This window comes from Hylobates moloch, unplaced genomic scaffold, assembly GCF_009828535.3.
Source record: "Hylobates moloch isolate HMO894 unplaced genomic scaffold, HMol_V3 SCAFFOLD_17, whole genome shotgun sequence".
In the NCBI taxonomy this organism is placed as follows: domain Eukaryota; kingdom Metazoa; phylum Chordata; class Mammalia; order Primates; family Hylobatidae; genus Hylobates; species Hylobates moloch.
Genome location: NW_026652292.1, coordinates 42,403,805 through 42,475,893, shown reverse-complemented (window position 1 = coordinate 42,475,893; position 72,089 = coordinate 42,403,805). Strand labels below are relative to the sequence as shown.

At 41.7% G+C, this 72,089-nt stretch overlaps 1 protein-coding gene, 1 non-coding gene and 1 pseudogene across 5 annotated transcripts; 1 reads left to right on the top strand and 2 right to left on the bottom strand.

Moving 5' to 3' along the window:
* Positions 1-13,856: 13,856 nt before the first annotated feature.
* OCIAD2 (OCIA domain containing 2) lies at positions 13,857-41,537 on the bottom strand. Of its 4 annotated transcripts, XM_032136172.2 has the most exons (7): positions 41,279-41,537; positions 39,034-39,161; positions 34,722-34,818; positions 32,706-32,759; positions 28,919-28,966; positions 27,684-27,801; positions 13,857-14,404 (listed from the first exon to the last, which is right to left on the bottom strand). In XM_032136172.2, exons 2-7 carry the CDS (start codon positions 39,097-39,099, stop codon positions 14,323-14,325), a joined length of 465 nt encoding a protein of 154 aa, XP_031992063.1. In that variant the 5' UTR covers positions 39,100-39,161; positions 41,279-41,537; the 3' UTR covers positions 13,857-14,322. The 4 variants fall into 4 exon arrangements, with proteins under 4 accessions (XP_031992063.1, XP_058286202.1, XP_058286201.1 ...); XM_058430219.1 differs by lacking the exon at positions 27,684-27,801 and having other exon boundaries at positions 39,034-39,184; XM_058430218.1 differs by lacking the exon at positions 27,684-27,801.
* A 22,204-nt stretch (positions 41,538-63,741) lies between these two features.
* On the bottom strand, positions 63,742-63,844 carry LOC116457210 (U6 spliceosomal RNA). The gene has a single exon (XR_004244967.1). It is a non-coding gene; the product is annotated as a U6 spliceosomal RNA (small nuclear RNA).
* A 2,218-nt stretch (positions 63,845-66,062) lies between these two features.
* Positions 66,063-66,204, top strand: LOC116457156 (small nucleolar RNA SNORA70; annotated as a pseudogene).
* Positions 66,205-72,089: the final 5,885 nt, after the last annotated feature.

The window sequence follows — 72,089 nt, the reverse complement described above, 5'->3', positions numbered from 1 at the left end:
TATGGATATCCAGTTTTCCCAGCACCATTTGTTGAAGAGACTGTCCTTTCCCCATTATATTCTTGGCACCTTTATTGAAAATTGAGTGGACTGTAGATGTATGCATTTGTTTTGGGGTTATCTGTTATGTTCCACTGGTGTATGTGTCTGTTTTTATGCCAGTACTATGCTGTTTTGGTTACTATAGCTCTGTAGTATAACTTGAAGTCAGACAATGTGATTCCTTCAGTATTTTTATTTTTTTTTCCTTAGGATAGCTTTGGCTATTCTGGGTCTTTTGTGGTTCGATGTAAGCTTTAGGATTGTTTTTTTCTATTTCTGTGAAGAATGTCACTGGTATTTTGATAGAGATTGCATTGAATCTGTAGATTGCTTTGGAGTATATGGACATTTTAACAATGTTGATTTGTCTCATGAACATGGAATATTTATCTATATTTTTGTGTTGTCCTCTTCACCTTACTTTTTTTCCTTTTTTTTTTTTTTTTTTTTTTTGAGACAGAGTCTTGCTCTATCTCTCAGGCTGGAGTGCAGTGGCATGGTCTTGGCCCATTGCAACCTCCCCCTCCCAGGTTCACGTGATTCTCATGCCTTAGCCACTTGAGTAGCTGAGATTACAGGTGTGTGTCACCAAGCCTGGCTAATTTTTGCATTTTTAGTAGAGACGGGGTTTCACCACATTGGCCAGGCTGGTCTTGAAGTCCTGCTTAAGTGATCTGCCTGACTCGGCCTCCCAAAGTGCTGGGATTACATGCATGAACCATCACACCGAGCCCTCTTCAGTTTCTTCCATTAATGTTTTCATTGTAGAGATCTGTTGCTTTTTTTTTTTTTTCTTTTGAGACAGCATCTCACTCTGTCATCTTGGCTGGAGTGCAGTGGCACAATCATAGTACCCTGCAGCCTTGAACTCCAAGGCTGAAGTGATCCTCTCACCTCAGCTTCCCGAGTAGCTAGAACTACAGGTGCACACCACCATGCCCGGCTATTTATTTATTTATTTATTTATTTATTTATTTATTTAGAGACGGAGTCTCGCTCTGTTGCCAGGCTGGAGAGCAGTGGTGTGATCTCGGCTCACTGCAACATCTGTCTCCCGAGTTCAAGTGATTCCCCTGCCTCAGCCTCCTGAGTAGCTGGCACTACAGGTGCGTGCCACCAAGCCTGGCTAATTTTTTTTGTATTTTAATAGAGAAAGGGTTTCACTGTGTTGGCCAGGATGGTCTCGATCTCCTGATTTTATGATCTGCCTGCCTCGGTCAGCCTCCCAAAGTGTTGGAATTACAGGCGTGAGCCACTACGCCTGGCCGCCCAGCTAATTTTTAAATTTTTTGCAGGGACAGGTTCTCACCATGTTGTCCAGGCTGGTCTCAAACTCCTGGCCTCAAGCAATCCTCCTGCTTCCATCTCCCAAAAATGCTGGGATTACAGATGTGAGCCACCATGCCTGACCGTCTTTCACATCTTTGGTTAATTATTAGGTATTTTGTTTTCTTTGTAGCTATTGTAAGTGGGATTACTTTCTTGATTTCTTTTTCAGATTGTTTTCTGTCGGGACATAGAAATGATACTGATTTTTGTATGTTGACTTCATATCCTACAACTTTACTGAATTCGTTTATCAGCTCTAATAGTTTTTTGGTTGAGTCAGTTTTTCCAAATATAAGATCATGTCATCTGCAAACAAGGACAATTTGACTCCTTCTTTCCTAATTTGTATGCTCTTTATTTCTTTCTCTTGTCCAATTGCTCTAGTAAGGACTTCTAGTATAACAATCAGTAACAGTGATAAAAGTGGACATCCTTGTCATGTTCCAGATCTTAGAGGAAAGGCTTTCAGCTTTTCCCTTTCTGTATGATACTTTGTGTCTGTTGTATATTATATGGTTTTTATTATGTGGAGGTACGTTCCTTCTATACCCAGTTTTTTGAGGATTTTTGTCATGAAGGGGATGTTGAATTTTGACAAATGCTTTTTCAGCATCAGTTGAAATGATCATATGGTTTTTGTCCTTCATTCTGTTGATATGATGTATCACATTGATTGATTTGCTTTGTTGAACTATCCTTGCATCCCTGAGATAAATCTCATTTGGTCATAATGATCTTTTTAATGTGTTGTTGAATTTTGTTTGCTAGTATTTTGTTGAGGATTTTTTCATCAGTATTTATCAGCAATATTTGCATGTAGTTCTTTTGATGTGTCTTTGTCTGCTTTTGGTATCATGGTAATATTGGCCTCATAGAATGAATTTGGAAGTATTTCCTCCTCCTCTATTTTTTGGAATATTTTGAGTAGGATGGATATTAGTTCTTCTTTAAGTGTTTGGCAGAATCCATCGGATGTTTTCCTGTTCCACATGACCTGCTCTTTGGGGCTGAGGTGGGAAGCCAGTGGAATAAATTTATTTCTATTTGGAAAAAAAAAAAAAGTTTGTCAGAATTCAGCAGTGAAGCCACTGGGTCTCGGGCTTTTCTTTGCTGGGAGGTTTTTATTACAGCTTCAGTCTCATTGCTTGTTATCACTCTGTTCAGGTCTCGGATTTCTTCATGGTTCAATCTTGGTAGTTGTGTATGTGTCTAGGAATTTATCCATTTCCTTCAGATTTTCCAATTTATTGGCATATAGTTGCTCATAGTAGCCACTAATTATCATTTGAATTTCTGCAGTATTAGTTGTAATGTCTCCTTTTTCATCTCTAATTTTATTTGAGTCTTCTCTCTTTTTTTCTTAGTCTGGCTAAAGGTGTGTCAATTTTGTTTATCTTTTCAACAAAATCTTTTTGTTTCATTGATCTTTTGTATTGTTTTCTTTGTTTCAATTTCATTTCTCTCTGTTTCTGCTGTGATCCTTATTATTTCTTCTACTAATTTTGGGTTTGGTTTTCTCTTGCTTTTCTAGTTCTTAAGATGAATCATTAGGTTATTATTATATATATAAGTGTAGTTTACATATCACAGCTCCAGTATTGGGTGCATATTTTATATATATATATATGTGTGTGTGTGTGTTAGCCACTTATAGCTATAAACTTCCCTCTTAGTGCTGCTTTTGCTGTATTTCATAGTTTTGGTGTTTTGTGTTTCCATTATCATTTGTTTCCAGAAATTTTTCAATTTCCTTTTTGATTCCTTAATTGATCCACTGATTCAGGAGCATATTGTTTAATTTTTATGTGTTTATATAGTTTGCAAAATTCCTCATTATTGATTTCTAGTTTTATTCCATTGTGGTCAGAGAAGATGCTTGATATTATATCAATTTTTAAAAAATGTTTTATGACTTATTTTGTGACCTAACATATGGTCTATGCTTGAGAATGATCCATGTGCTGAGAAAAAGAATGTATATTTTTCAGCTGTTGGATGAAACAAAGCTGTAAATATCTATTTGGTCCATTTGTTCCATAGTGCAGATTAAGTCTGATGTTTCTTTGTTGATTTTCTGTCTGGAAGATCTCTCTAATGCTGAAAGTAGGGTATTGAAGTCTCCAGCTGTTATGGTATTATAATCTATCTCTTTAGTTTTAATAATATATGCTTTATATATCTGGGTGCTCCAGCATTGGTTGCATATATATTTACAATTATTACATCCTCTTGCTGAGTTGACCTCGTTATCATTATATAATGATCTTCTCTGTCTCTTTTATAGTTTTTGTCTTGAAATCTATTTTGTCTGATATAAGTATAGCTACTCCTGCTTTTTTTGGTTTCCACTGAGATGGAATATCTTTTTCCATCCCTTTATTTTCAGTCTACATGAGTCTTTATATGAAGTGTGTTTCTTGTAGGGAACAGATCATTGGGTCTTTTTAAAAATCCATTTAGCCACTCTGTGTCTTTTGGCTGCAGTGTTTATTCCATTTATATTCAATATTATTACTGATAAGTAAGGACTTCCAACATTTTGTAATTTGTTTTCTGGTTGTTTGTGGTCTTCTCTTCCTTCTTTCCTTCCTGTCTTCCTTTTAGTGAAGGACATGATTTAATTTCTTGCTTTTTTTTGTATGTGTATTCATTGTATTTTTTAAATTAACCCAGATCTTAGCAGCTTAATGTATGTTTTTTGATTTGCAGTTACCATGAAGCTTGCACATACTATCTTATAACCCATTCTTTTGAGTGAATAACAACACTCATTGCATAAACAAACTAAAAATGAAAAAGAAAACTAATAAAAACTCTACACTTTAACTTCATCCCCCTGCTTTTTAAATTTTAATTGTTTTGCTGGGTGCAGTGGCTTAGGCTTGTAATCCCACCACTTTGGGAGACAGAAGTGGAAGGACTGCTTGAGCCCAGGAGTTTGAGGCCAGCCAGAGCAACATAGTGAGATCCCAGCTCTACAAAAAAATAGAAGATTAGCTGGGCATAGTGGTGTGTGCCTGTACTCCCAGCTAGTTGACGGACTGAGGTGGGAGGATCGCTTGAGCCTGAGAGGTTGAGTCTGCAGTGAGCCATTAATCACACCACTGCCCTTCAGCCTGGGCAACAAAGTGAGACTGTCTCAAATATATATATATATATATATATAAATAAAATAAATTATAAAAATATATAATATATAAAAATATGTAATATATAAAATATATATTATATATGTTTTTGTTGTTTCTATTTATATTTTATTTTGCTGCCTATGTCTTGAAAAGTTGTTTTTGATTGATCCATCTTTTAGTCTGTCTACATAAGTGTAGTTTACACATCACAGTTACAGTATTATAAAATTCTGTGTTTCTCTATGTCCTTACTATTACCAGTGAGTTTTGTACCTTCAGATGATTTCTTATTGCTCATTAACATCCTTTTCTTTCTGATTGAAGTGCTCCCTCTAACGTTTCTTGTAGGGCAGGTCTAGTTTTGATGAAATCCCTCAGCTTTTTTTTTGTCAGGGAAAGTCTTTATTTCTTTTTCATGTTTGAAGGATATTCTCACCAGACATACCAATCTAGGCTAAAATATTTTTCCTTCAGCACTTTAAATATGTCATGCCACTGCCTCCTGGCCTGTATGTTTTACACTGAAAAGCTTCTAGACGTGTTGGAGCTTCATTGTATGTTGTTTCTTTTCTTTTGCTGCTTTTAGGATCCTTTCTTTATTCTTGACCTTTGAAAGTTTGATTATTAAATGCCTTGAGATAGTCTTCTTTGGGTTAAATCTGCTTACTGTTCTATCCCCTCTCGTACTTGGATATTGTGATCTCTTTCTTTAGGTTTGGGAAATTCTGTTATTACGTCTTCAAATAAACTTTCTACCTCTATCTTTTTCTCCACCTCCTCTTTAAGACCAATACCTCATAAATTTGCCCTTTTAAGGCTGTTTTCTAGATCTTGTAGGCACGTTTCATTGTTTTTTATTCTTTTTTCTTGTCTCCTTTCACTATGTGTTTTCAAATAACCCGTCTTCATGCTTATTAATTCTTCCGCTTTATTCTTTCTGGTATCAAGAGACTGATGCGTTCTTTAGTATGTCAAAATTTGCATTTTTCACCTCCAGAATTTCTGCTTGATTCTTTTAAGTTATTTTTTATCTCTTTGTTAAATTTATCTGATAGAATTCTGAATTCCTTCTCTGGGTTATCTTGAATTTCATTGTGTTTCCTCAAATCAGCTATTTTGTATTCTCTCTGTGAAAGGTCACATATCTCTGTTTCTCCAGGATTGGTCCTTGGTGCCTTATTTAGTTCATTTGGATGGTTTTGATGCTTGTGGATATTCACTGGTCTCTGGGTATTGATGAGTTATATATTTATTGTAGTCTTTGCAGTCTGGGTTTGCTTGTATCCGTTCTTCTTGGAAAGGCTTTCTAGGTATTCAAAAGGATTTGGGTGTTGTGATCTAAGCCATATCTGCATTAGGGGGCACCCCAAGCCCAGTTATGCTATGGTTCTTGCAGACTCATAAAGGTATTGCTTTGGTGGTCTTGGATAAGATACTGAAGAATTCTCTGGATTACCATGTAGATACTCTTGTTCTTTTCCCTTACTTTCTCCCAAATGGAGTCTCTCTATCTGTGCTGAACCTCCTGGGGCTGGGGATGAGATGATACAAGCACCCCTGTGGCCACCACCACTGAGTCTGTGGGTTATACCTAAAGCCAGCACAGCCCTAGGTGTCATCCAAGGCTTGTTGTAGCCACTACTTGGCTATTGCCTATGTTTGCTCAAGGCATTAGGACTCTACAATCAGCAGATGGTGAAGCCAGCCAGATGTGTATCCTTCCCTTCAGAGTGGCAAGTCCTCCAAGGCCCTAGGCAGGTCCAGAGATGCTGTCCAGGAACCAGGGACTGCAGTTAAAAATGATAAAAGTCTACCTGTGTTTTACTGCAGCTGAGCTGGCCCTCAAACCATGAGACACAGTCCTTTCCACTTTTCCCTCCCATTTCCACAGGTAGAGGACCCTCACCTCATGGCCACCACCATCATGGGCACACAAGAGATACTGCCAGACTACCATCAATGGTTCTCAGTCAGCTTGTGGTGAATGCTGCCAGGCCTGGGAGTCACTCTTCAGGGCGGCGGGCTCCCCTATGGCCCAGGGAAGGTCCAGAAATTTTGTCCAAGAGCCAAGTCCTGGAATTGGGGATCCCAAGAGCCTGCTCGGTACTCTTTTCCACTGTGGCCGAGCTAGTACCTCACATGTAAGACAATGTTCCCATTACTTTTCCTTCTGCTTTCCTCAAGCAGAAGGAGTCTCTTACTGTAACCACTGTGGCTGAGAATATGCTGAGTATCACCTGAAGCCAACATGTCTCAGCGTCTCACCAAGGCCCCATGGCGTACTATCTGGGTATCACTGCTGGTTATTCTGGGCCCAAGGGCTCTTTAGTCAGCAAGTGATGGATCCTGCCAGGACTGGGTCCTTCCCTTCAAGGCAGTGGGTTCTTGTATGTCCCAGGGTGTGTCTAGAAATGTAGGCCAGGAGTTAGGTGTTGGAATGGGGACCTCCTGACTCTGACTGGTGCCCTATTCTACTGTGGCTGAGCTGGTATCCAAGATGCAAGACAGAAGTCCTCTTTACTCCTCCCTCTCCTCTCCTCAAACAGAAGAAAGGTGTCTCTTTTGGAGCCACTAGCTGTGCTGCCTGGGGTTGGGGAGAGGTGGTGTAAGCACTCTTTTAGCTGCTCTGTTGGTATCTCAGTAGTTGCACTCCCCTGACATCTGCTGGCTCCAAACACAGCCTAGCACTAAGACTTGCCTTGGAGTTGCAGTCTTTGTGGCCTACACTGTCTTTAAAGTTCACTTAGGGTTTCAGAGCACTTCAGCCCATGGTGGGAAGGCTTGCTGGAACTCTGCTGGGATGGATGATTCCCTTCTGGCTAGGGATGGTCTGAATGCTACCTCCATGGTCAGGCATCAGCTGAGTTCAGCCGATTCCCGCTGTGACAGAGCAGCTCTGAGTTTAATGCAAAGTCTCACAGTTGTGCTCTCCCTCTCCCAAGCACACAGATTCTCTCTGTGCCACGCAGATGGTTCAGGGGTATAGGAGAGGGGTGGCATTGGCAATTCAAGACTGTCTTTCATCCTTCTTCAGTGCCTCTTTCAGCGATATAAAGTTAAAACTAGGTATTATGAGTGCTCACCTGATTTTTGTTCTTATGACGATGCTTTTTTTGTGTAGATAGTTATTACATTTGGTCTTCCCATGATGAGAGGATGATCAGTGGAGCCTTCTATTCTGCCATCTTGCTCTGCCCTCCTACCAAATTTTTGAATTAAGATTTTACAGAAAAGCAGAACTGCTATCAATGATATAGAGTAAGGGATTTATTACAGGGATTAGACCTTAGGCAACAGCTGATGGATCAGCATTCACGCTATTGCTTTTGTATCTAGTATTGGGCATGTTTTTCTTGTGGCCATGATAGAGACAGAAATGGAAACAGAAAACGCCTCTTTAAGCCTAAGTTTGGAACTTCAGCACACCTTCATTTTGGGCTTATATTTTGCCTAAAGTCTTATCCACAAGCTGAAGGTCAAGAAGATAGGTAAGTATGCCCCTGTTCACAGTAGGAAGGTAATGCAAAATTGCATGACAAGAGGCATGGGTATAGGAGAGGTAAGTATTAATAATTAGGGCCAGTAACAATCTACTATGCAATCTAATTACATATTCTTAAATTTCATTAATAGTAGTAATAGTAATAACTAACATCCATTGAGTGGTTACTCTGAACCAGGCACTATTCTAAGTAATTTGTAAGTATCGGCCCATTTAATTCTCATGAGAAACCTATAAGGTAAGTCTAATATTATTTCCATTTTACAGATGAGGAAACTGAGTGCTGGGGCAGATAAGTAACAACCCAAAGTCAAGTAGATAGTAAGTGGTGAAGCCTGAATTTGAAGCACAGGGCATGATACAGAGCCTCTCTTGCTAACAGTTCTGGTGCCTAAAGCAAAAATTATAATAATCCTACCCTTTCCTGAACTGGTCAATCCATTCTTGGAGTTTTTGTGTATGAGGACACCACAGACCAAAAGCTCTCCCAAGACCAGGTTGTGACAGGACTGGAAACCCACTCCAGTGGTGAATAAAACTAGGGCCCTTTAGCCAAATTCCAGGAAGCATGCTTTCCAGTATTTCAATGCTATTTTGTAAAAGAGGAATGAGAATTGCATTTTGTAGCCACAGGCACATTACAGGTTTAAGCTGACAAGCATTTATGAAATGCCCATCTCTGCAAGTATGCTGCTTGAGGATTCAGAGATAAGAAAAAATGAGTACACTTTCTATCTTGGAGGAATTTCCGGTTTAGAACAGGAGGGAAGCAAACTTGGGCTCCCCATAAGACTTTCTGAAGAATTTAACAGCTGGGCAGTGTACTGGATTGCAGTGTCGAGCAGTAGGTGTCCTTCCCTTGGAAGTATGTATGTAGGTCCTGAAATCTCACCACCTGGGACAGTACAGAGGAGACTTCCACAGTGAGTGCTGCTGGTTGTGGGGGGCAGGGTTGGGGTTGGATTGGATCCCAAGCCAAGAACTGGTGATGAGAATATAAGCTCCAGGAGGATGAGATTTTTGTTGGTTGTATTCACTGCTACATTCCTAGGACCTAGGACAGTTCCTAGTACAGAATAAGTGCTCAATATTTAAATATATGAAAGAATGTGAATATTTTAAAACCGGGAGATTTCACATAAAAACCTGCATTTGCTTGCACCGAATATTGAACAAGTGGAAGATTTGGCAACAGTGGGCTTATCTATTTTTGTATATGGAAGTGGAAGTGAAGAATACACCTTTGTTTAATATGCCACTAGCTCAGCTTCACTCAATAATGTAGTCCTTCTTGTCCTGTTCGTTGCAGCCTCTGAGTTAATCACTGAAATCTCTGCCAACTCCAAGTGTCTACAAAACTGAATTTTATAGTTGAAATTTGGGACAGAGTTCCAAAATGGAGAGGTTTTCTGTCAATTAACGGTTTGCATTGTTTGAATATCAAGGAAATTGCCTACATGACATTTGCATTACATTTCATTACTTAATCAAATCATTCAATATATATTTTTATTTCTATTAATCAAATCACTCAAGATACATTTTTATTACTTTCATAATGTTAAGCTAGATGAACTATTCTGACAGCAAAGGAAGAGAATATCTTCTTTGTTTAAATGAGAATTTTAAAATATATAACAAGCATTATATACAGCATATTATATGCTACATATATTATTTATATATGTAATAATATACAATATAATATCTATAACATATGAGTCTTTCTGGAAACTGATCTATTTTAATAAGAGAAGCAAACACAAAAGGATTATTCCACTATTTTTTAAATGGTAAAACATACATTTCATTAGAATACAGTTTATAGTAATAACTTTTGAACTCCAGGATCACACAAACTGAGGCAAAATTTAGAGCAAATGATCACCATAGCTAATGGTGGAATGTTTGGTTAATGCCTTTGAAACTAAAAAATATCTTGAAAGCATCCTTTCTAGGCATCCACTTGTATGTAAGCCAAGAAATAACACACTTCTAGGCATCACTGGAGTGCCATGGGGGTGCATGGAATTAAGCAAATCATTTTGATCTTTTCTGGTTGAATAAGGGTCTTCCTTATTTTCATTAGTGTCACTACCCTATGTTAAAAACATTTTATTATGTTGTCTAGAGGAACTACAAATGTGTTAGACAAAGTTTGCTGATTTCAGATATCAAGTTTGTCTCTTCTTACAGGTGCATCCATGGACAAACTAATGTTACATTTTAAATTCCATTAATCAAATTCAAAATAATGGGAAGGTTTGCATTGTTTTCACTGTAGAATGTCAGTCCATATCATCCTAGGGAAATTTTGCCAATAAAATTGGTTAGACATCCAACTTTTACTACCGTGTAGTCTCATCAGTTCTTTCTTTCGTGTGAGTTTATCTACGATTTTATCTTGCTGTTCTTTTCCAAGGTTTTTTTGTTTTGTTTTTTTTTTTATCATGAAGGTACTGCTTTCATAAGCTTGTGACCAGCGTTGTGATGAGTGTTGGTAATGGTTAAATGTCAAAAGGCAGGTGCTGTTCCTTTAACACAAGAAACAGACATTCTCCCCCAGGTACTAGCTTTCTAATATGTACAATAGATAGGCAGCTGGGCGCAGTGCCTCATGCCTGTAATCCTAGCACTTTGGGAGGCTGAGGTGGGTGGAACCCTTGAGGTCAGGAGTTTGAGACCAGCCTGGCCAACATGGTGAAACCTTGTCTCCATTAAAAATGCCGAAAATTTAGCCGGCCGTGGTGGTGCATGCCTGTAATCTCAGCTACTGAGGAGTCTGAGGCAGGAGAATCACTTCAACCTGGGAGGCAGAGGTTGCAGTGAGTCAAGATTGTGCCACTGAACTCCAGCCTGGGCGACAAAGTGAGATTCTGTCCCTGCCCCAGAAAAACAAAACAAAGCAAAATAAACAAAAAACCCCCCAAAATAGCAGCAGAATAATCAAGGCCTCTTGGATGAACTTCCAGTTTTTTCCTTATTGATTTTCTTTCACTCTAAGATAGATCGTCATGATAAACTGCTTCAATGAATAACTTCTCTATGTAGGAAAAGTAGAAAGCCCAAGCAATAAACCCAATTTGATTGAGAAGAACTATGAAGATGTCAGCAGTAAAAACAATGCTCCTTTCAACAATAATAAATGTATCGGACAGGAGCAGTGGCTCACCCCTGTAATCCCAGCACTTTGGGAGGCTGAGGCGAGTGGATCACGAGGTCAGGAGATCGAGACTATTCTGGCTAATACGGTGAAACCCCATCTCTACTAAAAATACAAAAACTTAGCCAGGCTTGGGGGCGGTTGCCCATAGTTCCAGCTACTTGGGAGGCTGAGGTAGGAGAATGGCATGAACCCAGGAGGCAGAGCTTGCAGTGGGCCGAGATCGCACCACTGCACTGCCGCCTGGGTGACAGAGCAAGACTCCGTCTCAAAAAAAAAAAAAAATAAATAAAAATAAAAATAAATAAAATAAATGTATCTTTCCCCAGTACCTTGGGATAGATTTCTTACATTGACTTGCTGTGCTAAGCAATGTGAAATGTTCCGATCCCTGGGAAATCATTTTCTGGAGAGTAGGAAATAAATGTGCCCAATTCTGAATTTTTGCCAATAACTGAGATAACAAAGAGTCACCTACTGCTAGTTATCAGAGCCAAGAGTTAAACTTGCATTTAAGATGATGATAGGATATTGGCTTTGCATTCTGATTTACAGAAATAAAACTTTATGGACTGAAAAAAATAGCATACGTAATATAAAAAGAGGCTTACACTTAATATTCATGTAAAAATTAAAACCTGTATAATTTGATGTTTAAAATAAAATATTTCATGTAAACGATTAACTTTTAATGAAGTTTCTCTTTTAACTTCCATGATACATGTTCAAGATGTATTAAGTAAAACCCAAATGTGTATATACACACACTCCTTATATATATCAGTATATCTATCTATCTATCTATCTATCTATCTATCTATCTATCTATCTATCTATCTATCATCTATCTAATCTATCATCTATCATCTATCTATCTATCTATCATCTATCTATCTTTTCTTTTTTTTGAGATAGAGCCTTGCTCTGTCACCCAGGCTAGAGTGCAGTGGCACAATCTCTGCTCACTGCAACTTCCGTCTCCCAGGTTCAAGCAATTCTCCTGCCTTAGCCTCCTGAGTATCTGCGACTACAGGCATGTGCCACCACACCGGGCTAAGTTTTGTGTTTTTAATAGAGGTGGGGTTTCATCATATTGGCCAGGCTGGTCTCAAACTCCTGACCTCAAGTGATCCACCTACCTTGGCCTCCCAGAGTGCTGGGATTACAGGTGTGAGCCACTGCACCTTGCCTATATATTGATATAAATGGTGATACATATATAAAGCATTCTTCTGAGAAGTGGCAAAGATGCAAGAGTAATTTTTCTGTAGGGCTCAGACAACCAGTCATACATAAAACAAAAGGTTCCCACATGGAAGGGTTTTTTTCCCTTTCTTTCTTAATTTTTTTTTTTTTTTAGACAGTCTCACTCTGTTGCCCAGAGTGGAGTGCAGTGGCACTATCTTGGCTCACTGCAACCTCCGCCTCTCCAATTCAAGAGATTTTCGTGCCTCAGCCTCCCCAGTAGCTGGGATTACAGGCATGCACCACCACGCCTGACTAATTTTTGTATTTTTAGTAGAGACAGCGTTTTACCATGTTGGCCAGGCTGGTCTCAAACTCCTCCAGTGATCTGCCTGCCTTGGCCTCCCAAAGTGTTAGGATTACAGGTGTGAGCCACTGCACCCAGCCAGATTTTGTTATTGTTTTCATGCAACAAATCTGACAGGAGAATAGGAGTCCAACCCCTGGAGTTGCATTGGCTGCCTCTGAACTGCCTAGAATTCTAAATTTATCATTCCATGTATTAATTATTCCAGTGATTCCTCCCATAAATAAGTTGTTCCTTGGGCAAAATGAGAGACAGTTTGGGAAGTTGTGTTTCTTGCTTCAGGCCACTAGTAGTATATAAAAGAACCCCATTCTTGAGGGCTGCCCATGAGCATGTGCCCGTTTGCTAAGCAGATAACCTAAAGACAATGAGGCCAGGCATGGTGGCTCACACCTGTAATTCTAGCACTTTGGGAGGCAGAGGTAGGTGGATTGCTTGAGCTCAGGAGTTCAATACCAGTCTGGGAAACATGGCAAAACCCCATCTCTAGAAAAACTACAAAAATAGCGGGCATGGTGGCACACACCTGTAATCCCAGCTACTTGGGAGGGTGAGGTGGGAGGGTGGCTTGAACCTGGGAGGTTGAAGCTGCAGTGAGCTATGATCATGCCATTGCACTCCAGTCTGGGTGACAGAGCAAGACCGTGTCTCAAAAAAAAAAAAAAAAAAAAAAAAAAGACAATGGTCACGTCCAAAACTCCACTGTTAAACCGTAAGGTCACCCGGAGCACTGAAAGGATAGTTGATTCCTATTATGACCCTTTCCAACAAAACACTTTTCACTAAGTTAAAAATGTTGCCCCTACATTTTAGGAAGCACTTCTCATACCTGTAAGTCAGTCTCGTCCTGTTTCTATCTCCATACACATTAATTTTCTTGGGGTCATGACTTCCTAACTTCTTCAACATTAATTCCAATTCTCTGTCAGAGAACTTAAAACACTGAAAAAAAAAAAGCAGAGTAAAGGAAATAAGAGAGGCTAATCTGAGAAGACTTAATTCTCTTATTTAGCTGTAAGAAAGTTGGGGCGGGGGGCAATGTCATTTGTGTGTGTGTGAGGATTTCTAAGATGTGTGTGTGTGTGTGTGTGTGTGTGTGTGTGTGTGTATGTGTGTGTGTGTGTGATGGAGTCTAGCTCTGGCACCCAGGCTGGAGTGCAGTGGCACAATCTCTGCTCACTGCAACTTCCGCCTCCCAGGTTCAAGTGATTCTCCTGCCTCAGCCTCCCTCTCAGTAGCTGGGATTACAGGCATGTGCCACCACGCCTGGCTAATTTTTATATTTTTAGCAGAGACAGGGTTTCACCATGTTGGCCAAGCTGGTCATGAACTCCTGACCTCAAATGATCTGCCTGCCTCGGCCTCCCAAAGTACTGGGATTACAGGCATGAGCCACTGCGCCATGCCCCAACATGTTCTTAAAGAGCAGAAAAACAAGTGAACGCTTAGTTCACTTGAGAGCCTTCCACGGAATACATTTCAGTGAGTGACAGACACAATGTTTTTGTTCCATTAGAAGTATTTTATTTTAAAGTACACTTGAAATTTTAAATGTGTACAAATTCAGCGGTTTAAAAAACTTCGAAAGTCACAGACACAGAATTTAGGAAGCTGAAGGCTGAGAGTCTCCCTTCTCACTTAATCCATGCTTTATTTTGCATTCCTCACAGGTAAGGAGGCAGTGCCTAGAAGAGAAGCAAAAATAGACAGTGGTTTGTACTTTAACACTGAAAGCCCTAGTCTTTACATAATATTCTTATATTTTAACATAATTTTTTAAATAGAGATGTGGGGGGAGTCTATCTATGTTGCCCAGGCTGGTCTCGAGGGCTCAAGGGATCCTCCCATCCAACCCTCTTGAGTAGCTGAGATTACAGGCATGAACCACTGCACCTGGCTTTAACACAATATTAGAGATATAGTCTATGCTAAAGTTCACTAGCCTTGTTTTTTCAGAAATAATAGTAGTATTCTCCCATTCTGCAGGTTGCCTGTTCACTCTGATGGTAGTTTCTTTTGCTGTGCAGAAGCTCTTTAGTTTAATAAGATCCCGTTTGTCAATTTTGGTTTTTGTTACCATTGCTTTTGGTGTTTTAGACATGAAGTCGTTGCCCATGCCTATGACCTGAATGGTATTGCCTAGGTTTTCTTCTAGGATTTTTATGGTTTTTGGTCTAATATTTAAGTCATTAATCCATCTTGAATTAATTTTTGTATAAGGTGTATGGAAGGGATCCAGTTTCAGCTTTCTACATATGGCTAGCCAGTTTTCCCAGCACCATTTACTAAATACGGAATCCTTTCCCTATTTCTTGGTTTTGTCAGGTTTGTCAAAGATCAGATGGTTGTAGATGTGTGCTATTATTTCTGAGGGCTCTGTTCTGTTCCACTGGTCTATATCTCTGTTTTGGTACCAGTACCATGCTGTTTTGGTTACTGTACCCTTGTAGTATAGTTTTTTAAAATTATACTTTAAGTTTTAGGGTACATGTGCGCAACGTGCAGGTTAGTTACATATGTATACATGTGCCATGTTGGTGTGCTGCACCCATTAACTCGTCATTTACATTAGGTATATCTCCTAATGCTATCCCTCCCCCCTCCTCCCCCTCCTCTGCAACAGGCCCTGGTGTGTGATGTTCCCTTCCTGTGTCCATGTGTTCTCATTGTTCAATTCCCACCTATGAGTGAGAACATGCGCTGTTTGGTTTTTTGTCCTTGCAAATAGTTTGCTGAGGATGATGGTTTCCAGTTTCATCCATGTCCCTACAAAGGACATGAACGCATCCTTTTTTATGGCTGCATAGTATTCAATGGTATATATGTGCCACATTTTCTTAATCCAGTCTATCATTGTTGGACATTTGGGTTGGTTCCAAGTCTTTGCTATTGTGAATAGTGCCGCAATAAACATAGGTGTGCATGTGTCTTTAGAGCAGCATGATTTATAATCCTTTGGGTATGTGCCCAGTAATGGGATGGCTGGGTCAAATGGTATTTCTAGTTCTAGATCCCTGAGGAATCGCCACACTGACTTCCACAATGGTTGAACTAGTTTACAGTCCCACCAACAGTGTAAAAGTGTTCCTATTTCTCCACATCCTCTCCAGCACCTGTTGTTCCCTGATCGCCATTCTAACTGGTGTGAGATGGTATCTCATTGTGGTTTTGATTTGCATTTCTCTGATGGCCAATGATGATGAGCATTTTTTCATGTGCTTTTGGCTGCATAAATGTCTTATTTTAAGAAGTGTCTGTTCATATCCTTCGCCCACTTGTTGATGGGGTTGTTTTTTTCTTGTAAATTTGTTTGAGTTCATTGTAGATTCTGGATATTAGCCCTTTGTCAGATGAGTAGATTGCAAAAATTTTGTCCCATTCTGTAGGCTGCCTGTTCACTCTGATGGTAGTTTCTTTTGCTGTGCAGAAGCTCTTTAGTTTAATTAGATCCCATTTGTCAATTTTGGTTTTTGTTGCCATTGCTTTTGGTGTTTTAGACATGAAGTCCTTGCACATGCCTATGTCCTGAATGGTATTGCCTAGGTTTTCTTCTAGGGTTTTTATGGTTTTAGATCTAACATTTAAGTCTTTAATCCATCTTGAATTAATTTTTGTTTAAGGTGTAAGGAAGGGATCCAGTTTCAGCCTTCTACATATGGCTAGCCAGTTTTCCCAGCATCATTTATTAAATAGGGAATCCTTTCCCCATTTCTTGTTTCTGTCAGGTTTGTCAAAGATCAGATAGTTGTAGATATGCAGCATTATTTCTGAGGGCTCTGTTTTGTTCCATTGATCTATGTCTCTGTTTTGGTACCAGTACCATGCTGTTTTGGTTACTGTAGCCTTGTAGTATAGTTTGAAGTCAGGTAGTGTGATGCCTCCAGCTTTGTTCTTTTGGCTTAGGATTGACTTGGCGATGTGGGCTCTTTTTTGGTTCCATATGAACTTTAAGGTAGTTTTTCCAATTCTGTGAAGAAAGCCATTGGTAGCTTGATGGGGATGGCATTGAATCTATAAATTACCTTGGGCAGTATGGCCATTTTCACAATATTGGTTCTTCCTATCCATGAGCATGGAATGTTCTTCCATTTGTTTGTATCCTCTTTTATTTCATTGAGCAGTGGTTTGTAGTTCTCCTTGAAGAGGTCCTTCACATCTCTTGTAAGTTGGATTCCTAGGTATTTTATTCTCTTTGAAGCAATTGTGAATGGGAGTTCACTCATGATTTGGCTCTCTGTTGCTTGTTATGGGTGTATAAGAATGCTTGTGATTTTTGCACATTGATTTTGTATCCTGAGACTTGGCTGAAGTTGCCTATCAGCTTAAGGAGATTTTGGGCTGAGACGATGGGGTTTTCTAAATATACAATCATGTCATCTGCAAACAGGGACAATCTGACTTCCTCTTTTCCTAATTGAATATGCTTTATTTCTTTCTCCTGCCTGATTGCTCTGGCCAGAACTTCCAACACTATGTTGAATAGGAGTGGTGAGAGAAGGCATCCCTGTCTTGTGCCAGTTTTCAAAGGGAATGCTTCCAGTTTTTGCCCATTCAGTATATTGGCTGTGGGTTTGTCATAAATAGCTCTTATTATTTTGGGATATGACCCATCAATACCTAATTTATTGAGAGTTTTTAGCATGAAGGGTGGTCTGATTTTGGCAAAGGCCTTTCCTGCATCTATTGAGATAATCATGTGGTTTTTGTCTTTGGTTCTGTTTATATGATGGATTAAATTTATTGATTTGCATATGTTCAACCAGTCTTGCATCCCAGGGATGAAGCCCACTTGATCATGGTGGATAAGCTTTTTGATGTGCTGCTGAATTCGGTTTGCCAGTATTCTATTGAGGATTTTTGCATCGATATTCATCAGGGATATTGGTCTAAAATTCTCTGTTTTTGTTGTGTCTCTGCCAGGCTTTGGTATCAAGATGATGTGGGCCTCATAAAATGAGTTAGGGAGGATTCCCTCTTTTTCTATTGATTGGAATAGTTTCAGAAGGAATAGTAGCAGCTCCTCTTTGTACCTCTGGTAGAATTTGGCTGTGAATCCATCTGGTCCTGGACTTATTTTCATTGGTAGGCTCTTAATCATTGCCTCAATTTCAGAGCCTGTTATTGGTCTATTCAGGGATTCAACTTCTTCCTGGTTTAGTCTTGGGAGGGTGTATGTGTCCAGCAATTTATCCATTTCTTCTTAATTTTCTAGTTTATTTGCATAGTGGTGTTTATAGTATAGTTTGTATTTCTGTGGGATTGGTGGTGATATCTCCTTTATCATTTTTTATTGCATCTATTTGATTCTTCTCTCTTTTCTTCTTTATTAGTCTTGCTAGCAGTCTATCAATTTTGTTGATCTTTTCAAAAAATCAGCTCCTGGATTCATTGATTTTTTTGAAGGGTTTTTTGTGTCTCTATCTCCTGAAAATTTTTGCAATCTACACATCTGACAAAGGGCTAATATCCAGAATCTACAAAGAACTCAAAAAAATTTACAAGAAAAGAACAACCCCATCAAAAAGTGGGCGAAGGTTATGAACAGACACTTCTTTAAAGAAGACATTTATGCAGCCAACAGACACATGAAAAAGGCTCATCATCACTGGCCAAGGAGAAATGCAAATCAAAACTACAGTAACCTCTGCAGACTTAAATGTCCCTGTAACACCAGTTAGAATGGCGATCATTAAAAAAATCAGGAAACAACAGGTGCTGAAGAGGATGTGGAGAAATAGGAACACTTTTACACTGTTGGTGGGACTGTAAACTAGTTCAACCATTGTGGAAGACAGTGTGTCAATTCCTCAAGGATCTAGAACTAGAAATACCATATAACCCAACCATCCCATTACTGGGTATATACCCAAAGGGTTATAAAGCATGCTGCTATAAAGACACATGCACACATATGTTTATTGCGGCACTATTCACAATAGCAAAGACTTGGAACCAACCCAAATGTCCAACAACGATAGACTGGATTAAGAAAATGTGGCACATATACACCATGGAATACTATGCAGCCATACAAAAGGATGAGTTCGAGCTCCGGTCTACAGCTCCCAGTGTGAGCGATGCAGAAGATGAGTGATTTCTGCATTTCCATCTGAGGTACCGGGTTCATCTCACTAGGGAGTGCCAGACAGTGGGTGCAGGACAGTGGGTGCAGTACACCGTGCACGAACCAAAGCAGGGTGAGGCATTGCCTCACTCAGGAAGCACAAGGGATCAGGGAGTTCCCTTTCCTAGTCAAAGAAAGGGGTGACAGATGGCACCTGGAAAATTGGGTCACTCCCACCCTAATACTGCGCTTTTCTGATGGGCTTAAAAAATGGCACACCAGGAGATCATATCCCGCATCTGGCTCGGAGGGTCCTATGCCCACGGAATCTCACTGATTGCTAGCACAACAGTCTGAGAATAAACTGCAAGGCAGCAGCGAGGCTGGGGGTAGGGCACCCGCCATTGCCCAGGCTTGATTAGGTAAACAAAGCAGCCGGAAAGCTCGGACTGGGTGGAGCCCACCACAGCTCAAGGAGGCCTGCCTGCCTCTGTAGGCTCCACCTCTGGGGGCAGGGCACAGACAAACAAAAAGACAGCAGTAACCTGTGCAGACTTAAATGTCCCTGTCTGACTGCTTTGAAGAGAGCAGTGGTTCTCCCAGCACGCAGCTGGAGATCTCAGAACAGGCAGACTGCCTCCTCAAGTGGGTCCCTGACCCCCAAGCAGCCTAACTGGGAGGCACCCCCCAGTAGGGGCAGACTGACACCTCACATGGCCGGGTACTCCTCTGAGACAAAACTTCCAGAGGAATGGTCAGGCAGCAGCATTCGTGGTTCATGAAAAATCAGCTGTTCTGCAGCCACCACTGCTGACACCCAGCCAAACAGGGTCTGGAGTGGACCTCTAGCAAACTCCAACAGACCTGCAGCTGAGGGTCCTGTCTGTTAGAAGGAAAACTAACAAACAGAAAGGACATCGACAACAAAAATCCATCTGTACATCACCATCATCAAAGACCAAAAGTAGATATAACCACAAAGATGGGGATAAAACAGAGCAGAAAAACTGGAAGCTCTAAAAAGCAGAGCACCTCTCCTCCTCCAAAGGAACGCAGTTCCTCACCAGCAATGGAACAAAGCTGGATGCAGAATGACTTTGACGAGCTGAGAGAAGAAGGCTTCAGACCATCAAACTACTCCAAGCTACAGGAGGAAATTCAAGCCAAAGGCAAAGAAGTTAAAAACTTTGAAAAAGAATTAGACGAATGTATAACTAGAATAACCAATACAGAGAAGTGCTTAAAGGAGCTGATGGAGCTGAAAGCCAAGGCTCGAGAACTACGTGAGGAATGCAGAAGCCTCAGGAGCCAATGCAATCAACTGGAAGAAAGGGTATCAGCGATGGAAGATGAAATGAATGAAATGAAGTGAGAAGGGAAGTCGAGAGAAAAAAGAATAAAAAGAAACAAACAAAGCCTCCAAGAAATATGGGACTATGTGAAAAGACCAAATCTACATCTGATTGGTGTACCTGAAAGTGACGGGGAGAATGGAATCAAGTTGGAAAACACTCTGCAGGATATTATCCAGGAGAACTTCCCCAATCTAGCAAGGCAGGACAACATTCAGATTCAGGAAATACAGAGAATGCCACAAAGATACTCCTTGAGAAGAGCAACTCCAAGACACATAATTGTCAGATTCACCAAAGTTGAAATGAAGGAAAAAAATGTTAAGAGCAGCCAGAGAGAAAGGTCAGGTTACCCACAAAGGGAAGCCCATCAGACTAACAGCGGATCTCTCAGCAGAAACTCTACAAGCCAGAAGAGAGTGAGGGCCAATATTCAACATTGTTAAAGGAAAGAATTTTCAACCCCGAATTTCATATCCAGCCAAACTAAGCTTCATAAGTGAAGGAGAAATAAAATACTTTACAGATATGCAAATGCTGAGAGATTTTGTCACCACCAGGCCTGCCCTAAAAGAGCTCCTGAAGGAAGCACTAAACATGGAAAGGAACAACCAGTACCAGCCACTGCAAAATCATGCCAAATTGTAAAGACCATCAAGGCTAGGAAGAAATGGCATCAACTAACGAGCAAAATAACCAGCTAACATCATAATGACAGGATCAAATTCACGCATAACAATATTAACTTTAAATGTAAATGGACTAAATGCTCCAATTAAAAGACACAGACTGGCAAACTGGATAAGGAGTCAAGACCCATCAGTGTGCTGTATTCAGGAAACCCATCTCATGTGCAGAGACACACATAGACTCAAAATAAAGGGATGGAGGAAGATCTATCAAGCAAATGGAAAACAAAAAAATGCAGGGGTTGCAATCCTAGTCTCAGATAAAACAGACTTTAAACTAACAAAGATCAAAAGAGACAAAGAAGGCCATTACATAATGGTAAAGGGATCAATTCAACAAGAAGAGCTAACTATCCTAAATATATATGCACCCAATACAGGAGCACCCAGATTTGTAAAGCAAGTCCTGAGTGACCTACAGAGACTTATACTCCCATACAATAATAATGGGAGACTTTAACACCCCACTGTCAACATTAGACAGATCAACGAGACAGAAAGTTAACACAGATACCCAGGAATTGAACTCAGCTCTGCACCAAGCGGACCTAATAGACATCTACAGAACTGTCCACCCCAAATCAACAGAATATACATTTTTTTCAGCACCACACCACACCTATTCCAAAATTGACCACATAGATGGAAGTAAAGGTCTCCTCAGCAAATGTAAAAGAACAGAAATTATAACAAACTGTCTCTCAGACCACAGTGCAATCAAACTAGAACTCAGGATTAAGAAACTCACTCAAAACCGCTCAATTACATGGAAACTGAACAACCTGCTCCTGAGTGACTACTGGGTACATAATGAAATGAAGGCGGAAATAAAGATGTTCTTTGAAACCAACGAGAACAAAGACACAACATACCAGAATCTCTTGGACACATTCAAAGCAGTGTGTAGAGGGAAATTTATAGCACTAAATGCCCACAAGAGAAAGCAGGAAAGATCCAAAATTGACACCCTAACATCACAATTAAAAGAATTAGAAAAGCAAGAGCAAACAAATTCAAAAGCTAGCAGAAGGCTAGAAATAACTAAAATCAGAGCAGAACTGAAGGAAATACAGACACAAAAAACCCTTCAAAAAATTAATGAATCCAGGAGCTGGTTTTTTGAAAAGATCAACAAAATTGGTAGACCACTAGCAAGACTAATAAAGAAGAAAAGAGAGAAGAATCAAATAGATGCAATAAAAAATGATAAAGGGGATATCACCACCAATCCCACAGAAATACAAACTACCATCAGAGAATACTACAAACACCTTTACGCAAATAAACTAGAAAATCTAGAAGAAATGGATAAATTCCTCAACACAAACACCCTCCCAAGACTAAACCAGGAAGAAGTTGAATCTCTGAATAGACCAATAACAGGCTCTGAAATTGTGGCAATAATCAATAGGTTACCAACCAAAAGAGTCCAGGACCAGATGGATTCACAGCAGAATTCTACCAGAGGTACAAGGAGGAACTGGTACCATTCCTTCTGAAACTATTCCAATCAATAGAAAAAGACGGAATCCTCCCTAACTCATTTTATGAGGCCAGCATCAGCCTGCTACCAATATCGTTAATGAAAATTGACGCAAAAATCCTCAATAGAATACTGTCAAACTGCATCCAGCAGCACATCAAAAAGTTTATCCACCGTGATCAAGTGGGCTTCATCCCTGGGATGCAAGGCTGGTTCAACATACACAAATCAATAAATGTAATCCAGCATATAAACAGAACCAAAGACAAAAACCACATGATTATCTCAATAGATGCAGAAAAGGCCTTTGACAAAATTCAACAACCCTTCATGCTAAAAACTCTCAATAAATTAGGTATTGATGGGTCGTATCCCAAAATAATAAGAGCTATCTATGACAAACCCACAGCCAATATCATACTGAATGGGCAAAAACTGGAAGCATTCTCTTTGAAAACTGGCACAAGACAGGGATGCCCTCTCTCACCACTCCTATTCAACATAGTGTTGGAAGTTCTGGCCAGGGCAATTAGGCAGGGGAAAGAAATAAAGGGTATTCAATTAGGAAAAGAGGAAGTCAAATTGTCCCTGTTTGCAGACGACATGATTGTATATCTAGAAAATCCCATTGTCTCAGCCCAAAATCTCCTTAAGCTGATAGGCAACTTCAGCAAAGTCTCAGGATACAAAATCAATGCACAAAAATCACAAGCACTCTTATACACCAATAACAGACAAACAGAGAGCCAAATCATGACTGAATTCCCATTCACAATTGCTTCAAAGAGAATAAAATACCTAGGAATCCAACTTACAAGGGACGTGAAGGACCTCTTCAAGGAGAAGTACAAACTACTGCTCAATGAAATAAAAGAGGATACAAACAAATGGAAGAACATTCCATGCTCATGGGTTGGAAGAGTGAGTATCGTGAAAATGGCCATACTGCCCAAGGTCATTTATAGATTCAATGCCATCCCCATCAAGCTACCAATGACTTTCTTCACAGAATTGGAAAAAACTACTTTAAAGTTCATATGGAACCAAAAAAGAGCCCGCATCACCAAGTCAATCCTAAGTCAAAAGAACAAAGCTGGAGGCGTCATGCTACCTGACTTCAAACTATACTATAAGGCTACAGTAACCAAAACAGCATGGTACTGGTACCAAAACAGAGACATAGATCAATGGAACAGAACAGAGCCCTCAGAAATAACGCCACATATCTACAACTACCTGATCTTTGACAAACTTGATGAAAACAAGCAATGTGGAAAGGATTCCCTATTTCATAAATGGTGCTGGGAAAACTGGCTAGCCATATGTAGAAAGCTGAAAGTGGATCCCTTCCTTACAACTTATACAAAAATTAATTCAAGATGGATTAAAGACTTACATGTTAGACCTAAAACCATAAAAACCCTACAAGAAAACCTAGGCATTACCATTCAGGACATAGGCACGTGCAAGGACTTCATGTCTAAAACACCAAAAGCAATAGCAACAAAAACCAAAATTGACAAATGGGATCTCATTAAACTAAAGAGCTTCTGCACAGCAAAAGAAACCACCATCAGAGTGAACAGGTAATCTACAAAATGGGAGAAAATTTTCGCAACCTACTCATCTGACAAAGGGCTAATATCCAGAATCTACAATGAACTCAAACAAATTTACAAGAAAAAACAAACAACCCCATCAAAAAGTGGGCGAAGGACATGAACAGACACTTCTCAAAAGAAGACATTTATGCAGCCAAAAAACACATGCAAAAATGCTCATCATCACTGGCCATCAGGGAAATGCAAATCAAAACCACAATGAGATACCATCTCACACCAGTTAGAATGGCCATCGTTAAAAAGTCAGGAAACAACAGGTGCTGGAGAGGATGTGGAGAAATAGGAGCACTTTTACACTGTTGGTGGGACTGTAAACTAGTTCAACCATTGCGGAAGTCAGTGTGGCGATTCCTCAGGGATCTAGAACTAGAAATACCATTTGACCCAGCCATCCCATTACTGGGTATACACCCAAGGGACTATAAATCATGCTGCTATAAAGACACATGCACACATATGTTTATTGCGGCACTATTCACAATAGCAAAGACTTGGAACCAAGCCAAATGTCCAACAAGGATAGACTGGATTAAGAAAATGTGGCACATGTACACCATGGAATACTATGCAGCCATAAAAAATGATGAGTTAATGTCCTTTGTAGGTACATGGATGAAACTGGAAATCATCATTCTCAATAAATTATCACAAGGTCAAAAAACCAAACAGCGCATGTTCTCACTCATAGGTGGGAATTGAACAATAAGAACACATGGACACAGGAAGGGGAACATCACACTCCGGGGACTGTTGTGGGGTGGGGGGAGTGGGGAGGGACAGCATTAGGAGATACACCTAATGCTAAATGACGAGTTAATGGGTGCAGCACACCAACATGGCACATGGATACATATGTAACAAAGCTGCACATTGTGCACATGTACCCTAAACTTAAAGAACAATAAAAAAAAAAAAAGGATCAGTTCATGTCCTTTATAGGGACACGGATGAAACTGGAAACCATCATTCTCAGCAAACTATCGCAAGGACAAAAAACCAAACACCGCATGTTCTCACTCATAGGTGGGAATTGAACAATGAGAACACTTCGACACAGGAAGGGGAACATCACACACCAGGGCCTGTTGTTGGGTTCGGGGGGGAGGAGGGATAGTATTAGGAGATATACCTAATGTAAATGATGAGTTAATGGGTGCAGCACACCAAGGTGGCCCATGTATACATATGTAACAAACCTGCATGTTGTGCACATGTACCCTAAAACTTAAAGTTTAAAAAAAACAAAAAGAAATAATAGGAGTTGTTGCTTGGTTTATGACCCCTAGAATTTCACCCCTCAAAGAGCCAATAATGAGCTTTATGTTGAAACAGATGGTTGTATTTGTGGTCAGGGTGAGGCAGAGTTTGAACATCTTGACTCTTTTTGAATTCAAGTAATTTCTAATAATAGCATAAAAATTATAAACACACAGTGCATTGATCCAGGATTAAACTATATGCCTATGGAGTTAGGTTTGGACACACATGTGCACATATATACACACATAATTTTTTAAATTAAAAAAAAATGATACTTCCGGAATTTCTGGCTTATAGTTTGCCTAACTTGTCCCAGTTTCCTTAGGATACAAAGGAAAATGCACAGCTTCGTTCTAGAATAATTTTCACATTTGAATATGGAGATGTCCTTGAGTCCCTTCTTGCGTTAAAGTTTTATAATGTTACAAATTCAACAAACATTTACTACTATGAGGAGTTGGCAACAGGATGACTTTATTTATGCAGGACAGTGATAGGTTGTGTTTTGAATGATAGAAAACTCATTCAATCTGGCTTGGGTGGGAAGGATTACTTTGAAGGTAGCAAGGCCAGAAACTGCTATTGTAAAACCCTGAAGACATGGATGAGGAAGCCCTTTCTCTCACTTATTTCCCCCCACTGCTTTGAGAATAAAGTGAAAATCCTTAGCATGGCATAAATTCCTTCAGGAGCTGACCTCTACCTGCCTGGACTTCAGCTTGTTCTCTGCCTTTCCCAATAGCTCTTTATGCTCCAGCCATAGGATGTATTTATGGTTCCCTTTAAAAATGAAAATTTCCCCTCTCTACATACTATTCCTGGCCCAGAATCCCCTTCTTCAACCCTGCTATAGCTCCTACTATAGCCATAGCTCCTGCTATATCTCCTCTTGTCATAGCTTCTGCTGTAGCTCCTACTACTTGAATCTACTAAGATTCAAGTCAAGCATCATCACCTCCTCCAAGAAGTCCTTAATGCCTATGCCTTAACCCTCCCCTCCACCTCAACTTAGTTAAGTGCCCCACTCTACTTTCCTTTAATTAGAAAATCAAATAGCTTTGTGAATTATTGCCTCTCAGATTTGCTGGTAATGGCCCTTCACATAGGGTATAGCAATTCATTATCAGCTATGAATGCAAGCCCAGAGTGGGGCTGCCGTGGCTGGCAGTGGGAAGGCAAAATGAAACCCCAGAACACAGAGCTTAAAGGAGCCCTGGAAACCAGTTACTTCAGTCACCTCCTTTCACAATGGACATTGTCTGAAAAATGTCTTTTCAGTCTTGTGTTCATAATTATTCTGGAATCCAAAGTTGGTTAATTGCAAAAGACACTCCTGAAATTGAAGAGGAAGAGGAAGCAGTCCACAAAATTGTCTTCTTTACCTGTGCTACTTTTTCTTTCTTTTCCTGCACAGACCAGAATCATGTGGTCAATTCCTCCTCAGCAAGCTGACTCTAAAACACAACTTTGCAAGGGTGGGCTGTAGTTGGTGTTGTCTGTAAATATCGAATTAATGATTCTTTGGTGGCCTTGCTTCTTGTAATGGGAAGAGTAAGGGTTTGGAAAACAGATGATCTGAGGCGACGGACCATTTTCCACCCACTGCTAATGATGTCACCTTCAGAAGATCTCTGCAGCTCTTTGGGTCTCATGCAGCTCATCAGAAAGAGACAGTATTAAGGTCCCATCTAACACTACAGGACTAGGGAACATGGCTTTCCAAAGTCACACAGTTAGAAAAAGAACTTGGGTGTTTTGACTTCTAGTCCAGTTTGTTTTCACCATACTGTGCTGCTTCTCAGCTAGAACCCACTGTGACCAGTGAGGGGTGTTTAGAGAAATGTGTCCCCAGTACTAGTCTTGTAACTTCTATAGTAGAAATAGCTAATGTTTACTGAGCACTTACTGAGTGTCATGAATAATCATTTTTATTCTTTACATCTCATAAAAACTATCCTGATCACTATTTTATACAGATAAGAAAACTGAAGATCAGAGAACTTAAGAAACTTGCAGGGTCGCACAACTTAGTAAGTGGTAGAACTGGTTTTCAACCCAAGTACTATAACAGCAGAGGTGACGTCATTAACCCCAAAGTCATACTGCCTATTTCCCCTATTTAGAATCATGATATATACAGTATTAACATAGAAAAAGCTCTGAGAAGCCCTGCAGTAAAGAAACCTGTTAAAGTTTTGTGTAACTCTGTGATGGTGGAAGCCATATCTGCTCATTGAGGAACTCTTTAGAAACTTGCACAATGTTTAAACACAGTAGGTTCCCATTAAATATTTATCAAACAAATGAAATTGGTAAGTAAGTGTAATAACAAAGTTATTATTGAAGTTGGGGAACAACAACGCTAAACTTGAAGGTTAAAACCTTTTTAACATGTGAATTTAAAAAATTGTGTTTAATGTTATAAATAGTGAGTAATCTTTCATTTAATTTCTTATAATTACATTACAATCCCTCAACCAAACAGATTACAAACCTGTTATGCTGTGGACCAAAACCAGCCCCACGGAGCTGATCTTCAAAAAAATGGAATTTACTCTGGCAGACTCCTATGTATGATACCTTTCCAAGGCCAAATCCCAAGAGACCAGCAACTGTAAAAGCAGGTTGGGAGAGATTAGTTGAGAATCTTCTCCATTAGTTATCTTCTAGAGCTTTAAAAATTAACACTGGTAATTTTAAAATTAAAAGGACCATACTAAATCAATGAATGAAGACTCTGAGAATGAAGTCTCTATTTAAAAAGAACAGGATTGGGAACTGGAGACTTCCCCATCTCAACTTTGAACTGGCGGTGGAAGGGCCAGGACAGAGCAAGCCACAGTGCTGTCCTGGAGACAGACGGCCAGAGAGGGCCCACCTGTCAAGCAAATGGTTGAGGCCACGGGGGCAGGGGAAGGTGGCTGGGTTGTGGCTACAGGTAGCTTCCAAATCACTGGGTAGAAACGCCCTTAATCTTCCTTATGGCCTTGGAGTAGTGGAGAGCTTCAGTCCATCCTGCCTATAGGAAGGAGGTCACAAAGGAGAGGGACCCTCCTATGGAAGAGATCTCGAATCTGTTCCTCCTGCTAGGAATGAATGCGGTTTCACACTATCAACTAAAATGTGTCCTTTTTGTACATAAAAGACCTATTGATACCAGGTGAAGGAAGATGAAACCCCAAGTTTGTGATTACTCTATTATTAGAAATCTCCTGATTCTTAAAAAATTACTCATTTTTTATATCCATTGTAGAAAACATTTTGAAAAGACTGGCCAGGGCAAAAGAAGAAAATAAAAATCCGTAAAGGATCTATCATTCAGAGGCTCTGCTATTGATAATCTCATTATATATCCTGCCAGTCCCTCTTAGTCCATGCTTTAAGGATGGTCTAAGAAGAAGTCCCTACTGCTAAGCTGTATATCAGAAAGTGTTGAGTGAACTAAGAAATGCAGAGTGGCAGAAAATAGAGGCTGATTTTTTGAAAAGTCAATACAGGCAGTTTAGTTAGGCTGGACATTCATTATCTCCAGTTGCTAGTAATGTCTTTTTTCAAAATTTTTATTTGTTTATTATTATTTTTTAAAATAGATACAAGGTTTCACCATGTTGCCCAGGCTGGTCTCGAACTCCTGGACTCAAGCAATCCACCCACCTCAGCCTCCCAAAGTGCTGGGATTACAGATGTGAGCCACCACACTTGGCTTGCTTTTTTATTTCTATGACTTACGTGCAACTTTGGGCAATGATCCAAATCTAGGATTAGCTGCCAAATAACCTAAGGAGTAATAAAGAAATACATTATTATTTCATTTCATAAATTAAAGTTATAAATTATAAGTTTTTCTTAAAGTATAAAGAAACCTCCAAAATTTAAGACATAAAATTTATTAAATGTATACATATTCTGACTTTAAAAAGATGATCTTGGCTGGGCGCAGTCACTTATGCCTGTAATCCAGCACTTTGGAGGCTGAGGTGGGCAGGTCATCTGAGGTCAGGAGTTCAAAACCAGCCTGGCCAACATGGTGAAACCCCATCTCCACTAAAAAAGTACAAAAATCAGCCAGGCATGATGGTGGGTGCCTGTAATCCCAGCTACTCGGGAGGCTGAGGCAGGAGGATCATTTGAACCCAGGAGGTGGAGGTTGCAGTGAGCTGAGATGGCACCGATGCACTCCAGCCTGGGTGACAGAGCGAGACTCCATCTCAAAAAAAAAAAAAAAAATCTTAAAGGAGTTATGATTCAATTCTCAGTTGAATTTAACTCCCAGACAGTCATTTTAGGCAAATTACAAATATTAGCTGTAATGTGTAGAAAAATAATATGAAACAGACAGTTCAAGACTGATTGAAAGACATCAAGCAAACGTAGGACTAACAACAGTGTTCAAAGAGATTAGTCATCATCCTCTTTTTTTTTAAAATTATACTTTAAGTTCTAGGGTACATGTGCACCCTCTTTTCTTTTTAAGTAACTCGACATAGAAAGTTTCCATTTGGAGATTCACAGCGTATATCATAAAATGCAAACAGTACAACTCGTGGTAGTTAGAATAATGGCCTTTTAGAGATACCCACATCCGAATTCCTGGAAAAGGTGAATATATTATGTCCCAAAAGGGGGATTAAGGTAGAAAATGGAACTAATGTTGCTAATCAGATGACTTTAAAAGAGAGAGATGATCAAGGTGGACCCAATGTGATCCTTCAGTGTGGAAGAGGAAACTGGTGACAGGACAGAGAGATGGCAGCAAGAGAAGAACTTGGCTCAATGTTGCTGACTTTACAGTCATAGGAAGGGGCCACCGGTTAAGAAATATGCGTGGTTCTAGAAACAAGAAAGGAAAAGGAAGCCCAAGAGCCTCCAGAAGGAACACAGCTAGGGTGATGCCTTGATTTTAGCCCAGTGAGATCCATTTCAGAATTCTGATTTCCAAGAACTGTAAGATAATACATTTGTGTTGTTTTAAGTCACTCTGTGATAATTTGTTAGAGAAGTTATAGAAAACTGATATCAAACTCTGAAAAAAATATATTAGCATGGATGCAAAAAATGGTAGATGTCTTGGTCTGTTTTCTGCTGCTATAACAGAATACCATAGGCTGGATAATTTATAAATAACAGAAGTTCACTTGGCTCACAGTTCTGGAGGCTGAGAAGTCCAAGAGCACAGAGACGGCATCTAGTGAGGGTTATCCCATGGCAAGGAAGTGCAGGAAACAGAGAGCAAGAGGAGAGGCTGAACACATCCTTTTTATAAGGAACTCACTCCCATGATAATGGTAGTAATCAATTCATGAGGATGGAGCCCTCATAACTTAACCTCTTAAAGGCCCCACCTCTTGATACTGTTACAATGGCGGTTAAATTTCACCCTGAGTTTTGAAGGGGACATTCACACCACAAGCAGTAGATTTGGAGTAGTTTAATACTTATAAAATATAATCCTGGCCGGGTGCGGTGGCTCTTGCCTGCAATGTCAGCACTTTGGGAGGCTGAGGTGGGCAGATCACTTGAGGTGGGCAGATCACTTGAGGTTAGGAGTTTGAGACCAGCCTGGCCAACATAGTGAAACCCTGTCTCTACTAAAAATACAAAAATTCACTGGATGTGGTAGCACAGGCTTGCAATCCCAGCTACTAGGGAGGCTGAGGCAGGAGAATTGTTTGAACCCAGCGAGTGGAGGTTGTAGGGAGCTGAGATCACACCACTGCACTCCAGCCTGAGCAACAGAGCGAGACTCCATCTAAAAAACAAACAGACAAACAAAAAACCCATAATCCCCATAGATGTTCCAGCCCCAATATTTTTATGTGTCAAAAATGATCTGAAAAATGCTATCTTCAAACTATAAAAATAAAATCGTATTTAATACATGACCTTTATGGACAAGAATGATATTGGTCAAAGTGGGATTCTCCTAGATATGTGACATATGGTTTTTGAGAACTAGGACTTCTTCCCTCATATTTACTGGTACAAATGTTCCTTTTAAGATCCTGGTAATCAAGGCTGGGTGTGATGGTTCACGCCTGTAATCCCAGCACTTTGGGAGGCTGAGACGGGAGGATCACTTGAGCTCAGGAGTTTGAGACCAGCCTAGGCAATATAGTGAGACACTGTCTCCACAAAAATTAAAAAAAAAATTAGCTGGGTGTGGTGGCATGTGTCTATAGACGCAGCTACTTGGAAAGCTGAGATTGGAGCGTCACTTGAACCCAGGAGGCTGAGACTGCAGGGAGCCATTATTATATCACTGCACTGGATGAGGGTGAGACCCTGTCTCAAAAACAAACCAACCAACCAAAAACCAACAAAATAAAACCCCAAGACTCCCATAAAATCCTGATAATCAGAAGCCAGGCATGGTGGCACGTGCCTATAATCGCAGGTACTCAGGAGGTCTAGTGGGGAGGACTGCTTGAGCCCAACAGTTTGAGGACAACTTGGGCAACATAGCAAGACCTCGTCTCATTAAAAAAATAATAATAATAAAAATATAGCAAAATCCCGTTAACCAGCAGTGTTTGATAAAATGGGCTTAAGCAAGATAAGGTGCCTTCTTGCCACCTGTGGACTAAGGAATGTCTCTGGGTTCTCTGGTCAGGTGGAGACAGGGAGGAGATGAAGAAGGAAGAACAGAGAGGAAAACAGGAAAACACTAAGAGGCAGGGAGAGGTTATGTGGTGAGATGCAAGGCTGGTCCTTATGGTCTCTTGTATGGAGGAGACAGGGTGCCCTCCTCAGGCAGATGCAGCTTCTTGCCAAAAGAAATGGCGTGGTGGACACAGCTTAGGCTGGATTTCAGCTCCCCCCACCTCCTCCCTGCAACATCCTTATTTGTGCAGGGAACCATCTGTCTAACCGTATACAGAGGCCTTGGGAGACACAGGACTCCCACACACAGAAAGGCACAGGATTGCTTCTCTGTTGTTCCTGTAAACAAAGCAAATGTATTATCTTACAGTTCTTGAGGTCAAAATGGGTCTCGCTGGATGAAAACCAAGGTTTTAACTGTTCCTTAAATGGGCTGCATTCGTATCTGGAGGCTCGAGGGTTTCTTGACTTTCTAGCTTCTTGAGGCTGCCCACATTCCTCCACTAATGGTCCCTTCCTCCATCTTCAAGGCCAACAATGTCGAGCTGAGGCCTCACATTGCCACCTCTCTGATTCCATCTTCAGATCCCGCCTTTCACTTTTAAGGACCCTTTCCATTACACTGGGCCCACCTGGATCACCCAGGATACTCTCCCTATTTTAAGGTCAGGTGATTAACAACCTTAATTCCATCTGCAACTTTAATTTCCTTTTGCCATGTAACCCAATATATTCACTAATTCTGGGGATTAGGATGCTTTCTGGGGAGATGGGGACTTAGGCTGAAAATAGGCAGAAGTCTGCATAAATACATCCTTCACCAAAAAATAAATGTCAAGGGCCAAAAAGCTGCCAGGAGGGTCACAGAAAACTGGGCTGTCGGAAATTAGATTATTTAACAAATATTGAATCTTACCTTGGTAGACTAGTCCCTGGGTGACAAGCATGCTTACAAGAGAAAAAGGCAGAGCTGTAAAGCAAAAATGTCCTTCAATATTGGTATTTTAAAAATTGGCACCTCACCTAGAAGTTAGGGAGAATTATTCTGAGCTTTTTCTCTTACCTTCCTTGGCAGTGAATTTTTATTCATTTGTTATTTTACTTAGTCAACAAATATTTATTAAGTGCAGCATGGAGAATTTTCTTGGAATCTTCTCCAGTCACTTACCCTGGGTCACAGCATTAATTTCAACCCTATTCTACTTCATGTCTGACATCCACTTGTACTGAATGCCAACATGCACCAGATTCTAAGCACTACATATAATAAAGGCATCTTAGGGTATATGTACAATTACCTGTTGAATTTGGGAGTTGCCTTTAGCTATGTGTATATTTTGAAATTTTCAATCCTACACAAATGTTAAAAAGCAATACAATAAACTCCTACATACCCTTCATCTAGATTCATTAATTGTGAACATTTTGCCAAATTTGCTTTATCTCTTTCTAATATTTCCTTTTTTGTCTGAGCCATTTGAGATTTGCAAACATTATGACTCTGTCACGAAATACTTCAGCAGGTGTCTTCTAAAAACAAGAATGTTTCCCTACATAATTACACCACCATTAGCATGGTCAAAACATTTATATTCTTGAACACTCATACTCAAGAAAAATTATATTAACTTATACACAATCATTATTCAAATCTCTCCAATTGGCCCAATAGCTGTGGGTTTTTTCCAACTTAGAAATTCAGGAGTCGTAAGTTACACATACTCTCCTATCTGCTTTAGTCTAGGACAGTTCCTTGCCTTTCTTTTTCTTTTTCATGACATTTTGTCTTACAATTTGGATTTGCCTGAAAATCCAAATTAAAGATTACAAGATGACTATGTTCATGTTAAACATGTGTAATGTTTAGCTATAATTTTAAAACAGGAAATTTAGTCTGGGAAAGGCAATTTCTAGTTCTGTCCATCAATATGTGTCAAATGACTTCTTTCAAAAGCAGAGAGTAGTGATAAACATGTAGCTCTTTCTAGTTCAACCAAGACAAATCAAATAGCAACGAATTTTTCCACTCATAGCTACCCCATAGTGGGTAAATTGGTCATATTGAAGTGTTAATCTACTAGGGCCCAATTAAATTTTCTGACAACTCATAAGTTGTCAGAAAACACATGAATTTCTGGAAGCACGGTCAGTAATCCTATAATGTATAATGAATATCAACTTCTAGAGAGTGTTATTTCTAAAACAGGTGACACTAAATTTGAATGACTTAAGAAATCAAAAGAGTATTTCAAAGTATAAATTATCCACACATCAGCAATGTTGCAAAATATCAAGACTGTATCTACAGGTTCTACTATGCCATTTTCAAAGGCTGTATCACACATTTTTTTAACTGGAAGGGACCTTAACGCACAGCCTGAATTCACACTCTCGTCTTATGTGAGGCAGGCTCAGAAAGAGGAAGTGACTCACTGAAAATGTTATTTCAGAAACAGTGTAAGAGAAGTATTAATGGAACGCGGCCATTTTCATTCATTAGAGAAATATCGATTAGGTATTTTCTATGAACAGGGCACTGTGCTAGGCTCCAGAATGAAGTTCCAGATGAACTTGACATTATTTCTGAACCCTATGAAACTTAGAGTCTAGTAGAATGTAGGAAGGTCCACTCTTTGGGAGTCAACAAATTCTAAATAATTGTGTTGGTACACGTTCTTGGTCACATGTTCTTGGTAAAGGGAAGAGTCATGTGTGCATCACTTTTTGCTAAGTGAGGTAAAGTGCCCCTTAATCAGATATTATCTCTGCCCTAAAAAAGGTCTGAACTTGGATTTAAACTCTACATATCCCTAAATATCAGAGTTCATCAGATATTTATGCAAAGTCTCTGCTCAAACGTAAGTCACTACCACAAATCTAATATGATATTTAGGCAATTTACTGCCACAAATACAGTGTTAGGTGCAATTACCTCTCTTCCAGAAACTTTCTTCCTGACATTCTTGCATAATCTTTGAGATCTCTGCTCTGTGGATGTGCAGTTTTGATTTTGGACAAAACAACATGCTCTGTAAGGAAAGTTACATGGTGAGCTAACTGAGATCATCCGAAAATCACCCACTTTGTTTTCTCCAGAAGAGAATAAGGAGGTCTCTTCACTTGTTACACAGTGTGTGTTCTCTACCAGAGGCAGCCCAAAGCAATGATCAGTTTCCAAGAGTGCTTTCTCACTGGGAACACTGATGGATTTAGGCAACAGAAGAATTCTAGTTGGAGAGTGGGAGTGATTCACTGACTGGCGCAGGCAGCAGATTTGCGGTCAGGCTGAATCCCTGCTGAGGCCATATTTCCTTCCCTACCTCCGTGCCTCTATGTGGTTTACTATACCTAGAATGCTGTTCACTCCCTTCGCCTGACTGGTCTTAACACCCAGCTGAACACTGTCTCCTGGGAGAGGAAAGAGATTTTCCCTGTAGCACAATATTTAGACACTAAGCATCACACTCAGAGAACCTGTGTATATGCACTTCCGTATGCATTTTTAGACTGTGGACTGCCTTTTATTATTCGACACAGTTTAGTTTACTTTCAATCTGGATGCTTTTTTTTACACATTTATAAGTGGTGTGCACATAATTTCTGGTGCAACTATTGACATGGTTGACATAACTTTTTATTAGTTCTGTAGTATTTTTTGGAAATTATTTATTAAAAATTTAAAAAAATTTTAATTGTTGTGGGTACATAGTATGTTCTGCAGTGTTTGTTTGTTTGTTTGACAGGGTCTCATTTTGTCACCTGGGCTAGAGTGCGAAGGCGTGATCTTGGCTCACTGCAGACTCTACCTCCCGGGTTCAAGCAATTCTCCAGCCTCAGCTCCCCTAGAAGCTAGGACTATAGCGACAATGGGGTTTTGCCATGTTGCCCAGGCTGGTCTCGAACTCCTGAGCTCAAGCAATCTGCCCTCATTGGCCTCCCAAAGTGCTAGGATTACAGGTGTAAGCCACTGCACCCAACCTTGCGGTGTTTTTTAAATCAAGTTCGTGTGCTATCATCTAGACCAACTCCTATCTTTTACCATTCCTTTGGCTTTGTAGGTACATAGGCTTTCATCACTCGCTCTTGTCCACATTCTCCACTCCTTCCCCTCTGCCCATCACAACCATTCTGAATGTTTAATGTGGTTCTTTTATTTCTATCCATTCTTGCAAAATGTTCATTATTTTGGGTGAATGTATCTTTTTAATGTAAATAGCACTGTTTTATATAATTTATTCTTAAAATATTCTCAACTCAGCTCTATGCTTTTAAGATCCACCCATGTTGCTGTATTCATCTAGTCTGCTGCTTCTAACTGCTGCATAACTGTGCACAATGCCTCTGAGTTCCCACCACTTCATGTTTCCCTATGGACCCATGAGAGAACGTTTTTCAGACATGAACTAGAAGTAAAGCTCAGGGTGCACACATTCTCACTGTGACAGTCTTGCTAGACCGCTCTCTTCAATGGCTGCAGTCTCCACTCCTACCTGCAGGGCCTGAACATTCCCTTATGGCTACGTAGCCTGTGTAAGAGCTAGGTATGGGTAAAGAAGATTCCAAGCAAGTTAAAGAAGGAATTTTCGAACACTTGGAATTATCCGGTTTTCTAAGCTGACAGGTATAAAGTAATATTTATTATCCTGTTTGTACTTCTTTGATAACGAATGTGTTTGACTATCTCTGTATATTTTTCAGCTACACTGCCCTTCTCCTCTAGTTGTCAGGCAATTCCTGTAATTGGATCTGGGTTGTAATCTTTTGTTATATATTGGCTCATTAATTTTTTTTGTGGAAAAATACATATAACATTTGCCGTTTTGACCATTTTAATTTTTTTTAGAGACAGGGTCTCGCTCTGTCACCCAGGCTGGAGTATAGTGGTGCCATCATAGCTCACTGCAGCCTCGAACTCCTGGGCTCAAGTTAACCTCCCACCTCAGCCTCCTGAGTAGCTGGGACTCTAGGTGCACACCATCATGCCCGGCTAATTAAAAAAACCATTTTTTTAATAGAGCTGGGGTGGGATGGGGGAGTTCTCACTATGTTTCTCAGGCTGGTCTTGAACTCCTGGCCTCAAGTGTTTGTCCCGCTTTGGCTTCCCAAAGTGCTGGGGTTACAGGTATGAGTCACCATGCCTAGCCCCATTAATTTTTTTTTTTTAATTTAACTTGTTCCTTACTATAGAAGTCACACTCATATTTCCTTGTTTGTGAATTATTTATGTGGGTTATTTGCCATTTATCTCCAAGGCTTTAGTGTTTTTCTGATTGAGGTGCAGCTCCTTAACTCTTGAAGTGTGGTTTGATTGTGCTGATCTTGCCACTGTCTTTTTTTAGACTCTTTCTGTATAATAGATGTCAATGTACAGATGGTCACCATTTCTTGAGCACTTTGTATGGGCCTGGTCCTGTGCCAAGCACTTTACACGCGTGATGTCAATAAAAGGGGTGGAGAAACCCTCTGGCACCAGTGTCTGTGGAGCTCTACAAGCAGTCCAAGTGGGCAACCTCCCTCTTCTTTCCCTGCAACTCCCCAAGGCACAGTGCAAAGATGCAGTAAGTCCCAGGGTGAGTCACAGCAGCAGGAGAAGGAGTTGCTCTCAGTCTCCACTTACCTTCCTTCCTTAGCACAGGCACGCCTCCAGATGTCCAGGGTGAATATTTGCTCTTGCTCTTGGCTGTGCCTGGGGCAGAAATAAGGACTGCCTCCCCTTAATAAACAAATGCACATACCCTGGCTATCACAATTGCTTCCAGTCCTGCAGTCAGCCTGTAATCCCAGGCTTTAGGAGGCTGAGGCGGGCAGATCACTTGAGGTCAGGAGTTCAAGATCAGCCTGGCCAACATGGTGAAACTTCATCTCTACTAAAAATGCAACAATTAGTCAGGCATGGTGGCAGGTGCCTATAATCCCAGCTACTTGGGAGGCTGAGGTAGGAGAATTGCTTGAACCTGGGAGGTGGAGGTTGCAGTGAGCCAAGATTTTGCCATAGCACTCTAGCCTGGATGACAGTAAGACTCCATCTCAAAAAAAAAAAAAAAAAAGGAGCTCTGGTTATCATTTTCTGTATAGCCATGAATGTTTGATGACTCTCCATTTCACAGAGGCAACTCAGGTGTCCAAATAATTCTCCTTGTGACTTTCTATCATTTGTCTGTTTGCCTCGCCTAAACTTTGCTCCTTAAACATTACTGCTATTACACTATTTTTAGCTTGAACACGAACACCATGGACCCATCAAATGCTTTCTCTTTTCTTCATTGATGTATTCCTGAAATACACAGTATCCATTCCTAACAAGTTGAAAAATTGTTTCCATGTTAACACTCGGGTTCTCAATCTGCTGGCTAATTAGTAATAAACGACTCTGCCACCCTGAACAGAAACACCTGCCAGCAGCATAGGATTAGTGTGATGACTCACAGTCATAAAAATGTAAAAAAATAAGCAAAAGATCACCTGTAATCCCAGCACTTTGGGAGACTGAGGTGGGAGGATCATTTGAGCTCAGGAGTTTGAGACCAGCCTGGGCAATATAATGGGACCCCCATCTCTAAAAAATAAATGAAAGAATAAATAAAAATAAATAAGCAACGTGTATCATTCTGTTAGAGTCTATTAAGAGTTTTGCTCTGCTATCAGAAACCTCTTCAGTCACTGACAGTTCATCTAAGAGTTAGTAAGACTGGATTACAAACAGGAAAGAGTAAAGAAAGGGTTTTGTAAATAAAATTTTAAATTTTAAATTTCAGTTTCTTTTCAAAGCACCTGAAAACACACTTTCCTTCCCCACCCTATTTTCCCTAAGCCCATCCAACAAAGTGCCAGACTGAAAAAAACAAGATGACTGGTTAAAGTTGAAGTTTAATAAAAATCCTATGATGTATATTTTTTCAGACGGCAGGTCCTGCAATTAAAAGTATACCTGACCAGGCATGGTGGCTCACGCCTGTAATCCCAGCACTTTGGCAGGCCTAGATAGGAGGCTTAATTGAGGCCAGGTGTTTGAGACCAGCCTGGGCAATATAGTGAGACCTCATGTCTAACCACAAAAAAAATTAGCCAGGCATATGGGCCTGCACCTGTCATCCCAGTTAAGCGAGAAGCTCAAGTAGGAGGATCAGTTAATCCAGCAGTTCGAGACTGCAGTGAGCCATGACTGCACCACTGCACTCCAGTCTGGGTGACGGTGTAAGATTGTGTCTCAATCAATGAATCGATCAATAAATATAAAAGTATACCTGCTTGCTTGGTGGTGGAAAATGGGGATCTTTATCTTGGTTTCCACGAGCAGACGCTGAAGCCATGATAACTTTGTGCTTGCTCTCCTTCCAGTTGTTTGTCCTCTGCTTACTCCTGGACCCAGTGTCTAAGGAATGTAGAAGAGAATCACTATGCCATGACTAAATGTTTGTATCAAGCTTAAAAGCATCCTGAGGATCCACTGGAGTTATTTGGAAAACGTGTCTTTCTTTTGTCATTAATCCATCTGCAAACTCAACTTCTAGTGCTCCTCTTCCACCAGCACAGACACATGCACTCACTGATGGGGACAGATCAGATTTAGAACAGAGTGGAAATACCACACTGTGCACTGAGTGTTGATTATGTGCCAGGCCAGGGGATACAAAGAAGGATAAGAGAAGATCACTGCTGTGAAGGAATTCACAGTCCAAAAGGGGAGATAGACAAGTCAACAGTTACATAACATGAAAAGTATGCATGGGATGCTAAGGAAGAAAAGAAAGCAGGGTCCATTCCATCTAGTCATGTCACAAAGGAACTAGGACTCCTACGCTTCCAGGAGGATCCGTGGAGGGTAGATGGACTCTGGGGCAGGAGGACCAGGTTGGAAGTTGGTGCACTAGTCCAGACTGGGAGTTACAGGGACCTGAACAAAGACCTGGTGGGAATTTAGCATCTTTGATAGAGATGCTAAATTTGGGTTTGGAAATGTTGGATTTGGGTGCCTGTGGGGGCAAACAGTGGAATTAGCCACTGTTAATATTTGACGATTTGGGTCTAGAGTTCCAGAACAGGGGTAGGCTAGAGAGATGAAGTTGGGAGCTGCCATCATAGAGATGAGAGTTAAAGCAGGGAACTTGAACAAATGTGTCTAAAAACAGTACTGGAGAATATGAACATTGAGCCCAAGGGAATATCGAAAAGAGAAGAAAGATAGATTAAAAAAAAAAAAAAAAAGCAGGCCAAGGAAATGACTGAGAAGGAATAGCTGATACAGAGGGGAGGGAATTTCTGAAGGAGGGAGTGAATCATCAACACCATCACATGGCTTAGAAAAGTGGACCCTGGATTTGGCAATGATGGACATAATCCAGGTGGACTTTGAGCCTCCTCCTGCCCCCAGTGGCCACTGCATTCTGCAGCCCTGAACTCTACCACTACCTCTGCTTTTCTTCTGCAAAATGAACCTCATACACAATTCCGTTTCCTACATCAGTTACTAAACTTTGAGGCATTTGAGCCAAGGGGACCCGTACTCGCACCAAGTTTCATCACAGGTGCCTAATGTGATTACGGGGGCAGCACGGTGCCCTGCACGGGAAAGTACTGGGGTCAGAGAGACCAGAGTTCAAATCGTGACTCTTTACCCCTGCGATCCCTGTGCTTTGGTGCAAATGACTGAATCCGTCTCTGCCTCAGCTTTCTCCACTGTTAATTGGGCATAATGGACACAACAATGGTGAGGGGCTGTTGCAGGAATGAAGACGAGGATGAGGATGAGGATGAGGGATACGTCCATAAAGCCCCGCTCAGCACCCAGCACACTGTGAATCTGAACGCACGAAGGGGCGGCTGTCAGAGTGGCCCTGCACACCTTCCATTTCCTGAGCACTCCCAGGAAGTCTTTGCTGACCAGGCCAAATTAGATTATCTTTGCTTAGCCATTAGGCCGCTGCTCTATATTGGGAGGCAAATATACCTCTCAGCTTCGGTGGCCAGGTCCCCTGGCACCCACTTAGTCCTCAGTCTGCACCTAAAAGCAAGCCTTCCGAGGGTCTTGCCTTGCAGGTGTAGCTCCCACCCCCCACGCTGGGGTGGTCCGGGGACCCTCTGTTTCTTCAGTGGTGGGGAAGGGACCCGTGGGTGCGTGGGTGCTGACCGGCGGACGTGCGGAGGAAGGCGCGCCCCAGCACGGGGGGCGGGGGTGCTTCTTAGGATGGCCTGGAGGGGGGGCGCCTGCAGGGCTGGACGGCGGGCGGGGGACACTGCACTTTCTGATGCGGTCGGGGAAGCCGGGAGTCAGCCTTCTGGAGTCCGCCGCCATCCCCGGCCAGAAGCACCCAGCGCCACCCCAAGCTCCCCAGCCCCTCTCCCGCGCCGGGGCCGCCGGGGTCCGAGTTAGGGGACAGTGGGGGGCGGCCACCGCTGCGCCGCGCGGCCTTCGAAGGACCGCCCTGCGGCGCCGCGTTCCCCCGAGGCCACCCCCTCCCGCCGTCAACACCCCCCGGGGCGGGGGCTCACCTGTGTGGTCTGGGTCGCCTCCGAGGCCGAGTCCCTCGTCTCTAAGCCCAGCAGGCCTCGCTCCCCCGCGACTGCACCGCCGGCCCGCTCCAGCCTCCCGAGTACCCCACCTGTCTCCCTGGCTTCCTCCCGGCCCTTTGTGTTTTCTTCTCTAGCTCCGCCCCCTCGCCTGCCCGCTAAGCACTTAAGCTGGCGAAGTCACCCTACTGCCACCTGGCAGTCACTTTCGCTGTTGGTGGCAACCCAGGCTGGAACCCAGCTCTTGCGGGAACCCCTGCCCCATCCTTAAGGCTTGTCCCGACACCGCGTAGGTTCTAGTTCCTTTGTGCCTTCCAAATGACTCCCTTCCTCCAGCAATCACAGCCGCAACAGCCATGTATTGCGCCCCCGCCCTAGGCCAGGCGTGGGCATCACCTTTGCACTCCTTTCTGCAGCCCTGTGGGCCGCCCACTGTGACCCGCACTTCACAGACGGGTCATCTGAGTTGTGCAGGCCACTAAGGGAGCCTGGAGTCAACCCCAGGCCTGCTCGGCTCCCAGGCCTTCTCTTTCCACTGCTCTTTGTCGGTCCCCTCCTGCCTCCCGTCCCTCCCCAACTCTGACTTGACATGTTGGGGTACCTTTAATACCCATATCGCTTGTTACAGGAGAGGGGTCCCGATCCAGACCCCAAGCGAGGGTTCTTGGACTTCTCGCAAGAAAGAATTCGGGGTGAGTCCGTAGAGTGAGAGCAAGTTTATTAAGGAAGTAAAGAAACAGGCTGGGCGCGGTGGCTCACGCCCGTAATCCCAACACTTTGGGAGGCAAAGGCAGGCAGATGGCTTGAGCTCAGGAGTTCAGACCAGCCTGGCCAACATGGTGAAATGCTCTCTCTACTAAAAATACGAAAAGTTAGCCAGGCCTGGTGCTGTACGCCTGTTATCCCAGCTACTCGGGAGGCTGAGGCAGGAGAATCGCTTGAACCCGGGAGGCAGAGGTTGCAGTGAGCCGAGATTGCGCCATTGCACTCCAGCCTGGGCGACAAAGCCAGACTCTGTCTCAAAACAAACAAACAAAGAAACAAACAAAAAACAAGAAGAAGAAGAACAACAAAAAAGAATGGCTACTCCACTGGCAGAGCAACCGTGTGGGCTGCTCAGCTAATTATACTCGTAGTTATTTCTTGATTATATGCTAAACAAGGGGTGGTTTATTCATGAATTTTCCAGGAAAGGGGTGGGCAATTCCCGGAACTGAGGGTTCCTTCACCTTTTAGACCATATAGGGTAACTTTCTGACGTTGCCATGGCACTTGTAAACTGTCATGGCCCTGGTGGGAGGATCTTTTATCAGGCTAATGCATTAAAATTAGCATTTAATGAGTAATGAGGACGACCAGAGGTCACTTTTGTGACCATCTTGATTTTGGTGGGTCTTGGCCGGCTTCTTTACTGAGTCCTGTTTCATCAGCAAAGTCTTTGTGACCAACCTTCTATCTCATCCTGTGACTAAGAATGCCGAACCACCCGGGAAGGCAGCCCAGTAGGTTTCAGCCTTATTTTACTCAGTCCCTATTCAAGATGGAGTGGCTCTGGATCAAACAGCTCTGGACACAGTTACCCCGGCCATGGCTGACAAAGCTTTCTGGGCTGAGCTGCCAGGACTGACTCAGTGTGTTGACTTGGAGCCAGGCTGTGGATCTCCACTGAAGGCCCTCTTCATTTCTCACCTTTTCCTACTGTGCGAATTGGTCCCTGTACCTGTGGCCGCTTCCTCCTCACGCCCCCCCACCCGATCCACACCTCCAACTTGTTGTCTCTCAGATTCACACAGCTCTTTTCCCCCCGAGGCCCTCCCCTGCCTGCAGCCTCTCCCGACTGGTCCTGTCCTGGCTTTTTCCTACTCCTTCTTTTTGACTTTTCCTCAGGAAAATCTTCCTTCACCCCAGCCTAAGGCAGGCCTTTCTTCTTTCTCATAGCTCAGGACATTATTGTCCTTCATAGCACTTATCACAACTCATTATGTACTTATTAGTGTGTTCATTTATATAAAGCCTATTTTCCCTGCTGCAGTGTAATCTTCATGAAGTTCAGAACAAGATGGTGTCAGTTTTGTTCACCATTGTGTAGCATCTTGGATATAGAAGGGGCTCAATAAATATTTGTTGAATGAATGAATGAATGAATGAATGAATAAGTGAGACTAGGTTCAATGACTGTCAAGATACTGTTGTTCTGGAGGGTTCATTTCCCTAGTAGATCCTCCAGACCACATTCCTCCATGGATTGGAGGTGGTTCTTCTCCCCACCAAAGTGTGTCTTATTTTCTTTTCACTCCTTTTTCCACCTCCAAATTAAAGGGAATATAATTCTATTGCTAATTTCACATTGTATTACCAGAAATCAGAAAAAATCAGGTGGTCTGAACAGAACGGCTTTCTAATAGGTTTTGTGATTTAAATGAATGGCACTCCATTACACTGAAGTCAACCTTCTAATAAATAACCTAAGTGGCATTTGTCCTTCAACATCTTGCTATGGTATAGTCCAGGCCCCCACCCTCATCTCTACTTTCCACCAAATAGGCCGTTAACTACCTTAAATAGCAAGAAGTCATCATATGTAACGTGCATTGGTTATGACCAATTGGTATTTGTTGGGCAAATCTGATGTGTCCATGTATTGTTCTAGCACTTTCAAAGATAATAGAAAAAGACATGAGTCTTTTCCACAAAGGATTTATCACTTCCCAAAGAATTATAATAAATATATGTTGCCGTAGAAGTCTATGACCCTCAACAGAGCCTTTCTTAGGCTTTGCTTCAGCATCCTACAGGGCCTCCGGATCATGACCTGATCCAAAATTGATTATCACCGGCTAATGCTATGAAAAATGTGGTTGATTGAGAAAGTGCCAAGCCGTCCATGGCAGGTTTCAGCTTAAACTCTTTCCACAGTCCTACACTGACTTTAGGCAAGATCTGAATTCATTAGTAGGGCCCTGAGTGATTCAGCTCCTGCCTGCCTCTCCAATGCATCTATCTGAGGCCCTCCCAGGGCCCTCTGGAGTGACTCATGTTCTCTCCTTTCATGCTTTTATGTGCACTGGAGAGTCAGCATGAATCAGCCTTCCTCTGCTTCTCCACCTCTCTCTTACTCATTCTTGAAGACTGGGCTCCGAGGTCACCTCCTTGTGGAAGCCTTGCACACTCAAGTTTAGTTTCTCACCTTCCGTGCTCCCATTGCACTCTGCAGTGGATATCTGTTATGCATATGTGTCAGCTCCCATGACCTTATTATTTTTTTTCTTTTTAGAGATGGGGGTCTTGCTATGTTGCTCAGGCTGGAGTGCAGTGGCTATTCACAGGCCCAATCATTGCACACTACAGCCTGGAACTCCTGGCCTCAAGTAATCCTCCTGCCTCAGCCTCCTGAGTAGCTGGAACTATAGGTGTGTACCACCATGCCTGGCCTGCCCTCCCTCCCTCCCTCCCCTTCCTTCCTTCCTTCCTTCCTTCCTTCCTTCTTCTCTCTCTCTTTTCCCTCCCCTCCCCTCCCCTCCCCTGCCGTTCCCTTCCCTTCCCTTTCTTTTTGCAGGATCTCTCTCTGTTGCCCAGGCTGGAGAGCAGTGATGTAATCATGGCTCACTGCAGCCTCTACTTCCAGGCTCAAGCAATCCTCCTGCCTCAGCCTCCCATGTGGATGAGACTACAGGCATGCACCACCACACCAGCTAATTAATTAATTTTTTTTTTTTTTTTTGTAGAGACAGGGTTTTGCTATGTTGCCCAGACTTTCATCATCTTTTAACTTCATCCCCATAGCAGTCCCGTGAGTGGTGCTAATAACTTACTCAGTCATGCAGCCAGGAAGTGACAGTAGAATTTTAGCCTGGGCTCCAGAGTGATGAGCTTCAGAGCAGTGTGGCCCTACTGTCCTTTGGCTCTCCTTACACTCTTACAACCACTGATGTCATTCATTGGCATTCTGTCTTGACTGCGAGCTCCTTGATGGTGAGGGCAGTCAAGCACTGATCTTTTTCGGTAACTGGTACATTGTATGAACTCACAAATGGTAATGATGATGAATGAATTTAATGAGGCACAAAATAAAAAGTGAATAATACATGGTCCTTTATTTCAAGAGGCTCACTGTCTTTCCTTCCCCTCTCTCCATCCTTCCTGTGCCCCTCCCTCCCTCCCTCGCTTCCTTTTTTCTTTCTTTCTTTTTATTTTTTTCCAGATAAAAGCTTTTAATAGGAAAGTTACATGTTAAAATGGCATTTAAAATTTTTATTTATTTATTTATTTATTTATTTATTATTTATTTATTTATTTATTTTATTATACTTTAGGGTTTTAGGGTACATGTGCACAATGTGCAGGTTTGTTACATATGTATCAACATATGTTGATTTCCTGCACCCATTAACTCGTCATTTAGCATTAGGTGTATCTCCTAATGCTGTCCCTCCCCCCTCCCCCCACCCCACAACAGTCCCCGGAGTGTGATGTTCCCCTTCCTGTGTCCATGAGTTCTCATAGTTCAATTCCCACCTATGAGTGAGAACATGCGGTGTTTGGTTTTTTGTCCTTGCGATAGTTTACTGAGAATGATGTTTTCCAGTTTCATCCATGTCCCTACAAAGGACACGAACTCATCATTTTTTATGGCTGCATAGTATTCCATGGTGTATATGTGCCACATTTTCTTAATCCAGTCTATCGTTGTTGGACATTTGGGTTGGTTCCAACTCTTTGCTATTGTGAATAGTGCCGCAATAAACATATGTGTGCATGTGTCTTTATAGCAGCATGATTTATAGTCCTTTGGGTATATACCCAGTAATGGGATGGCTGGATCAAATGGTATTTCTAGTTCGAGATCCCTGAGGAATTGCCACACTGACTTCCACAATGGTTGAACTAGTTTACAGTCCCACCAACAGTGTAAAAGTGTTCCTATTTCTCCACATCCTCTCCAGCACCTGTTGTTTCCTGATTTTTTAATGATGGCCATTCTAACTGGTGTGAGATGGTATCTCACTGTGGTTTTGATTTGCATTTCTCTGATGGCCAGTGATGATGAGCATTTCTTCACGTGTTTTTTGGCTGCATAAATGTCCTCTTTTAAGAAGTGTCTGTTCATGTCCTCTGCCCACTTTTTGATGGGGTTGTTTGTTTTTTTCTTGTAAATTTGTTTGAGTTCATTGTAGATTCTGGATATTAGCCCTTTGTCAGATGAGTAGGTTGCAAAAATTTTCTCCCATTCTGTAGGTTGCCTGTTCACTCTGATGATAGTTTCTTTTGCTGTGCAGAAGCTCTTTAGTTTAATGAGATCCCATTTGTCGATTTTGGCTTTTGTTGCCATTGCTTTTGGTGTTTTAGACATGAAGTCCTTGCCCACGCCTATGTCCTGAATGGTATTGCCTAGGTTTTCTTGTGGGATTTTAATGGTTTTAGGTCTAACATATAAGTCTTTAATCCATCTTGAATTAATTTTTGTACAAGGTGTAAGGAAGGGATCCAGTTGCAGCTTTCTACATATGGCTAGCCAGTTTTCCCAGCACCATTTATTAAATAGGGAATCCTTTCCCCATTTCTTGTTTTTGTCAGGTTTGTCAAAGATCAGATAGTTGTAGCTATGCGGCATCATTTCTGAGGGCTCTGTTCTGTTCCATTGATCTATGTCTCTGTTGTGGTACCAGTACCATGCTGTTTTGGTTACTGTAGCCTTGTAGTATAGTTTAAAGTCAGGTAGCGTGATGCCTCCAGCTTTGTTCTTTTGGCTTAGGATTGACTTGGCGATGCGGGCTCTTTTTTGGTTCCATATGAACTTTAAAGTAGTTTTTTCCAATTCTGTGAAGAAAGTCATTGGTAGCTTGATGGGGATGGCATTGAATCTATAAATGACCTTGGGCAGTATGGCCATTTTCACGATATTGATTCTTCCAACCCATGAGCATGGAATGTTCTTCCATTTGTTTGTAACCTCTTTTATTTCATTGAGCAGTGGTTTGTAGTTCTCCTTGAAGAGGTCCTTCACATCCCTTGTAAGTTGGATTCCTAGGTATTTTATTCTCTTTGAAGCAATTGTGAATGGGAGTTCACTCATGATTTGGCTCTCTGTCTGTTATTGGTGTACAAGAATGCTTGTGATTTTTGTACATTAATTTTGTATCCTGAGACTGCTGAAGTTGCTAATCAGCTTAAGGAGATTTGGGGCTGAGACAATGGGGTTTTCTAGATATACAATCATGTCATCTGCAAACAGGGACAATTTGACTTCCTCTTTTCCTAATTGAATACCCTTTATTTCCTTCTCCTGCCTGATTGCTCTGGCCAGAACTTCCAGCACTGTGTTGAATAGGAGCGGTGAGAGAGGGCATCCCTGTCTTGTGCCAGTTTTCAGAGGGAATGCTTCCAGTTTTTGCCCATTCAGTATGATATTGGCTGTGGGTTTGTCATAGATAGCTCTTATTATTTTGAGATACGTCCCATCAATACCTAATTTATTGAGAGTTTTTAGCATGAAGGGTTGTTGAATTTTGTCAAAGGCCTTTTCTGCATCTATTGAGATAATCATGTGGTTTTTGTCTTTGGTTCTGTTTATATGCTGGATTACATTTATTGATTTGCGTATGTTGAACCAGCCTTGCATCCCAGGGATGAAGCCCACTTGATCATGGTGGATAAGCTTTTTGATGTGCTGCTGGATTCGGTTTGCCAGTATTTTATTGAGGATTTTTGCATCAATGTTCATCAAGGATATTGGTCTGAAATTCTCTTTTTTGGTTATGTCTCTGCCAGGTTTTGGTATCAGGACGATGCTGGCTTCATAAAATGTGTTAGGGAGGATTCCCTCTTTTTCTATCGATTGGAATAGTTTCAGAAGGAATGGTACCAGTTCCTCCTTGTACCTCTGGTAGAATTCAGCTGTGAATCCGTCAGGTCCTGGACTCTTTTTGATTGGTAAGCTATTGATTATTGCCACAATTTCAGAACCTGTTATTGGTCTATTCAGAGATTCAACTTCTTCCTGGTTTAGTCTTGGGAGGGTGTATTTGTCGAGGAATTTATCCATTTCTTCTAGATTTTCTAGTTTATTTGCATAGAGGTGTTTGTAGTATTCTCTGATGGTAGATTGTATTTCTGTGGGATCGGTGGTGATATCCCCTTTTTCGTTTTTTATTGCATCTATTTGATTCTTCTCTCTTTTCTTCTTTATTAGTCTTGCTAGTGGTCCATCAATTTTGTTGATCTTTTCAAAAAACCAGCTCCTGGATTCATTAATTTTTTGAAGGGTTTTTTGTGTCTCTATTTCCTTCAGTTCTGCTCTGATTTTAGTTATTTCTAGCCTTCTGCTAGCTTTTGAATGTGTTTGCTCTTGCTTTTCTAGTTCTTTTAATTGTGATGTTAGGGTGTCAATTTTGGATCTTTCCTGCTTTCTCTTGTGGGCATTTAGTGCTATAAATTTCCCTCTACACACTGCTTTGAATGTGTCCCAGAGATTCTGGTATGTTGTGTCTTTGTTCTCGTTGGTTTCAAAGAACATCTTTATTTCTGCCTTCATTTCATTATGTACCCAATAGTCATTCAGGAGCAGGTTGTTCAGTTTCCATGTAGTTGAGCAGTTTTGAGTGAGTTTCTTAATCCTGAGTTCTAGTTTGATTGCACTGTGGTCTGAGAGACAGTTTGTTATAATTTCTGTTCTTTTACATTTGCTGAGGAGAGCTTTACTTCCAACTATGTGGTCAATTTTGGAATAGGTGTGGTGTGGTGCTGAAAAAAATGTATATTCTGTCGACTTGGGGTGGAGAGTTCTGTAGACGTCTATTAGGTCTACTTTATGTAGAGCTGAGTTCAATTCCTGGATATCCTTGTTAAGTTTCTGTCTCGTTGATCTGTCTAATGCTGACAGTGGGGTGTTAAAATCTCCCATTATTATTGTGTGGGAGTTTAAGTCCCTTTGTAGGTCACTGAGGACTTGCTTTATGAATCTGGGTGCCCCTGTATTGGGTGCATATATATATAGGATAGTTAGCTCTTCTTGTTGAATTGATCCCTTTACCATTATGTAATGGCCTTCTTTGTCTCTTTTGATCTTTGTTGGTTTAAAGTCTATTTTATCAGAGACTAGGATTGCAACCCCTGCCTTTTTTTGTTTTCCATTTGCTTGATAGATCTTCCTCCATCCCTTTATTTTGAGTCTATGTGTGTCTCTGCACGTGAGATGGGTTTCCTGAATACAGCACACTGATGGGTCCTGACTCCTTATCCAGTTTGCCAGTCTGTGTCTTTTGATTGGAGCATTTAGTCCATTTACATTTAACGTTAATATTGTTATGTGTGAATCTGATCCTGTCATTATGATGTTAGTTGGTTATTTTGCTGGTTAGTTGCTATAGTTTCTTCCTAGCCTCGATGGTCTTTACAATTTGGCATGTTTTTGCAGTGTCTGGTACCGGTTGTTCCTTTCCATGTTTAGTGCTTCCTTCAGGAGCTCTTTTAGGGCAGGCCTGGTGGTGACAAAATTACTCAGCGTTTGCTTGTCTGTAAAGTATTTTATTTCTCCTTCACTTATGAAGCTTAGTTTGGCGGGACAGGAAATTCTGGGTTGGAAATTCTTTTCTTTAAGAATGTTGAATATCGGCCCCCACTCTCTTCTGGCTTGTAGAGTTTCTGCTGAGAGATCAGCTGTTAGTCTGATGGGCTTCCTTTGTGGGTAACCCGACCTTTCTCTCTGGCTGCCCTTAACATTTTTTGCTTCATTTCAACTTTGGTGAATCTGACAATTATGTGTCTTGGAGTTGCCCTTCTCGAGGAGTATCTTTGTGGCGTTCTCTGTATTTCCTGAATCTGAATGCTGGCCTGCCTTGCTAGATTGGGGAAGTTCTCCTGGATAATATCTTGCAGAGTGTTTTCCAACTTGGTTCCATTCTCCCCATCATTTTCAGGCACACCAATCAGACGTAGGTTTGGTCTTTTCACATAGTCCCAAATTTCTTGGAGGCTTTGTTCATTTCTTTTTATTCTTTTTTCTCTAAACTTCCCTTCTCTCTTCATTTCATTCATTTCATCTTCCATCAGCGATACCCTTTCTTCCAGTTGATCGCATCTGCTACTGAGGCTTCTGCAATCTTCACGTAGTTCTCGAAACTTGGCTTTCAGCTCCATCAGCTCCTTTAAGCCCTTCTCTCCATTGGTTATTCTAGTTATCCATGCTTCTAATTTTTTTTCAAAGTTTTTAACTTCTTTGCTATTGTTTTGAATTTCCTCTCGTAGCTCAGAGTAGTTTGATCGTCTGAAGCCTTCTTCTCTCAACTCATCAGAGTCATCCTCCATCCAGCTTTGTTCCGTTGCTGGTGAGGAACTGCGTTCCTTTGGAGGAGGAGAGGTGCTCTGTTTTTTAGAGTTTCCAGTTTTTGTGCTCTGTTTTTTCCCCATCTTTGTGGTTTTATCTACTTTTCGTCTTTGATGATGGTGATGCACAGATGGGTTTTTGGTGTGGATGTCCTTTCTGTTTGTTAGTTTTCCTTCTACCAGACAGGACCCTCAGCTGCAGGTCTGTTGGAGTTTACTAGAGGTCCACTCCAGACCCTGTTTGGCTGGGTGTCAGCAGCGGTGGCTGTAGAACAGCAGATTTTCGTGAGACCACAAATTCAGCTGTCTGATAGTTCCTCTGAAAGTTTTGTCTCAGAGGAGTACCCGGTTGAATGAGGTGTCAGTCTGTCCCTACTGGGGGGGTGCCTCCCAGTTAGGCTGCTCAGGGGTGAGGGACCCACTTTAGGAGGCAGTCTGTCTGTTCTCAGATCTCCAGCTGCCTGCTGGGAGAACCACTACTCTCTTCAAAGCTGTCAGTCAGACAGGGACATTGAAGTCTGTGGAGGTTCTTGCTGAGTTTTTGTTTGTCTGTGCCCTGCCCCCAGAGGTGGAGCCTACAGAGGCAGGCAGGCCTCCTTGAGCTGTGGTGGGCTCCACCCAGTTCGAGGTTCCTGGCTGCTTTGTTTACCTAAGGAAGCCTGGGCAATGGCGGGCGCCCCTCCCCCAGCCTCGTTGCCACCTTGCAGCTTGATCTCAGACTGCTGTGCTAGCAATCAGTGAGACTCCGTGGGCATAGGACCCTCCGAGCCAGGTGCGGGACACAATCTCCTAGTGTGCCGTTTTCCAGGCCCGTTGGAAAAGCGCAGTATTAGGATGGAACTGACCCGATATTCCAGGTGCCATCTGTTTCCCCTTTCTTTGACTAGGGAAGGGAACTCCCTGACCCCTTGCGCTTCCCGAGTGAGGCGATGCCTCGCCCTGCTTCGGCTCGCGCACAGTGCGCTTCACCGACTGTCCTGCACCCACTGTTAGGCACTCCCTAGTGAGATGAAACCGGTACCTCAAGCAGAAATGCAGAAATCACCCGTCTTCTTTGTCGCTGGGGCTGGGAGCTGGAGACCGGAGCTGTTCCTATTCGGCCATCTTGGCTCCACCGGCCTATTTATTTATTTTTAATTTTACTTTAAGTTCTGGGATACATGTGCTGAACATGCAGATTTGTTACATAGGTATACATATGCCATGGTGGTTTGCTGCATCTATCAACTCATCATCTAGGTTTTAAGCTCCGTATGCATCAGGTATTTGTCCTAATGCTCTCCCTCTCCTTTCCCCCTACCCTCCAACAGGCCCTGGTGTGTGATGTTCCCCTCCCTGTGTGGAAGTCATTGGCAAAGACTTCATGACTAAAACACCAAAAGCAATTGCAACAAAAGCTATAATTGACAAATGAGATCTAATTAAACTAAAGAGCTTCTGCTCAGCGAAAGAAACTATTATCAGAGTGAACAGTCAACCTACAGAATGGGAGAAAATTTTTGCAGTCAATCCATCTGACAAAGGCCTAATATCCAGAATCTACAAGGAACTTAAGCAAATTTACAAGAAAAAAACAAACAACCCCATCAAAAAGTGGGTGAAGGATATGAACAGACACTTCTCAAAAGAAGACATTTATGAGACCAACAAACATATGAAAAAAAGCTCATAATTGCTGGTCATTAGAGAAATGCAAATCAAAACCACAATGAGCTGCCATCTCATGCCAATTATAATGGTGATCGTTGTCTGGGCGCGGTGGCTCATGCCTGTAATCCCAACACTTTGGGAGGCTGAGGTGGGTGGATCACAAGGTCAGGAGTTCAAGACCAGCCTGACCAAGATGGTGAAACCCTGTCTCTACTAAAAATACAAAAATTAGCAGGGCGCAGAGGCAGGTGTCTGTAATCCCAGCTACTCGGGAGGCTGAGGCAGGAGAATTGCTTGAACCTGGGCAGCAGAGGTTGCAATGAGCTGAGATTGCACCACTGCACTCCAGCCTGGGCGATAGAGTGAGACTCCATATAAAAAAAAATGGCGATCATTAAAAAGTCTGGAAACAACAGATGCTGGAGAGGATGCGGAGAAATAGGAATGCTTTTACACTGTTGGTGGGAGTGTAAATTAGTTCAACCGTTGTGGAAGACAGTGTGGCAATTCCTCAAGGATCTAGAACCAGAAATACCATTTGACCCAACAATCCCATTACTGGGTATATACCCAAAGGATTATAAATCATTCTACTATAAAGACACATGCACACATATGTTTATTGCAGCACTATTTACAATAGCAAAGACTTGGAACCAACCCAAATGCCCATCAATGATAGACTGGATAAAGAAAATGTGGCACATATACACCATGGAATACTATGGAGCCGTAAAAAAGAATGAGTTCACGTCCTTTGCAGGGACATGGATGAAGCTGAAAACCATCATCCTTAGCAAACTAACACAGGAACAGAAAACCAAACACCACATGTTCTCACTTGTAAGAGGGAGCTGAACAATTTCCTTTCTTTCTTAACAGATTAGTGGCAAGGCCTTTCCAACAACTCTAGAAATATGTACTATTATCCCAACGTTATAGGTAGGAAAAATGAGGCAGAGAAAAGTTAAATAACATGGCCAAGGTCATAGCTGGGAAGTGGCACAGCCATGATTCAGACTGCAGTGGCCTGGTCCCAGAGCTCATGTTCTTAACCTCTACAATATGTTATGTCTCCAGTAGCCTCATTGGGCAGAGGACACACATAGACTGATGCATAACAAGAGATAGATACAGACACCTGGAGAGACCTGGACAAGCAGCTTTGTGTGGTAGGAGAGAGTGCTGTGCAGTGTGGTTGGCTGAATAGCAAGCCCTAGTAGGGGAGGGATGGGGATGGATTAAAAACAAAATGAGGCAGATCACACTTGTAATTCCAGCACCTTGGAAGGCTGAGGCGGGAGGATCATGTGAGGCCAGCAGTTCAAGACCAGTCTGGGCAACACATGAGACCCTATCTGTACAAAATACTAAAAAAAATTTAAAAAACCAGCCAGCTGTATTGGCACACATCTGTAGTCCCAGCTACTCAGGAGGCTGAGGCAGGAGGATTGCTCAAACCCAGGAGGTTGAGGCTGCAGTGAGCCATGATCGCTCCACTGCAATCCAGCCTGGTGACAGAGGCAGATCCTGTCTCAAAAAAAAAAAAAAAAAAGCAAGTGGAAATCTAGATTGATGCCCGCAGGAGCCCAGAGCTCACCCACAACCACCTCTTCCTGCTCTATAGAAAGGGCTCTGACTGGATTCCTGGTGTGGAGAGGTTTCATGTGTGTGTCGGGGACATCTTGGGTGTTCATGGGGTGGCAAGAGCAGCCCTTGGCATCCTGCCATTCTTTTTCTTATTCCAGCTCAACTTGCCATCTGCGTACCTCTGTGAGAGGCTCTGTGAATCACAGGACCTCGTGAGTCACTCATTCCCTCTCTGAGGAATAAATTATATCAAGTCTCACAAAAGCAGAGCAGTTGGGTTTAAATGAGGTGTCACACAAAGATGGACTGCAGGTTCTGCTTTCCTGTATGAGCTGGCACGGCTGTCGGGCGAGGCACGTTGCCAGTTCTCAGCTTGAGCTTTTGGGCCATCAACCCAGAGTTCTGGCTGCTTCAGCTTCATCTGGATTTGATGTTCAGAATGCCAGACTCAGCAAGAGGTGAAACAGGCCCCAATGATCATAATTTTGACCCAAATGGGGAAAGGCTGAAGAATGAAGATGTTAGAATATTGATTTGCTTGTGTCTCCAGTCTGCACTGCGACAGGCCTATCCTTTGTTATCTTTTTTTTTTTTTTTTTTTTTTTTTTGAGATGGAGTCTCACTCTGTCGCCCAGGCTGGAGTGCAGTGGTGCAATTTTGGCTCACTGCAGCCTCCGCCTCCTGGGTTCAAGCGATTCTCTGGTCCTATCCTCCAGAGTAGCTGGGACTACAGGCGTGCACCACCACACCCGGCTAATTTTTGTATTTTTAGTAGAGACGGAGGTTTCACCATATTGGCCAGGCTGGTCTCGAATTCCTGACCTCAGGTGATCCGCCTGCCTCGGCCTCCCAGAGGCTATCCTTTATTTAACTCACAACTGCTGATAATAGACATCCTGAAAGTAAATTTACTACTTTAATATTCCAAAACTGCTTTCTGTAGTCCATGATATGCAAAGCCTTTGAATGCAGAAAACAGAATGTTCCTGGTGTAGCAGAGAGAATATGTGGTTAAGCAGAGGCCAGTGATATGGCAAATGTGTTGACCCCATGGCAAGTGTGCATTGTCAGCTTTGTGTCCTAGTATCTGTACTGAGCCTCTCTTTAGATAGCAAGCTTCTCACCTGGCTATGGTGAGGGTGGGGAAAAAAGCAATTTAATTTGCTGGTGAAAATGAGTCACAGCAGGATGTAAATGCGAACCACAGATTTAGCTCCTTGCAGGGCATAATTCCATTTTAGATGAGAGGCTTAGTAATCAAAATCTAATAAGCTTAGTAATCAAGATCTTGATAGAATGTTGGGGGAAGACTCGCTTTCACATAGGAATTTTTGAGAATCCCTTTGTTACCCTAGTCAGCCCACTTTTTCTGATTCACTTTTCTGAGCATTAGGGAAACAAGCTTCAGTATCCTGGCAGTCCACTTGGGGAGGGGCCTAAGCTGTAACTGCTCCAGGCAGTTCAATTCCAGCTTCCCTCTTCATAGTGCCTCTCAGGGCATCTTTGCACTGTGTCTACCCTATACCCTCTGCCAGGCACCTACATGCTCTGCCATGGCAAGTTTATGCCTTTTCTTCGGGTCCCATTGAAGACATCCCTAAAGCCTAGGAATTTAAGCAGGGACCCAGACTACCTGGGTTCAGTTATAGCCCCACTCCATATCTTTATATAAATAATTGCTTGGCACAGTGCCTGGCACATAGGGAGTGTTGTTTAAGTGTTCATAATCGTTTCCTCCAGGGAAACTCTCCCTCCCTGGCCCCTGAGGCAGGAATCTCTCCTGTGTGCTGTATTTTGATGACCCCTTTACTTGCCTCTATTCTAGGATGTGAGATACCTGAAGGCAGGGGCTTTCTTACCTTCACTTCTGTGACTAGAAAACCATATTGAGATTTTAATTTGAGTTATGTACTCTTTCAGCAGCCTGAAAAAATGGTAAGGATTCTCTCTTCCCCATTCCAAGAAAGTCACCAAGTGTCCCTAACTTCAGGATTAATGACTTTGGCACTATAGGGATAAACAAAGAGTTCAGGGATAAAGCGTGAAACAGGCATTTGGAATATCACCCCTATATAGAATTTTGTTGTAAAAAAGAAGCCCCAACCGAGATAGGAAGTGGGCCAACCCTCGAGGGAAGATTCTGAAAGCTTTTCAAGAGACTGGGAGTGGGACAGAGGTGTGCAGGTCCTACGGTACTGGAGACCAGCACTTCCCTCCCACAGCTGGTCTGTGGCAGGACCTCACGGCAGAAAAGCTACATGGTCCCCTGAGAGAGAAGGTTCACCAAGTCTTTAATTTCTCAGCTGTCAAAAGATCTGGGACTGGGCCACTGCTTTCAAGGGACCACATGGATTTTGACACTGAATACCTCAACCAGTTCAGTGTGACCAGAAGAGATCAGAGGATCTTCTAGAATGTTCTAGATTGTGCCAGATCCCCTCACTTGACCCTAGGAAGAAGGGTTCCTGCCCCCCATCCCCACCAAATTCTTGAGATTGAACTTCCTGAGTGAAAGGGGACTCTAAACAAATGTACCTTTATTTAGAGACACAAAAGAACATGGCTTTTGGAAACCCTAGTGAAGGGAACTAAAATTCACATCTACAGCATGTCCATGGTCCTGGCTAAGGCAGGTCATGTAGAATATTTAGTGAGTAAGTAAATAATGGAAGTACCTTGAAATTTCTCCAGTCTATTTTAATAATCCCATAGCAACATTTTTTATTTACTTCCCTTGAATAAAGGTTTTCCACGGCCATTTCCTGAGCCTTTAAATCACATGCAAATGAATTGTCTTTGAACAAGGATTCAAAAGACTTTTATCACTGCAAGTTAGCAAAAAGCTGAATTTATATCTCCCCGGTATTACATTGTTGGTTGCTGATGTGACTAAGCCTTGCTACTTTACACTTTGTCTATGAATAGAGTGAAGTCTCCAATGAGAACTTGCATCACAAAGTCCCACCTAAAACGATAACTCCTCAAAGGCAGAAACCCAAAATCTTACTTTGTATGTTGGTATCCATGTCACAAAGCTGCCTTGTATCTACAATTCCTAATCCTTGCGCAGAATATAAGTTATTTGGGCTATTATTTTTTTCTAGCCTCAATTACTTGTGGTTATTCATACAGGGATCACCTAAATGAATTAAGTCTAGAGCTAATTGAACAACATTCCTTTAGTTCTTAGTTTCTGCTCATTCTCCCCTCTAGTCTTCAGATGTTTTTTCTAGGCTGCTATACCAGCTGCAGATTCAATTTATTATCTTTCCGCCCCCCACCAGAATCCTCAAGCATTCACCCTTGACTTCTTTCAGTGTTCTTTTATCTAGGTTTTGTTGTGTTTGTTTTGTTTTTGCTTTCAATAGGTTTTTGTTTTAGAGAAGTCTTAGGTTCACAGAAAAATCTAACAGAAGGTACAGAGATATCCCCTAATTCCCTGCCCTAAAACATGCATAACCTTCTGCATTATTGACATACCTCACCAAAGCAGTACACTTGTGACAACTGATGGACCTACACTGGACCTGCACTGACACATTTTTGCCCAGAGTCCATAGTCTACATTAGAGTTCACTCACAGTGTTGTACTTCTATGGTTTTGGAAAAATGTATGACATGTATCCACCATTGTAGAATCACACAGAGTAGTTTCACTGCCCTAAAAATCCCCTGTGCTCTCCCTATTTGTCCCTCCTTCCACCCAACGCCTGAAAACCACCGATCTTTTTACTGTAGCCTTTTCCAGAATGTCATATAGTTGGAACTGTACAGTATGTAGCCTTTTGAGATTGACTCCTTTCATTTGCTAATATGCATTTAAATTTCTTCCGTGTCTTTTCATGGCTTGATAGTGCTGATAGTGCTTTTTCATTTCTTTTCAGTGCTGAATAATATTTTCTTTTCTGGTTGGACCACAGTTTATCCTTCCACCTATTGAAGGACATCTTGGTTTCTTCTAGGTTTTGACAATTATAAATTAAAGTGCTATAAACATCCATGTGCAGGTTTTTGTGTGAACATAAGTTTTCACTTTTTTGGGTAAATGCCAAGGAGCATGATTGCTAAATCATATGATAAGAGTGTCTTCAGCTTCCTCAAAAATCTCCAAACTATTTTCCAAAGTGGCTGTACCATTGTGCATTTTCACCAGCAATGAATGGGACGTTCTGTGGCTCCACATCCTCACCAGCATCTGGGGTTGTCAGTGTTCTAGATTTTGGCCATTCTAATAGGTGTGTAGTGATAGTTGATTTGTTTTTTTGATTTGTAATTCCTTGAAAGCATATGAGGTTGAGCATCTTTATATATACATATATATATACACACACACAAAGATTTGTGTATATATATATTTATATAGATATACAAAGATGCCATCTATGCATCAACTTTGGTGAGGTATCTGTTAGGGTCTTTAGTCCATTTTTTAATTGGGTTGTTTTCTTCTTGTTAAGTTTTAAGAGTTCTTTGTATATTTTTAGTCTTTCATCAGATTGTCTTGCAAATATTTTCTCCCGGTTTGTGGCTTGTCTTTTCATTTTCTTGACAGTGTCTTTTTTTTTTTTTTTTTTTTTTAAGGATAAGGTCTTGCTCTGTCACCCAGGCTGGAGTGCAGTGGTGCGATTATAGCTCACTGTAGCATCAAATTCCTGGGCTCAAGAGATCCTACCGCCTGGGCCTTCCAAAGCACTAGGATTACAGGCATGAGCCACCACACCTGGATAATTTTTGTATTTTAGTAGAGACAGAGTTTCACCATGTTGACCAGGCTAGTCTCAAACTCCTGACTTCAGATAATCCGCCCTCCTCCACCTCCCAAACTGCTGGAATTACAGGCATGAGCCACCGCGCCCAGCCATTGTGCACTATTTTAAAGCCCTTATACATACATATTGCATTATAGAAAGTGAAATAATCTTTTTTTTTTTTTTTTTGATGGAGTCTCGCTCTATCATCCAGGCTGAAGTGCAGTGGCACAATCTTGGCTCACTGCAACCTTCGCCTCCTGGGTTCATGCGATGCTCCTGCCTCAGCCTCCCAAGTAGCTGGGATTACAGGCGCACATCACCACGTCTGGCTAATTTTTGTATTTTTAGTAGTAGAGACGGGGCTTCACCACGTTTGGCCAGGCTGGTCTCGAACTCCTGACCTCAAGTGATCCACCCGCCTAGGCCTCCCAGAGTGCTGAGATAACAGGCATGAGCCACCGCGCCTGGCCTAGAAAGTGAAAGAATCTTGAAATAAGATTTCCCTCTCCTCTGAGATACCGGGACTAGTACTAATTTCTTCTATCATTCATTGGAAAAAAAGCTACAGTATGAGTCGTAAAAATGTAGAAGTTAAAAAATTGCCCAGGACATTTGAACTATGTATAAATAATATAATGCAGATATCATTAGGATACTGTAATTTATGTTTATATAGACAACTATCTAGTTTTCTTGAATTTCATGAAAATAAAAAGCTAGTTCTCCCTAAACAGAGAGACTTAGCTAGCTACAGCACATGAACTTAGACTGACAGGAAATTTTAGTGCAAGATATCAAATCATGAAAGGTACAGTGAAAGCTAATGAAGCGCTTATTTTACATCATTTAGAGAAATGATTTCTGTCTTCTTGAACACCTCATCTTACTGCCACCCTGTCATCTTGGCTGTGAAATAGACATGTATGCTATGTTTTTGCTTTTTATTAGTGAAGAGTTTCTTTTTCCTCTCTTTCTTGACACTAGAGACAATTTGATGACAAGCTGAAAACAGCCATTGGATGGATAAAAGATTTGGGCTGAGAACAAACAGGGGATACAGTTCTGGTTCTGACCTGCCTAGATTTTTGTTATAGGACAAATTATTCAACCCTTCTGTTTTGCCATCTGCATTAAGGAGAGCAGTTGACTGATTATCTTTGAAGTTTTACGCCTAACTGTATAATGCTACAGTTTCAATACACCTTTAGCTCTGATAACTAAGAAACAAAGTGGTAATCATAAGAATCTATCAGATATTTGGTGACACCATATTCATAAAGTAAAAAGGTAACTTTAGTTCCTTTAGTAGTCCAACTGCCCATTTTGCTGTGAAATAAAATGCCCACTATTGATGATTCCTTTCATTTGAAGGAGTATCCATAAGTGTGACATGCCTGGCATCGCTCTGCCTTTTTCACTCCTCTTTTTTGTTTTTTGGGAATATGCAGTGACCTGTCTAACTGGTGAGTGCAGAGGAGAAATTGGATAGAATGGCAGCCCTTTGCTCTCAATTCCTCTTGAGAGCTGTTGACCTGAAGATAAAATGTGTCCTCGTGAGTCCTCGTGGGAGCTGGAAACCTGTAGAAAAGATGTGTCTGCTTTTACTCCTCCATGCTGTAGGTTTACAGGCTCAGGGCTCTCCCTGGGGAGGTCTGTGGCCATCCATGGGCAAGTTTGTCTAGTTCTGGGGTTTAGTGTTAGCAAACCCAGCTGGCTCTTAAATCTAAGCCATATTCTGCAATATCAGCTTTCTTAGTAGTAAACATGATATTTTGATTTCCACGCATCTTATTTTTTGGGCCTATTTCTCAGGTGGTTCAGAACTTGGATGTGATGCTATTTTGGGAGTTCCCTGAAGTCCCAGCAAACAGTACTAGATTGTATGAATAAATGACTTTGGCCATGAACTTTCTGCTTAGATTCACACAGGTCTTCCCCCAGTTTTGATTGTCTCTGGTAAAAAACTTGACAACATCACTGCAAACTCTGGTGATCAGAATGCTAGAGACTGTTATCTTAGCCAGCAATAACATGGCTGCATGGCACTCATGGTTATACAATGGAAGCCAGATATTTAAACATTATCACTGTGAGCCATGAAATATTGCATCCAATTTGTTACAGAGCTCAATCAAGATGGGAAGGAAGAGGTTCTTATTTTATCAATCTGAACATTGGCTGAAAGTAGAAGAACGAATCCACTTTATAACAATTTGTTTTCTCTCTTGAATCCAGAAAGAAGAAGGGCTTGAGGACACAGAAGGTACATAGTTTAATAAATATTTGAGGGCTGAGTATGGTATCCAGACTTCGCTAGGTGCTGTGGGACACAGCAGTGGACCAAGAAGACAAAAATCTGTATCCTCAAGGAGCTTGTATTTTAGTGGAAGGAGATATAATCAACACAAATAAGTAAATAAAGTAAATAAGCAAATAAATAAATAAAGTGAATATGATAGTGCAGTGTAGTGACACAGTGTTGGAGCCAGACAGCCTGGGGTCAAAGCCTGGCACCATCACTTACAAGCTGTATGGCCTTTGAGGAAGTTCTTAACCTCTCTGTGCCTCGGTTTCCTCATCAGTAAAATTGGGTTAATAAAAACTTTTGAGGTTTGTCATGAGGATTACATTTAATAAGTGTTAAACACTTAGAACTGTGCCCGGCACACTTTAAGCAATACATAAGTAGTACTTGCTATTATTATATTAAATGGTACAGGAAGAAGAATGGGATAAAGGAGTGTTGGATGGGTTTGTAGTTTTAAATGGGTTGTTAAAAAAAAATCCAAAACAAGATCTTGATGAAAAGCTGGCATTTAAGTAAAGATCTAAAGGAGCTGAGGGAGTCAGCCACTCAGATATTTGGTGGTAAGCTGTGCCAGGCAGAAGGAATGACAAGTGCAAAGACCCTGAGGTTGGCACATGCCTCGCTTCTAGGACTGGCAGGTGTGCAGTGTGGCTGGGGAGGAGAATACAATAGGAAGGATCATAGATTGGGACTCCTTAGATGTAGAACCTAAGACAGGAATTCAAATGCCATTGATTTCCTGAGGATGTGATCTCAGGAAAAAACGAGGGAAGAAACAAAGAGAGAGTAGAAGAGCTAAGTAAGGATGTGGCCCTGGCAGGTACTGCCTGGCCCCAAGGGGAGCACTGGAGTGTGGACTGCACTACAGTGAGTTCTCCCTTGAGACAAATGGATTGGCTTCTTGTTTCCTCACATCAGCCAATCATTGGCAGGGGGCTGTTGGGGGAGGTGGCTCCCATTGGCCAAGGGTAGTTCTCATGAGCAGGAGCAGTTGTGAGTTGCTGGCAGTAGATGGAGGTGGCCTGGGGAAGGGGATTGGGGCAGGATGTAGCAGTACACACTATAGGAGATGGAGCTGCTTCTTCTAGGGACTTGTAGACATTTCAAGTCATAGTTCCAGAAGATTCAAATATGAATTTAATGAGTCCATCTGGCTATATTCCAGGAACAGAATCTTAGCCATGATGAGGGCTGGAGTCTTTTCAGTCTGTACTGGTGCTTCTGAAAAATGTTAAAGAAAAACTACACAATGGGGGCACGTTGGTGCCTCTATAGCTTGCTAACCTCTGACTTTTAATTTTTTTATTTTCTTGAGACAGAGTCTTACTCCATTGCTCAGGCTAGAGTGCAGTGGCATGATTCTTGGCACACTGCAACCTCTACCTGCCGGCAACCTCTGCCTCCTGGATTCAAGTGATTCTCCTGTCTCAGTCTCTCGAGTAGCTGGGATTACAGGTGCCCACCACCACGCCAGGCTAATTTTTATATTTTTATTAGAGATGGGGTTTTACCATATTGGCCAGGCTGGTCTTGAACTCCTGACCTCAGGTGATCCACCCATCTTGGCCTCCCAAAGTGCTGGGATTACAGGCATGAACCAACACACCCAGCCTCTGAACTTGTTTTCTGCAAATGATTCTAGGTTTATTTCTAGCAAAGCTGAGCCCTCTGCCGGCAAAAGCAACATAGAGCTGCTGGGGGCACCTTGCTGCCTCTCCTCCCCAGTCCTCAGCAATTCAGGTTTAGCTCCAAACCTGCATATTTCACCCACAAAGCCAAAGCCCTGCAGGCAGACAGCCCCACATCCTTAGAAGGAAGCATAGCAATTGTTAATTGAAGCTGGAGCTGGAGCCTTGAGTGTCTTACACTATGGCAATCAGCTTATCAAAGTTGCTTTTAGCTACACTGCATTTGTCCCTGTGAAGAGCCATGGGGACTTTGTACAATGTCAAGGTAGCTAAATTGGAATGACATTTCCCAGATAACTTAGATACAGAGATACCTTGTATGGTTCAGAGTTATAGTTGCCACAAGAGAAACTTGTGTGATTTTGTTTGTTTGTCACCCAGGCTGGAGTGCAGTGGTACGATCTCCGCTCACTGCAACCTCCCTGCCACCCAAGTAGCTGGGATTATAGGCACGCGTGCCACCACATCCGGCTAATTTTTGTATTTTTAATACAGATGGTGTTTCACCATGTTGGCCTGGCTGGCCTTGAACTCCTGGCCTCAAGTGATCCGCTTGCCTTGGCCTACCAAATTGCTGGGATTACAGGTGTGGGCCACTGGGCCTGGCCTGTTTGTTTAACATTGTAAACATGTATAATCAATTAACATGGCCTAGGATTTTAATGGTATTCACTTCCGTAACTTGAATCCACAGATCTAAGGAGTATATAACCAGAAAGTTATGTATAAACACAGATTGGATATGGCAATTTCTGTTCACAAAGATCACATGTGTAGGTACATAAATTAGTAGTGTGTATCTAGAATTATGTCCAAACTGTTTTTAAGATGCAGAAATGTAAAATCACATCTGAAAATATGATGAAAAAATGAAGAAGAGCTGGTCTACACACATCAAAAATCAAATATTGCTTATAACAGAGACGAATGACAGCTACAGGATTCAAGTGACAATATGATTTCAAGAAATTAATACTGATCAAAGAGAACAGGAATATTTTTACATTTCACTGAACATACATTGACTACTAGAATGTAAAGATCTAGCAGAAACTCAGGGAGAAAATTACAAAATCTAAAGCCAATTACTTAATATTTCTTATTACCTAAATAACCGCATGATATTAAAAGGAAGCTGAAAATATGGAACGCTTCATGAATTTGTGCATCATCCCATGCGGAGGCCATGCTAATGTTCTCTATATCACTCCAATTTTGAAGTGAGTGCCTTGTGTGAAATTTGAGATCGGGAATGAAGCAGCAGCCATTGCACTTTGAAGGCCATGATTGGTAGGTGTGGTTAACAGTGCCTGTGGGGGCCGGGCAAGGTGGCTCATGCCTGTAATCCCAGCACTTTGGAGGGATAAGGCGGTGGATCACTTGAGTTCAGGAGTTCTAGACAAGCCTGGCCAACATGGTGAAACCCCATTTCTACTAAAAATACAAAAATTAGTCAGACATGGTGGAGTGCACCTGTAATCCCAGCTACTCAGGAGGTTGAAATGGGAGATTTGCTTGAACCCTGGAAGTGGAGGTTGTAGTGAATGGAGATTGTACCACTGCACTCCAGCCTGGGCAACAGAGCGAGATTCCATCAGAAAAAAAAAAAAAAGAATCAGAGCTATATACAAGGTCTGCACTGTGAAGTCTGGTCCCCAGCCCTATTTTTGTCCACCACATTCCTGCCACCCTCACCTCACTCCTAAAGGTAACCACTTCTAGTAGTTTCTTGTATTCTTTCAATGTTTTCTTATAAATAAATATCTTTTCTTTATAATTATTTTGCAGGGAACTAAAAACCCTCCTCCATCTCCAGGGCTGGACCTGTTACTTCCTGGCTTCTCCCTGTTCTTGGCTTGTGTCTTTCCCTCTCATCAGAGAGCACAGCATGCTGAAGGGAGGCCAGCAGGACTTAATTGGGTCATGAAATTTCTAAGTTTACTCATTCATAATCTCATGGTGTAATGGAAATAAAGTCCCGAGACTCAGACTATCTGGTTTCTGGCCTTAATTGCCAAAAGCCCTCTGCGGGATTAGGCTTTCTGGCTTCAGTTTCTTTGTAATTTGTTTTGTAATAGCAACATTATTAGAATAGATTACGCGTCTTTTGCCACATACCTAAACTGATTGCCCATGTAAAAGCCTTTTTAGAAACTTGCATTTCAGATACTTATTTTTTCCTTCTTCTTATTTTATTTTATTTTTTTGGAAACAGGTTCTTGTTCTGTTGCCCAGGCTGGAGTGCAGTGGCACAATCACAGCTCACTGCAGCCTGGACCTCCCAGGCTGAAGTGATCCTCCTGCTTCTGCCTCCTGAGGAGCTGGGACTACAGGCGTGCGCCACTGTGCCTGGCTAATTTTTTTTTTTTTTTTTTTGTAGAGATGGAGTTTCTACATGAAACCCCCATCAACATGAAAACCATGTTGCCCAGGCTCGGCTCAAACTCCTGGACTCAAGTGATCCACCTGCTTCAGCCTCCCAAACAGATGGGATTACATGCGTGAGCCACTGCGCCGGGCCTCAGCTACTTATATTAGAGTTCTACAGAGTATGGCACATGCTTCCCAGAAGCATTATGCAAGTAAATATATGGATCGACAATGGCACCCTCCCTTTATCCAGATGTCACCTGGCTTTGTGTGGTGGTTGTACCGTACACAGAAGCACCCGAAGGAAGAGTGGGAGTTCCAGAAAAGATGGGTTGATGGTGGTTTCCTCACTCTTTTGCTTTCAGCACAGTGTGATGCATTACAGTTTATATATGGTCAGCTATATTGTCATAACTGGTTTTTAGATAATAGTCTCCAATTTTAATTAAATTAACTCTGGTAAAAACAGACAAATGACTTAAAAAGATTTCCTGCAACATGTTCTCACTCATAGGTGGGAATTGAACAATGAGAACACATGGACACAGGAAGGGGAACATCACACTCTGGGGACTGTTGTGGGGTGGGGGGAGGGGGGAGGGGGGAGGGATAGCATTAGGAGATACTAATGCTAAATGATGAGTTAATGGGTGCAGCATACCAACATGGCACATGGATACATAGGTAACTAATCTGCGCATTGTGCACATATATGCTAAAACTTAGAGTATAAAAAAAAAGATTTCCTGCAAAGAAACCATGAATTGAGGTGAAAACAATAACATGAGTACAAGCAAATAAACAACAACAACAAGAACAACAACAACAAAAAGATAAAGCAGACAGTTCTACTCCTAGAAAAACTCTTTGCTACCCACATTGAAAGGCAAAAATAATAAGGGTCAAATGAGATTTGATGAAAAGTCTGACAAAATAGTCAAAATTATCAAGGAGATGGCTTGCAAGTTGTATTTACATCCATTATCATTAATGAGGAACCACACCTTAAGGGAATATTTTGCCTTGAAATATTAATGATTGTAGCATGATGCTGCCATGATTAGAAAGACATTTAAAAATAGTATTTCCTACAGTCAATTAAGCTGATCATGTTCCTTTCCTTGTAAGGGCCAGGTGTGCCATGGCTGCGAACATCAGCCTTCTCGGTAGTGTGTGCACCTTGTTGCTTGTATGTTGTATGCGTTGCCCTAAGGAGCCTTGGAGACAGCCCTTTCCAATGGACGTTCATGTCCCTGTCCTGATACTGTCTCCAGTCTATGCTCTAGATAGGTACGCAGGGTGCCTTTGAAAGCCCCAGGGTATGGCAGGAAAGGTCCACATTGGCCAAGTCATCATGTTCATCTGCACCAAGCTGCAGAACAAGGAGTATGTGATTAAGACCCCACACAGGACCAAGTTCAAATTCCCTAGCTGCTAGAAGATCCATATTTCAAAGAAGCGAGATTTTACCAAGATTAATGTGGATGAATTTGAAGACATGGTAGCTGTGAAGCAGCTCATCCTAGATGGCTATCAGGTCAAACACCCCCAATCATGGCCCCCTGGACAGTGGCGGGCCCTGTACTTATGGGGGCTCCCACTGGTTTGCCCCTCCTTATTCACACCCACCAATAAAGCCTACTTCCTAATCCCCAAAATAAAGAAATAATAATATTATTTGTCTCATCTTTATGTCATCTTTTAGTGTCTTTTTTTGTGCATGTATTGTAATGCTTGTCATACATTGGTAAGTGTACATAGTGGAAGTATGGGTTGAACATTTTTTTCCTGATTAGAGGGGCACAATCAAAAAGCTGGTGACCACTGATTTGTACTGAGACTGACATGTCCAGAAGTCCATCCAACTTATGAAGAAGACATGTGGGTGGTGGCACAGCTTGGACTCTGTAATTCAAGACTGTAAAACATTTCTCACTGTACGTTTTATGACCTATAACACACGATTACGTGAACTAGGGAAAGGATTGTGCTTTAGAAAGTCAGGTAAGTGTATTTGCATTTCCATTGTCAGGAAAAACTCCCTCCATCCTCACCCCTCAGCTTCTAGGAAAAAACAGGACTAGATTTAACAATCTTTCAATCAAGTTTGTTTCCTTTGTTACTTTCACCTGGTTCAGCATCAAAGTAAATCAACATTGCTAATCTGTTCGTTTTTTTTTTTTTTCTGAGACGAAGTCTCGCTATATCGCCAGGCTGGAGTGCAGTGGTGCGATCTCAGCTCACTGCAACCTCCGCCTCCTGGGTTCAAGCGATTCTCCTGCCTCAGCCTCCGGAGTAGCTGGGATTGCAGGCAGGCACCACCATGCCCAGCTAATTACTAGTAGAGACGGGGTTTCACTATGTTGGCCAGGATGGTCTCCATCTCCTGACCTCGTGATCCACCCACCTCGGCCTCCCAAAGTGCTGGGATTACAGGCATGAGCCACTGTGCCTGGCCACCTGTTAGTTTTTATGGAACAAAGGGAATATGAAGATTTTTCAGAGTCAGGAAATAATTTTGTTAGGATATTAAATGTGGGCAATATTTATTTTTAAGTCTACAGATCTGAAGTTACTTTTTTCAAGAATAAAAACACTCTTTGGTTTGCTCATAGATTGATTATTCCTAGTATATATTTTAAAAGTACTTTATTTTAAAAAGTCATATTTAACGCATAGAGTTATTGCAAAATATAAACAGGAGGCAAAAATGAAATGAGGTATAAACGTGTGCTAAATTCTGCTGTAGTAATAGACAACCTCCTAAATCTCAGTGAGTCAATGCACCCCCAATTTTTTTTCTCACACTGCATGTCTAATGCAGCTTAGCAGGTGGAGCTCTGCTCACTGAAATCTCTCAAGGACTGTTAGAACAATGGCCCCCAAAGATATCCATCTCCGAATCCTGGGAACCAGTGAATGTTTCCTTACATGGTAAAAGGATCTTTGCTGGTGTGATTACATTAAGGATATTGAAATAGGGAGACTATCTGGATTTTCTAGGTGGACCCAATGTAATCAAAGGGTCTTTACAAAAAGGAGGGAATAAAGTCAAAGGCAGTAGTAGAAGATGTGGCCCCAGAAGCAAGAGGTTGGGAGTGATGTGAGGAAGGGGCCACAAGCCAAGGAATGCAGGCAGCCTCTAAAACTGAAAAAGACAAGGAAGTGTATTGTACAAATGAAAGCCTGCATACTTTATGTCTAAGTATTCAGAGGTTGTAAATTAAACCATACCCATAATCTCTGACTTGGTCCTGACCTGGGCCACAGTGCTCCCCAGGGACTGTCCTGCAACCTAGAGGTTGAAAGAGCCACAGTCTGCCAGCCTGAGTGGAAGCACAGCTCTGCCTGGGCAGGCAGGGTAGACAGGCGTCCAGGCTCAGACAGTTGTGAGTGAATTCACCTGCCTGATCCTGGGGCAGGGACTGACCTGGGCCAAGCTTTTCAGGGAGTTCTCAGAGCTCAGTGCCTCTACCATCAAAGCAGAAGACTGTCACTGTCAAATGGTTTTGGGAAACCCTCCTTGTTAACTTCCCTGCCCACCTCCTTGGGGATTCGTATCTTATATTACACTATATAGTAAAGGTTCTGACAGATCATAAGATATAAAAACCTGTTTAGCTTTGTTTAACTTAGCATTTTCCACATGGAATACGTTTTTGGGAAAGGTTCCTTTTTTTTCATAAGTCTTAGTAATATCCTGCTTTCATAAGTCAGAGTTCTTCAACACACCTAAGGAACTGCTGTTTCTGGAAAGGTTTTTGGACCTGAACTGCAGAGCACTGAATGAATCATACTCCTTAGTTCCGGACACACAATTATCAGTTGTTCCTACAAGGACCCATTGTCATTCATTCATTCATTTATTCAGAGTCAAATCAGGCACAGAAAGCACAGTATCTTAGGGCTTATGATACATTTAGGGGCCCAGGAAAGTGTTTTAATTTCTTGTAAGTCAGAAGTAAAAATGTACCTTTAGGGCAAAGAAGTTTTTTTTTTTTTTTTTTTTGAGACGGAGTCTCTCTCTGTCGCCCAGGCTGGAGTGCAGTGGCGCGATCTCGGCTCACTGCAAGCTCCGCCTCCCGGGTTCACACCATTCTCCTGCCTCAGCCTCCCGAGTAGCTGGGACTACAGGCACCTGCCACCACGCCCGGCTAATTTTTTTTGTATTTTTAGTAGAGACGGGATTTCACCGTGTTAGCCAGGATGGTCTCGATCTCCTGACCTCGTGATCTGCCCGCCTTGGCCTCCCAAAGTGCTGGGATTACAGGCTTGAGCCACCACGCCCGGCCAGAAGTTTTTATTTTATTTATTTATTTATTTATTTTTTAATAGAGACAGGGTCTCACTATGTTGCCTAGGCTGGTCTTGAACTTCCGGCCTCAAGCAATCCTCCTGCCTTGGCCTCCCAAAGTGTGATTACAGGTGTGAGTCACCATCCCTGGCCCAGAGAAAATGTTTTAATACATAATATTAATATATTTCTCTTTATATCAACACAGTTGTAAAATATGATTTTTAAATATTTTTCTAATGGAGGAAAGGACCCATGAAGGCAAAAGGGACTCAGGCCCATGGAAATTGGAATGCAGACATACATTTATTTATTCCCTTTATTTTATATCCTAGTCCCATTGTCTCCAATCAGTAATACTTTTAATGTGTATGTTTATTTCTATTTGAATGTGTCTTTGAAAAGCATATATTACTGGTTTGCATATTGTTTAAGTGATATTGTATTTTATATTGTTCTGTTTCTTGCATTTTTCACTATGTACCATATTTTAAAATCAATTTCTACTGCTCTAAGTATGTCCAACTAATTGCTTCTACCCACAGCAAAATACTCTGTGGTGTACCTGCACCACATTTTACCCATTCACTCTCCCAGTGATGCCATCTCCTTGCCACCATCACGCTGCAATGATCCACCATGTACCTTTCCTCTTCAGCCTGCCTGGGAATGTTTCCAGGATATGTGCTCATCAGTGGAATTTCTGAGTCAGAGGGCATCTGCGTACTTAATTTGGTTATGTAATGCTAGAAGTCTCTCCAAAATAAATGCTGTTTTCATATTTTTCTTTTCTGTGCTGGTCATTTTGGGGTTTGCTATAATTTATTTTAGCTTTGTAAAATAAATTGGGTAATTCTTTTTTAAATCCTGGAACATTTTATATTGCATTGGAATTAATTATTCTTTGCAAGTGTGAGACTATAGGCAGTATAACTGCTTGATGCCAAAACCCAAATATAGAGGCAATTCTTGAAAATATTTTCAGTTTCTTCCTTGGCTATTGGTTCGAATAAATTTTTATGGTTCTCAATCTGATGTTGGCATCTAGGCAGGAATAACTAGGTCCATGAGACACAGACACAAAGATATGTATTTTTTTGGTTTTGTTTATGATTTTGTGACTTGCTGTAATTCCTTAGGAAGGCTCTCCTTGCCCATGGGTACTCAATTGCACTATTGATTGGCTTGAAATGATTGGTCTCCAAATGTACATGGCAAGAGTTCATTCTCTGTATGTCACATAAGTCTGCTCTGGTCAACAAATAGGTCTTTCCCCCTCTTTTTATGATCTTGAATTTTTGCTTTTAAATTAACAATGATGTCATTCACTTTTTGGCACTTAAAAACATATACATAATATGTACACATACCTTCAAGGATTTTTCTCCTCTGAAGAAGCCAAGGCTGGCAAATTACTACTTATAAATCAGGTAATAATTTTGGAGTTTGAATTATTCTGACTACCTGGAGAACATTGCTTTCTTCCTTCATAAAAGTCATTCCAAAACTGCACTTGAGTCACAAAACTGCCCTTTCCTGAATCCTGTTTCAGGAATGACTAGCTCAGTGAACATGTACCCCTTTCCTCACTAATCACTGCAGCTAAGATTAGCACCTTTCCAAAAAAGAAGTTATAGGTAAGAATGATTTAGGTGTTTTTCATTTCTCAAGCGCACTTGGCAAATAACAGATCCCTCATTTTAAATAAATCCACTGGACCTACATTAGAACTTACAGAATTATGCAGAACGAGGCTCGTGTGTCTTCTAAAGAGTTTTCAGTTGAATCTATGAAGAAATTATTCTTCCCTCCCCACTCAGAAAATGTACCACTAATTTTGGTAGTCACTGAGAGAATGAAATTTACCCTTCAGATATTAATGTTATAACTCATTATTGCTGGAATATAACTCCTATGTAACAGAAAAGATGTGACAGTTGGATAGTGGGATCCAAAATGACTCAGAGGCCAGTTTCTTCTTTCCCTGACATTTTTAAAAAGTAACCTAAAATCCTCATGTTTAAGGAAAGTACCCAGATGAACTTCATATACCTAATTTGGGGGTAAAACATACAGGGTCCATTTTCTAATTTTAATTTGCTTGTACCTTTCCATTGTAGTGGTGGACTGAAAGAAAAATTTGAATCTGCTTATACCTGATTGGTGGTGTCTTTTTGTATCATTGAGAGTTTGGTGCTTTAATCCACTAATTTATCCAACAAGCGTTTATTGGACTTTATTCTATGCCAAAGAGATAGGGGTGAACAATAACAACCACAGAAAACAGTCTCTGCCTTCCTCAAGCTTACATCTAATGCAGGAAGTAGGCAGCAAACAAAGAAATCATCAAGGGCTATTAGGGTTCCCTGGGGCTGGTGTGTGGAGAATGGCATGTGATGCGGGAGGGGAGAAGAAAGAGAAATGGCAGCTTGGATGAGGTAGCCATGGAGATGATGACAGATTGGGTTATCATTTGAGACACAGCGACAAAGACAGATCTCCAATAAACTCTATGTGTGTGTCTTAGATTAGGCTTCCTGGAAACAGACTCTGAGATGGAGATTTGGGTGTGAGGTTTCTTGAGGAGAGCCCTTGGGATGCCTGTACAGGAGCAAGGGGTGCAAGGTGGGGCAGACAAAGTTGAACTGCACGAACAAGAGAGGCCTCAGGTGATCTCAGTGGGAAAATGAAAGCTGGAATGGCCCTTCAGATATGCCCCAATTGAAGCAAAGAGAGAGTAGGTCTTGGTACCCACCACATTGACCAGTCATTGGAAATGGGCGGCTTCCAGAGAGAGGACAAGGCAGCTCCTTTCACAGGA

What these genes read in the sequence shown, in the direction of transcription:
- OCIAD2 (XM_032136172.2), bottom strand. Translation starts at nt 39,099, where the DNA reads ATGGCTTCAGCGTCTGCTCGTGGAAACCAAGATAAAGATCCCCATTTT. An exon ending in ATCATTGCCCAAAGTTGCAC is followed by an intron (nt 27,802 to 28,918) that starts GTAAGTCATAGA and finishes CTGCTTTTACAG; the next exon opens with TTGCTGGTCTCTTGGGATTT. An exon ending in TTTGGTCCACAGCATAACAG is followed by an intron (nt 14,405 to 27,683) that starts GTTTGTAATCTG and finishes CTTCTCTTCTAG; the next exon opens with GCACTGCCTCCTTACCTGTG.